Source organism: Thalia democratica, chromosome 4, assembly GCF_965202585.1.
Source record: "Thalia democratica chromosome 4, ktThaDemo2.hap1.1, whole genome shotgun sequence".
In the NCBI taxonomy this organism is placed as follows: Eukaryota; Metazoa; Chordata; class Thaliacea; order Salpida; family Salpidae; genus Thalia; species Thalia democratica.
This window is the reverse complement of record NC_139168.1, coordinates 68,483,181-68,555,269: the sequence shown is the minus strand read 5'-3', so window position 1 is coordinate 68,555,269 and position 72,089 is coordinate 68,483,181. Positions and strand designations below refer to the sequence as shown.

The following is a 72,089-nucleotide window of genomic DNA, read 5'->3' as shown; positions in this document are numbered from 1 at the left end:
CGTAGATGACATTTTTGGTCCAAGTCAGAAAAATAGTCAAAAAATTGTTCAAACTGAAACTTAAAGACTTTCTAGAGGCTTTTTGCGAATAAAGACTTGAACATGCGGTATTTCTCTGACAGTTTTATCTGAATAACTGTTTTCAAACATCAAGTACTCAAATTCAGTGCTGGGAAATTTTTCATTAACAATCTGTAGTGATTCAATGTTAGATAAATTTTTGTGGTAGCTCCATAACACATAATGCATAATTCCTTTTTCAAGGTTGTAGGGGTAAGGATTTTCAATAAAAAGAATATTTTGGTCTGTTAAAGAAAGTAAATTTGAAAATTGTTAAAAACTACAATTATTAGTTTTTGTTGGTTTATTAGTTTAAGTATTGTCGAAATAAAAAAAAAAACATGTTTTTATTAAAACTTATTGTAGAATGATAATTTTTTTTTTAACAATGATCATAAAAAAATTTTGTTCATAAAAGTATTTTACATGAAATAACTTTGTATTTGCAAAAAAAAAGCAGCAAAAAATAAAATAAGTTGTCAAACTAAAACATTTTTTGGTTCAATAATTTAAGGTAAAAGTGTATTATTTATTACTTTTAAATATTTCATAGCTAAAGTGTACAAGATTATTACAATATCAAAAATAAGTCGAAAACAAAAATTTGTTCATACCTGGTTTTTTGTAAACGTCAGTTGTAGTTTTTACTCCATTTTCATTGATATAGTAGGGTACATCAAATATTGTGTGTTTTATGAAACAATCAAGAGATTTCCATTCTGAATTAACTTGATCAATATGAATATCGTATTTTTCAGTTGTTTCTAAGTCTCTGTTAGCATACTACTTGTTTAAAAAAAAAATCAGCAAACAAAGTTTTGCTCAAGAGCTTTCTAGTGCTTAAAATAAACAAAAGCATCCTTACTAAAATAAAACTTCTCTAGTTTTATTAAGAAAAGTCTAAAAGTATGATTTAAAAAAAATCGATAGTTAAACTTTTACAACAACTGTTTTTATTGCAAATACTTTGTTTGAATAATTTTCGATTAATTTTATTTGCGTAATAAAAAAGTATTTTAGACTTTTCTGAAAGGTCTGAAGAATATAATTTAAGATTTCGTTATATATAGTAGTTTGACTTCAAGTTATTTTTTAAACTTATTCCTTTTAATTCAACTCAAGTTGTTTAAAATGTCATTTTAACTTTTAACTAAAAAACAAAAAAATTGTAAACCAATAAAGCTTTAAGTTTGATATTTGTAAACCTTTTAAAACAGTTTGTTTATTTAAACTTTTTATTATTCTAGATTTACCATAGTATCATAAAGGTAATTTTTTTAAAGTATTTTTTTTTGTCAAATAAACAATAGCAAAAAGTTATAGTCATTGTAAGCTTAACTCTTCTATAATAAAAAAAAGCTATATTTGATTAAACTTTCAAGTTCAGAGTCAAGCGAAAGTCAATAATGTTTAGTTATTACGTTTTATATAAGTAATATGTAAACTAGTAATAAAACATAGCAAGATATTTTTATTTTAAACATAAAACAAGATTACCCTTAAACAAACTTTTCTTATGTACTGTAGTTTTCTTAAAGACTTTAATCCAAAATATTTAACAAAGTTTAAAAAATTCACGTCAATCCCTTTATAATATATCTGATTATTTAGCATATAGTAACTTAAAAGTAGAAATAAAATTTTCTATGTTTTTTAATATGTTGTTACAACATTACCTTCCAATTCCTGTGCCTAGTTTAAGCCTTTCTTCTAGTTCTTGCCAATCAATTGGGTATGTCGAAACTAAATATCCTTTTTCATTTCTGTAGGAATTCGGATACTCATTTTCTTCAGTTTTCATTTTTGCATTTTTTTACTGAAAAATTAAACAGTGTCGAATATTAAATAAAACATATAGTAGACACCTAAAAACAACAACACAAACATTTTGAAACTTTAAGTTTAAAAGTAAAAAAAAAATAGACAGTATTGTCACTCTACTTTATTGTTACTATGGTAACGAAAAATATAATTTCATCGCTTTCAGTTTTGAAAAAACTTATTGAATTATAGAAATTAGATGCTTCAAATTAATAAGTTACAGAGGGTAATATATTATTGGTAGTTAAATTTACTTAAAGTAGTTACTATTTTTTAAAACTGTTTGATAATTTGTTTCAGCCAATTAACGTTTATACTTTAAAATATCTTAAACTCAAAGTTTTTTTGGAATTTTTTGCTAAACGTTATTAAAAAAATCTCATAATCTAAAAGAACAGTTTTTTGACAAAGTAACTTCATAAAAGTAATATAAAAAGTAAAAAAAAGTAGAACTAAATATAACCTTAAAATACTGACAAAAATGTTAGCATTCTTATTGTAAGGTTATAATCTTTTTCTACTTTTTCTTATAGTTGGTACTCTACTTCTAGCTTTAATAACTTTTGTTTTTACTAAATTATAAAAACACTTTTTTTAACTCGCAACTATGATTTTAATAATTAGAAAAAATACTTATAACATTGCTTCCGCTTACAAAAACATACAAATGAATTAAAAAATAAAGTAGCTAACATCTTCAACTTAAGATTCAATTCAAAAGAAGTATTTAATAAGTATCTTTCAACGTATCTTTATAGTAATGAAACATTTAAGTTAAATCTACAAAAAATAAACTACAATGAATATGAATTATATCAAAATTATTTTCAACTGTTACTCATATAATGTATTTACCATATAAAGTTCATTTGCTTTAATGAAATTGAATGAGTTAAAGCTAAAAATATTAAAGCCTTTAAATCTAAGCTGGCTATTAGTTATTGAATAAATTAAGATTTTTCTTTCATACTTAGAAAAAAATATTTTTTTTACAATTATTTTACTTTCAAAGGAAAAAACAAATAAAGCTAAAGTTATATTAAACACAACTTTATTTTAGACTCTTTATAAATTTCATGATTAACAAGCATTTTATGTACGAAAAGAAAAGTTTGTGTTACAAAACGATAAAAACTTAGACCTTATTGTGATAATACTTTGAATAAATCCAAAACAAAAACAAAATATTTTCTATACACTCTATTACTTTGACTAATTATAGTAAAAACTATAATAACCGAAATTTCAAACAATTGTACGCATCTAAATGTTTTTATTCATAGTACAACTTAAGTTAGTATTCATTCAAATATTTTCTTATTTAAATATTTTAGCTTGTAAAAGGTTTTAAATGTTTATTCTGATTAATAATACAAAAACCTAAGTAGTAAGTAATTGATTACGTCAATCATTAACAGTATGAATTACAGAAGTTACATACATTAAAAGCTGTTAATCTTTTAAGTATAAATTTATTACTTACAGTGTGTTCAAAAATAGCAAAAAATAAAGAAAGATTACTTAAACTTGTCTAATGTTTACAAATTAACTAACAAAGAGCTCGTTTTATTTAGTAAATAGACAGTATATTGTTGTTACAAAAAGTAATTGAAAAGTGTTTGCCGTTTTCTTCATTGTTTAAAATAAACTAACAATATTTTGAAAAATAGAGTGGTAATACTGTCTTTTTAAGTTTAGTTTTATGAATTAAACGTTTCTACCTACGCTTTATTCAAGATGTTTTTACAGAAAAATTTATGATGAAGTTATGACAAAACTGTTTCCGCCTACAAAACTACTGTTAAATCAGAGTTACGTCATGTAACGCGCATGCAAGACAAAAGTTAGTCATAAAAGTTAGATCATAAAAAAGCATGACTTTATAATCATTTTCGATTTTTTAAATTTAAAACATCAAACATTACAAAAAATAAATGGGCCGTTTTAATTTGTTTTATTTAAAGACGAAAAGTTAAAGAACTGTTTTAATTCATATGTCACGAATATTTAAAAAGAAAATTAATTTTTTTTTTTAAGTCATTAACATGCTTCACTCAAACTTTTATGTCAATTTTATTTTAATGCTTAGTTTTTGTGATGTTGCCGATTTTGTTTTACTTTAATTTTACTGTTTTTTTATTTTACGTTTACTTTATTACTAAAACAGTTAACCTTAACATATCTACATAGTTAAAAATATTTTCACACAAACTTACCTAACAAACTATGCATTTTAGTTTTAATATTAAAAACTGTTAGTACAAGTAAACAGGAACTAGTTTTACAGCTCATTTTAATATTTTCAATAACTTTTATTGCAATGACAGAATCAATGTTTTATAAAAAATACTACAATTATATATTATGCTGTTTAAGAGTTACTGTAATCCTTATACTAATTACAGAGTTCATTATAAACGACTCGTAATTTAAAAACCTAAAAAAAAATAACCTGAACGTAACATCATAATTTTTAACCAAATATTTAATAAGTTCTGAGTTAAAAAATCTTTGAACAATAATTTTGATATAAAGCATTCAAGAAGGTTGTTTGCTTTAAATAAACACTTCATACGAAACAACAAACTTGAAATCATTTGCGTTTTTTTATCACCAAAGCAACTAAAAAGCACACAAAGAAAACCCCGTTCGCCAGCACTGAGCACGCGAGCTTCCCGCCATACAACCCGCTTTTTTGCACGACGCTTTCAGCGCACTTGGGGGCTGCAGGCTTCAAGCAAATGTAGTCGTTCACGGCCTGGTCGCAGAGCCCGTGGTTCGAACCCGAAACGAACACGTGGCTGGGCTGGAGCGTGTTGAAAATGTGCATTGTGCACTTCTTCCCGACGTCGTGCATCTTGCTGTATATCTTGGTGTGCTTTTCCCAGTCCCACACCTCCCCGTTCGAAAACAGCCTCGTGTCGTTCGAGTGCGCCTCGTAGCCGAGCCAGTACGTCCTCGGCATCCGGTACCACCTGCACTTGTTGGCGAACTCGAACAGCGCGTCGAAATCCTCCCTCTCGGTGATTGGCGCCAGTATGGCTCCCATATCGTTGCACCGCTTTATCGCCTCCGGCTTGTGCACTTTCTCGTCGGTCACGAACACGAACGTTCCTCTCGGCGTCGTGACGCCTTTCTCGCACACTTCCTCGGGCGTCGGGTTTTCGAGGCGCGTCCATTCCAGCCACACGGTGCGCATACTAGCGGTTGTTTTTAAAAAACTTTTACTAAATCTGAAACTGTTGAATTCTGCTGATTGAACTTTAAACAGTTTGCGTTATGAAATATTTATTTAATTGTTAAGTGGTTTTGTATGCTTACAAACTGAATTTAAAATGTTTAGTTTATGCTGGTGTTTTTAAAACACTTTTGATGTAGTGAGACATCAAAAGTTTAAACATACAACAGTTTTTTGTGTAGTACTATAAACATATCATAATTCAATATTTAATCTTCATGTACTTCATCTATATTAACTCAAATTAATAAACTTTGATATAAAAGCTAAAAGTTGCTTAAGTTTATTCAAAAGCAACAAAAATAAAAACAGCAAGAATTGAAAAGTACTTTCGACAGAATAATTATAAAACTTGTTATAAAAACATAAACTTTTGTTTAGAAATAGTTTAATAAACAAGATATTTTTAATTTGCACTATAGGCCTTTTTTAACTTAATACTATGACCTCAGAAACTAGTTAAAACAGTTTTTTTGTAGTTTTTAATCACTTAAAAGTTCGATTTGAAAGCTTCTTTTCATGAGAAATGCTACAGTATCAAACAAAACTTGTGTTCCAAAATTATTCAAGTTTCAACTTAAGTAAGAAAAACAACAACAGTGGAATTAATATGAAAATAATATAACATACTTTCTTATAATCTTTTTTATGTGCAAAAATTTTCTATTCTGTGTTTAGGTTATACTGTAAAGTTAATTAATTTTAGCATTGTATTTTAGTTTGTCTTAAACAGTTTATGTCTAGTTTAAAAGTAAAAAACTTTTAGACACAAATTATTTTTATACCATCACTGTTTAAGGTTTTTAAAGATAATTAGTAACTGTTTTAGTATAGACTTCTTTCTTTTTGTTTCTTGTACTTTTTTAAACAATGCATCGTTTCAAAAAGCAATCACATTGAAACACTGTTTAGAGCTAAATAACTTTTCAAGGCCTTTATATCCTTCACATACTTGTGTGTGTTGTATTTTATACCTGGTTTTATAAAATGATATGACTTTTCCTGTGTTTGGCAAATTTAAGTATACTAAACAGCACTAATACTTTAAAATAAACAACTCAAAATTGTTTATTAAATATTCAATAACTTTTTAACGGATCAAACAAGCACAATTTTTTCAGCTTTTAGTTAGAAAGTGCTTGTCTAGCCGAACTGAAACAACTTTATAAAAACAGCACAAACTATATTCGCTAAGAGATTATCAGTGTGTTTTCAAAACAAATGTATTAGTGTTTATTTAAAAAAAAAAACTCTTTTTTTACTATACAGGTAGTTATTTTAGGTATAAATTTTTTTATTTCAAGATTTTTTTTTTGACTACTTTTTTGTAAATAGAAGGCAGTATATTACAAACGTGTGGTATTTTAAATCGAATCGTACAAAATTTAAATATCTTAATGAAAGAAAAACCGATTGATATTTTACCGCCAAATTTTTTTGTTTTAAGTATTACGTTGTTTTTGTATAAAACTAGGTTATCTTAAAGTTCTCAACTATTTTTAATTTAAATAAAAAAGACTAAAACTTTAAAATTCAATTAAAAAATATATTTAAATATATCAACACAAAGCATTGTTTTACAAAGTATTTTAAGTGGTTAATTACTTATTATTAACAAAAACTTCTTAAAGAGATTTTACATTATTTTTATAGTACTATTGGTGTGTTTAATTAAAATCTGTTTCTAAGTGACTTTACTTTACCTTATTAGCCGAAAATCTGAACAAGTGGAAAAGGTATACAATAATTTGTTAAAGGTTAGATACAAAGTTTTATAAATTAGCATTTAAATTTCTCTTGGCTGCCTTTTATGTGGGGTTACCAGACAAAAATTTAAGCTTAGCTGTTCAAAATACTGCTTTAAATTCGTCTTGAAGTATAATAGCTTTTATAACTACTTATTTAAGAAATTTAAATAAAAAGCGATAAATTAAAAAAGAAACTAATCTTTTCTATTACAAAATACTAAAGTAAGAAAGATAAGGATACTATTGTTCATGGAACGACCAAAAAAGCGCACAAAATGTTTGGTCCTAGGACCTGGTGAACAAAAGAACATTTCACTTATCTAGTCGCACATCACATAAGTGCCTTTTAGCGTTTGTCTGGGATTAAATGTCAGATTGAATTGAAGTTTTTATTTTGATAAGTGTGATCAGCATCTAAATGCGAATATGTTAGTACTTAAATAGTTTTGTAACTTAAATAGCGTTTAGTAACTTAAAAATATTTTGTAAATAAACAATCGAGAATTTAGTCTGTAATTGGGGTATACCGTTTGGTCTTCAAACTACAAACCATTTATTTACTTTATTTATTATGTGATATAAAACAAAGAGAAAATTAGTAACATTTAAAACATGTACTTTTAAAAACTATATAGTTAGAAAAAAAAATGTTAAAATAGAAACAATACAAAAAATAAGATTTAACTCAAAATAAATTACAAAAATTATTAATGGTGTTTAAGTGATTGATGAAACTTTTGCTTAAAAAAATAAATTATTGTCTTTTTTTAATAGTAAGAAGATTTAAGATTTTTATTCTATTTTTTTGTTTCCTGAAACATTTAGTAATGTATTTTGAAACTAAGTGAGAAAAATTGCTCATTGACCTTTATAGAAGAAAGTATTTTACGGGCCGCAGTTTTTTTTAAATTTTTCTAGTAATCACAACAGAAATACTATTTTGAATAAACAGTGTTGTCAAACAGGTATTAATAGAGTAATGGTAAAAAGTATTGAACAGTTAAGAACTTTATTGTAAGTACTAACATAAAAAAAATTGTTATTGTTCAAAAAAAAAAAATTTTTCTATGCGGGCCGCATTTAGCCCGCAGTTCCCTATTATAAGGAAACTAGAAAAGTTTTGTAAGTTTTTGTAAGGGTGAAATATACATCAACTAAAATTTTTCAAAGTATTGAATATCGTTCGTTTTTTAATGCTTTGTAACTTACTTGTATTTTTTATAGCGAGCTTTTTGTTAAAGTATTTTTTTTTAGACATTTAGTTTCTAAAAAAATTACTTTTGATAATTTTATAAATCGAATCTGGCCATGTATTATTTAGATTCTGAATATTAGCATTAAATTTTAGACCAGGCCGGGTTCGTTAGACCACTTTTCACAATCATTAAACTCAATAATTTACCGATAAAAATTTACATACATTTTTGTATTATATCATTATATTTACATTTATTTTAAGATATCAGGGTTTCAAAACTAATTCTACAAAAAACCCCTTTAAAGAAATAAAAAAAACCATAGCGCCTTCAGAAAAAATTTCTGTAAAAAATACCTAATATTTTTTTCTGCCTTAATCAAGAATATCTAAAGTAAGTTTCAAATGAGGACATGTGGCTTTTTCTTTTACGGCTTGTAGCCCCTGATTTCCTATTTTCTCACAGTATCCAGTATATGTTTAAAAACTACCATTAAAAACGCCTAAGACCCTTTAAATCAACAACACCAAAATATCTAGTGTAGGTTTAGATTTATGAACTCATAGCCCCTCTATGGCTATGAGTTCATAAATTTACTTCTTATGACCCTCTAAATTTCTGTAATGGCCCCCAAAGGGGCCACTTGGTCCGTTTAAGGAATTCTGTTGTATGAAGTCTACAATCCACAACTTTGATAAGATACTACAAGTATTTTTTCTATACGTAGTTAAACTCTAGTTTATAAAGATTTTTCGCCCCTGGTTTTACTTTAAAAAAGTGTTGATTAAAGTTTTTAGGTAAGAACAAAACAGTAGTTAATCGTTAAATACGTTAGGTTAATGACAATGAAAAAATAAGTTAGGTTAACGAATATTAAAAAATAAAGGGTATGAAATAAATCATTTGTAATTTAACTTGTTCTGTAACTTTTTTTTTTGGGATAGTCCTGCTTGTTAAAAATTTATTACTTAATTTTCAAAAGTTTTAGTACGATTTAAAAAAAATCCTTAAATTATACGATCAGAAGATTCCAATCGTTTAAAAACTGGACAATGCATAGTTGAACAAATAGTTCTGACCATACTACATAACAAAACTTTATAAATACAAAAGCATTTATGCAACAGTTTAGTTGTGCCTATAAATATAAGACTTTTCAAAACTTGTTAAAATTTATTACTACTGTACTAAAAATTTGGGCTAGAAACTTTTTAAATTTATTTAACATAATTTTTATTGTAATGATTTGTTTGTACAATACAATTAGAGTAAGACTGATTTATATATTTTGCGGGTGAAATATATAAACATTTGTAATTAATACAGTGTACTGGACCAAATATTTTTTACATACAGGCTAAAACTGTCTAAAAACCACTCAGTTAGAATCAATTAACAAGGAGCTATTTTGGCAAAAACTATCAGTTTAATAGATACGTACTTACATTATACAACGTAAAAAGAGTTGAATCATAATGTAGCTTAGATAAATTTTACTTTTATTTCTAGTAAATCAACAACTTAGTTAACATAACTAGATAAACTCTATACTGTGACTTGTTTTTTAGAAAGCTGCTACTACCACTTATAAGGAGTTTATAAAACAAATTGACTAAAAATATATTTACACAAGAACCTTAAAAATATTAATTGTTTCAAAGGGGACCTTCTGAAAAAATTTTTGGAACTCGACAAAAAAACTACATTTGTAAAAGTGTTTTAGTATATTTCATTTTTTATTTTTAATATGTTATATTCTACATTTACCAGTTTCTCAGATATGCTTATTTTAAAACTGAAAAATATAAAAACATTCGACACTATGTTAAGTGGTTGGAGACAATATAAATGTTGATTTTTACAAAATATAAAATATGTTAAAATTCGTTTATTTGAACTTAATTTTTTCACTTACTTTAATATCAATAGTTTGTTTTTTAAAAACTTAAAACGCAACGTATAAGTAATAAATAAAGTTAAAACCTAAAATAACTTTTGGAAATAATTTTTGGAAAAATTTCAAAGTCTTGTTAAATAGAAGAAAAAAAAAAACAAACATTTTTGATAAAACTCTAAAGAAGTACATTTTTTCATTTACTTAGTAATTAATATTTTTAAAATACTTTGTTAAATTTTGGTACTGAAACTTGATTGACGAGCTAAGGTGACAAAAATTATATATCGAACACAACTAAATTCATAAAAAACCGAAATATTCAACCATCATGCTATACGTATATACATACAGTTTAGAATTAATAGACATTAAAAGACAATAAAAATAAACAAGTAACATCAGTTTAAAGTATAATGATTTGAAGTGTAAATTACTTCAAACTAATATTTTAAAAATGATTTGTATTTCAAAAGAACTGTTTCTTATCTAATCAAAACTGTTTAACAAGCAAAATTAACTTATAATAAACGTATAAAATAAAACCTTAGAAATTAAAAAACATATCATATGCAATCATTTATTTTTACAACAAGATCTACACTCTTTTAAAGTTTTCAACTTGTTGAAACTAATTTCTTGTGCTAATTCAACAACACAGTTCTTCGGAATTTTAAATAGATCATCATGTACAATCGCTTTGAGTTAACATCTTATCTGTAAAAATAATACTTTAGTTATAACTGTTCAAAATATAGTTTTAATTTTTTAAAAGATCCTAGTAAAGTAACTTCACTGGAATATAAATAAAAACAAATTATACAGTAATCTTCCTTTATTCTACCAACATATGTTTCTGTGTGTCAACGAATCAACACACTTCAACTAGGTTGTTAATAGGCCAGTTGAAGTGTGTTGATTCGTTGACACACAGAAACATATGTTGGTAGAATAAAGGAAGATTACTGTATAATTTGTTTTTACTTTAGTTATATCTTGTAATAAATTCAATTATACTTTTCACTCTATACAGATAATTGTAGTGTGAGTTTTACATGACAGAAAAGAGATAAGTTAAGTTTTTAAGACCGAAAGACTCAATATTTTTAAGCCTTGAAGCACAATAAATCGAAAGAAGTAGTAACATTTTTAAATATTGTGAATAAGGTACAAATAAATTCTAATACATTTTGAATTATTATAATACTGTAAAAACAGCTTGTTATAACAAAGTATCATTATTAAAAAAAAATAACTAAAGCACAAGCTTTACTAAAAATTAACGTTTAAAAATTTAAAGCTTTTTTTAAGTTTAAAGCTTATAAATTTGAAAAAAAAAGAAACCAGCAATAAAAAATTTAGTAATAAAAACAAACATTCACAGTTTTTTTTTTGTTTAACTAACATGTGTTTTTGTGTCAAGCGAGTTAAAACACTGCAACGGAGTTATGCAAGTCCAAAATATACTTAAATGACTATATTATTAAAAACAACCAGGCTTCTTCTTGTGCTAATTCAACAACACAGTTCTACGGAGTTTTAAGTTGATCATCATTGCAATCACTGTGAGTTAACATCCCATCTGTAGAAAAGATATTTTGATTATTTCTTGTAATAAATTTTGAACAACAATTTATGCTTCATACACGAAAATATAATTTAAGATACATGACAAAAAAGAGATAAGTTAGGTTTTCAAGTCGTAAAGCATTATTTGTAATTCAAGTAAAAGAAATGGCAAAACAAGTTATAATAAGTAAACATGGAGCTTAAATTATGATTAATTTTGTAGTGATTATTAAGTAATAAAACAAAATTTAAAATTAAATAGGGCTTATTGTTTTTATTTAAAAACCATTTTTTTTAAATTTTGAAAATAAACTACTAAAGCAGGGTTTCCCAAACTTTTTTGCAAATGGCCCCCTTTAAAGAAATTAAAAAAGTCATGGCCCTCTTCAACAACATTACTCATAAACTACCTTTCTTTTTGTTTGCTCTTCATCTGCAACTCGAGAATACCTAGTGTAAGTTTTTAAACTGCCATAAAAACTCCTAAGACTTTTTTTTATTTTTTAGCTCTTCATTGACAACCAGAGAATGTGTGAGTTTCAAATTAAGCCTCATAGCCCCCCCCCCCTGTGGCTCCTTTACTGCTCATGGCCCCTAAGCATCTGTCACTTGGCCCACTTTGGGAAACCCTGTACTAACGACTAAGTGCATAACTCAATTCAAACAAAGAAATGTTTAAAAAACTTTAAGCTAAAAATGCTGAAATTTAAACAGGTAATAATTGATAATTTACTCATTGTGAATCATGCAGAAACTTTTAATTGAATATTTTTATAACGCATAAAAATAACTGAGGCTTTATTTACAATTTACTTCGCAAACAACTGAATTTTAATATTTAAAAACAATTTAAAGAGATACATTAATAAAAATTTATTAAAAACGAATAAAGCATACAATTAAAATATTGTTAAAAATAAAGTTTGAAAATGATTTTTATATGATTCTTTATATTTTAAGCTTGAAACTTTAAAGGCAATTTGAAACACTGGCTAGTTTTTCATCCATTTTATTTATTACACATTTAGCTTTTGTTAACTCTAAAAATAACTTATTAAAGATTATATGACTAAAGTAACAACAACTTAAAATTGTTTGATTTAAAAACATAAATTTATAACTCTTCAATGTATTTGTTATGTTTTCTTTAACAGAAACCATACATACATTATAACAAAGGTTATAAGAGATAAATATATCTTACTTTGTTAAAAATTTTTGTAAAACAATTATTTGCATATAGTTAAAACTATCTTAAAACTTCTAAATCTATTATAAATATACTACTATTTTAATTATCTAATATAATTTTTACAATGTTATTTTAAGTTTGTACTTTATTTTCATAAAAAAAGGTTAAATTAAAAAATATAAATTGTTATCAACTTCTTTTTTTACACTTATAAACCAACACTGTATAAGGGTCAAAAAACATTTTCAACATTATTTTTATTATAAGTTGAAGGACTTTAGAATTGAAACATATAAAAAAAATTTTAATTTAAAAAAAAATAATTTTAAAACTATTAAAAGTTGAAAGTATAAAACGTAAAGCTTTAAATATTATGATCACATTCGTACTTTTACATATATAAATTAAGCAAAAACATTTATCGATTTAAAAAACAAAGTTTAAACTGGTTCAATTTAAAATTAAACTGGAATTTCCAAAACAATTTGACAGAAACTGAATTTAGTTTTTTGAATAAAAAAAAACAAAATCCAGAATTTTTAAGTTCTTATGAAACAAAAAAATTCCGAAATTTTCAATGCTTTTACTTCGGTATTAAAATTGAAATAAACATTATTTATTCAGCCTAACAATAATCATTTATTCAGAAAATTTCCTTGTGCATTGTAGTTAAATGTCAAATTAAATATAAAATACAAACTCTGACAATATTTATCTATAAACATAATTGACATTTTGGATTTGTTTTTTTTTTAAGAAAATATTTTAACTTTTTAAGCTAAAAGGTCTATCTAATTTAAAAACTTTGATTTATAAGATATATCTGTATTTTGTTGGAAATATACAGGTACTTTATACACTAACTTTTTAAATAAGTAACTTTTTAAAAACATTGATCAAAACCTGTAAGAAACTAATTAGTTTAAAAAACATCAGTTAATGAGCAAAGATTTTCAACTTATAGAGAAATAAGTAACAAATACTGAATATAAAGTATACATTTAGATTTTATCTTTCTGTTCAAAACTACCTTACTGAACTATTCATTCTATATTTATATATTACATTTAAGCTTTGTGTAAAACATACTGGAATTTTTAATTGTTGTAAATAGTTTTTATTTTGTATTACTGTTCTACCATATCTTTTAAAATTAAAGCATTTGAAAAAAAAACGTTCTAAAAGTAAACAGCAAGTTTTCTGATCTATAATTATAAAGAGAGCATATTATTAGCAATATAATTAGACGTATGTTCAATATGCATAATTTATTACATTCGTCTTCGTTCAAATATACATAGATAAGAAGCATAAGTATCATAAGTGCGTTTAAACAGTTTACAGCGTCTAATAACAGCATGAAACATCTGTTTCAAGTAATGCTCTAAAAGCCTTATTAGCTTAATTGATGTTGGAAAAACTGTATGCAAAAATTTATATTTATATCACTTTACAGATTAATATACTTTATATGATAATTAATTATATATTTAGTTTTACTGATAAATACCATACTTTTTAGGCATGATGAAATTATCAACAACTAATGTTGATACACAGTAAAAAACGTATACGATACTATTAACTTGTTAATTACTTTGTAAACATTTAAAAACTTTTTTTTTACTATATCTTATTTGAAAAACTAGTTTATTTTAGTTTTGGATTAAAGTTTAACTCTAAAAAATTATAACTATTTTCAAACTAAAATATAACTCAAGTACAAAGTAGATTAGTTTTGGTTTAATATATTGTACGGCAATGATAAGTATTAATGACAATACAAAATAACAATTAGTTTTGCGAGTTAGATACAATTTTAAACATTGTTAGCTTAAATTGGTTAGAATACACACCTTAAAACAAACGTACATGAAATAAACTTTAGTTTTGAAAATAAAACTCAGTATTTTTCAGTACGAAAGAGCCTTCAATTTTAATACATTTTGTACTTCTTAATTTAAAAAACATTTTTGAAATTAAGACTACTTTCAAAATTTATCATCAGTCAACACAAACCTTACTTTTTAAAAGCTATAATTGAAAAAACTTATTTAAAACGCATACAGATAATATATCAAATAGATTACAAGGTTTTATTATACTTTGTACTAACAGATGATACTTGTTAAGTGCTGTAATGAACGGCTAATTAAATTTGGCTGAGATTTCATCAAATGAAACTTGTAACTACACACTATACCTAAGTATTTGCCAAGTTTTACTTCAAATAGTTTCACCAAATTTAAACGAATAAAGTTTAAATTATAATAATTTAAATGAAGGTAAAAGTAAATGTTTGCAGTGAATATAATTAATACTAAGAATAGCAGAATTTAAACAGTTTGTGTTTTTTTAATCAAAGTAATTAGCAAAAAATAAATATATACAAAATAAAAATAAAAACAAAACTTCATTTTAAAGTCATATTTTGACATTATATGAAATATTTGTTGTAACAGTTCCTGAAAACAGATTTTAAAAAATAGTTTGAACTTTTAAATTTAAAACTTGACATCAACAAGCCACAAAATAGAATTTCATAATAATGCATAAAGCTGTCGATACATTAAATAATCTTTAATTTTCTATATGCAAACGATGATAGATGGAAAAAATTGTTTCAAAACATATTTTAATAAAAATGGTTTATAACAATAGATATTGGATTAATTTTTGAGATGATAATACAATTTTTATAAACAATATAAAAAAAATCAATAATGTTTTTATACACAATTATAATGTCAAAGTAAATTAATTTACTTTTATTGAAAATCTAATGCCTGATCTTAATTAGATCTTTTATTTATCTATAAAATAACAGTTTAATAAGTTTTATAATTCTTGTAAAAAAACATAAAAGAAATTTATTTTAATAGTTTTACAAACGGATAAATATTACAGTAGATTTAACTCTATCGAAAATCTACGAGTGTCATTCAAAACCAAAAACATTTTGTTGAATGAAATTGCTTTTTTTTATCACTGAATTATTTAAACTAGCTATTTATTTCATAAAAAAAATTTAAAGTAATATAAATTTGTGTATAAAAAACTTTTATTTAAGTTAAAATCTTAGACAAAAAAACTATGTGTAAATAATGGTATTTCCATTATAAAAACTTAATTTTTTAATTTGTATTAAGATATTAGTTTATAATTTAAGAGTAATACACATAATAAAAAAGCCTAATTTATACGGGGTTGTCAAAAGTTTCGGAGCAATTTCTTCCAGGTTTTTAAAAATACAAGTTTTTTGGTTCTATTTTTAGTAGAATTGAGTCAAAGGTAAAAAAATGTCTGAATTAGCATAACAACATTGAAATGATATTGTAAAGACACTATGAAATTGTTCTTAATCAAAAATTATTTATAAAAACAATTTTTTATCTTTTGAAAGATTTTTTAGGTCATACTAAAACTTAATTAATTAACATGAATTTTATTTTAATTCTAGGTTTTTTGGCAAGTCTGTTTATACCACACTGTAAACATTAAAAATTGCTCCGATCCTCAAAACATTCAACAAAATACACAATGTATAACATTCTTACATGCAAACAAGGCTTTAAGCTATTAAACTTAAATTAGAACCAAATCCCATTTAAATTGATTTTTAACTTTACAAAAACAAACTAAAATTGTGCTGGCAAACAGCGGTGAAAAGCAAACGTTTCGTCTGAGAAGCGAAAATTAGGCAATGAACAACAACGGTGCTTGGAAATTTATCGATTCAAAACTGAACTGTGGCGAATATAAAAGCTGAAAACTTTTGTGCACGAAAATTTGCCGAATTTTTCCGTGATGAATAAATATTTTGTTGTTGTTTATACATTCTACAAGTGAAAATGTCAAATGTTTTTACAATTTTTCCCGGTCGACTAGCGTAAATTTTAAAAGATAAGATTAAAAGTGAACAGTCGCGAATATAAAAGTTGAAAACTTTTGTGCACGAAAATTTGATATTTAAAAGCCGAATTTTTCCGAGATGAATAAACATTTTGTTGTTGTTTGTACATTCAATGTGAAATGATGTCAAATGTTTTCGCTATTTTTCTCCGTCAACTAGTTTATTTGATGAAATGTTAAAAAGACAAAGTTCTTAAACTTCTTATATGCAAACAAAGTTTAAGAAAAGTATTTTTTTTAAATAAATTACCAGCACATCAAACAAAAAATAAGTATAATATTTATTTATTTGACACAATAAAGTAGTTTGGCCTAAAAGGATCATGAAACACTAAACTCTCTATCACAAGCAACATCGTATTTTTTCAATATTGATAATTTACTAATGATAATTAAATAAATAATTAGTTAAACATTTTGCGTTGGTATAACAACATTTATTTTGCTTTTCTGACTTATTTTTAATCTATTTGAAGTTTAACAATTATTGTAAATGTTATATATTCTTTTATGTTCTTTTATGTTTAATGTTATATTCTTCAATTTTCCATTTGGTTACTAATTACAAAAGCATTAATATACAAAAAATATGATTTTGATTTTAAAGACTATTAATAGAAGTAATATAATGTTACTTTTAATTACAATAACTGACACACAAACTGGTTAATAAAAAAAAATACTTGTAAATAAAAGCTTTAAATTTGTTCATTTTCAAAAGAAAATTTGACCGTGCAAACTAACCAAAGTAAACTTTAACTTCTTCTTATTTAGTATCATCAAACTTTAATAATTGTCATTCAGACCAACAGTGATTTTTGAAGGCGCTTCCTCGTCAAAAATTGAAATCTGTGACTTCGCGATTGTCAGTATCTTCAACAGAGGGTTTTTCCCTGTCTCAACACTGTCAACGTTTCCCCGTACAACGAGGGTCTGTAAAATATTATGAAGTTGAAATATAAACTCGTTTATAAAAATTTATACATTTTAATAAAAGTAAAAAAAAAACATATTTGAACCAGGAATTGTCGAGTGTTGGTGGGGTTGAATATTTTGTTGTTTGGTTGAAATTATTTTTTTTACAACTTAAAGCAAAAATCATAAGAAGAGTTTAAAACTTGAATGATAAATTTAATCTGTGTTGTAGATTTCTGAGGTAAAACACCCAAAAGAAACATTAAGGGTTTTTACAAATTTTAAATATACTAATTTAGTCCAAAAAACAAGTAAATTCATGTAAAATCCATTAAGTTTCATATAAAAGTTAACAACACGTTTAGTATGCACTGTCAGTATTTAAGTTTGTGACAATCAAATGTTTCTTAACAAAATCATTAAAAAAACTTAAAAGCAGGTAAATTAGAAATGCATATAAAAACTTTTTGATATGTCATCTTGAAGGAAAAAAATAAGTAACATTTATCAAAGTTTATAAAATAGAAATGTTTAATAAATTTTTTTGTTGCACTAACTGAGCTATAGTATTCTGAAAAATACTGAAAAACAAAATACTTCAACTTAGAAAACATGGCTAATAATTTTTGAAAGTATAATTAAAAACTTCTAATTTAGCATAACAAATAAAACAACAGAAAATAAAGAAATTGGTAACTAAAATGCTAAAAAAGTTTGCGGTATTGTTATTAAAGAAGGATTGCCTTGTCCAAATGCTACAAGCTTAGTAAAGTGTTTGTATACAAGTTAAATAAACTCATATGACCTAGTTTGTGCAAACACACTGTCAAAGTTTTCATGCTATTCTAAAAAGCTTCGTAATACAATAGTGTATTTCATTCAGAATTTAAATTGGTATATGACAAAAAAATAATTTGTTTACATAAACACTAACTGTTAACCTCCATTGAAAAAAAAAACTGTTATTAAGCTTTTTAGTAAAGAATGCGATGAGATATTAAAAACAATTTTTTGTACAATTTTGAGGTTAAGATATTTTTGTTGGTAAATTGTTTTCCTAAAGCATACATAGAATATATTTAGTTATAAATAAATTTAAAAGTTATGACATGAAAAATACTAAACTCTTTTCACAAATGTATTTGTAGTAGTTTAGTTGATTGTTAATACACTTTTGAATTTATTTCAAAATAAAATGCTTAACTGAAGTTAAGAAACAATACTCTTTAGCCTTTGCTTAAAATAATGATTTCAAAAACAAACTTATTCGAAAGTTACTTACTGACAGACAAATAAACATTACATAGTTGTTAAATGCGCTATTTTAAACCTGGCTTATAGGAGATTATATCACTTCAAACAATTAATTTACATACAGTTAGTTTTGTGCAGGAAAATAAACCACCAATGTAAAAATTTATATAAATTAAAATGGTATGCTTTTCTTGGAATTTAAGTATATTTCAATTTAATGCATTGCTTATTATTATTGAAAAAAAAACTTGGATTTTTTATTTACATTAAACTTGTTATAGGATTAAACTTTCATGAACTTAATACAAAAAGTACGCTTCTGGGAATAAAAAATATATTTAATTTAAACTTTTACGTAAAAACATCAAGGTACAACATTAAAAACACTATACATTAGTACAACTTTAATTTACAACTGCAAGTTTTAGATTAAGTGAAAAAATTGTTTCATATAAATTGTTCTTACTACACCGTACTAAAATAATATTTTTCGATTTTTGAGGTGAATTACCATAAATGGCTGAATTTTTTATTTCAATTCTGAAAAAAATTGGTGAAGAAAAATATGTTTGCACAGATTTTTTTTACAAAACTGACTGGTGACTTTGTCTCAAAAATTAGCTGATTTTAATCTTTCTATAAAAATTATCTGATAAATAGTATATGTTAAATGCTTTGATTATGGGTCAGTATTAATTTTTAGAAAAAAAAAACGTTGGCCTATTGTTACCTCTTAAAAGTTTTATATTAAATAAAAATAATTGAAAAAATTTAAATGTAATACTTAAAATTAACTCTTAAAACAAAAACATAAAACTTTGCACTTTGAGCTTCCATACTCTTTACCCTTATGATGTTTACAACTTATTTGTTACTTTAAGACTTCAACACATTTGTGTTAATGTTTTAGAATTATATAATATAATAAAAATAAACATTAAGAGCGTGATCAAACTACGCGTTATACTTATTATACTAAAAAAATGTGTTTCAATGTACAAAGCTTGGATCAAATACTTTTTTTTTATCGAACTTACAAATGCGAAAAATTATTTTTTGGATTAATTTGCATAGCTAATATTTTATTAGTCTTAATTAGTTTATAAGATTTACAGTCTGTTTAGACCCCACATACTTTTGTTAACAAATTGAAAGCTTAAAAAATTACAAAACTTTAAAACATAAAAAGAATAAATGCTTTATACCTTATTAAAAAGTACTTAAATATTTATTAAAATCAACATGGTTTCTAAAATAAGTGTCACTATGAAATACATGATTAGTTTCAAGAATAATATATAAGCTTACAATGACATGTATAATATTAGATGCTGAATGTAAACTTAAACAAAACCAGTAGGACCAAATAATAAGTATATACTGTTTAAGCTTCAAAATAAAATATTTTTAAAGTCTGGTAACCTCTTTATGAAGTACAGTTAAAATAGACATACTTTTTTACCTAAAATCTCAACTATAAATCCAACAATATTTTAGATAACAAATTACCTAAACATAGTCAGTTTTTAATTTACAATCTTCATCACAAAAAAAAAACAAATTCGGTTTCCATGTCAATATGCGGCTAGCCTAGGTTTATAAAAATATATACACCCAAAAAGTAAAAAAAAATCAGTAAAACAATCTTTAGTATTTAGAGAAGTACAAAATCAATTGCAAAAGGACTTAAGTACAACATAACTTTTAACAACAAATAAATTTTTAGACAAAAAAACTAGCATGATATTTACAAAAAAATGTAAAACAGCCTAAGTTGCCTTGAGTGTGTTACAAACCTGTAGGATACATGTACAGTTTTCTAAATTATACAAAAAACCTACTTTACTACTTTTTTATTGATATCAGGTAAGTCTGTTGTTATACCACTGCATGAGTGGTTAAAAATATTATTCTAGCACCCTTAAGTTAAAACTAAAGAATTTCTTACAATTTTATATTTTAAAACGCATTACAACATTTGTGGTATTTTTGTTGTGTGCTAACAAGATGCTTCAGACTCATGTATAAATAAATACGGAGTGTGAACTTTACTTAAACATCGTTAGTTTATAATTCAACTTCAGAGAAAAACGTTATGTGACGTCATAAAGCTTGGTTAGTTTAACTAGCCTAGATTTAAGATATATATACATATATATCTGAAACGTAACAAAACTGTAATAAAGGCTTTAATACTTAAAAGTACAAAAATAATTAGAAAAAAAGAAGGTAATGAGTTAAAATTCCAGCATGAGAAATAGAAAAATTAACTAGCTTAAGTTTTGCAAGAAAAAAAAAATCAAGCTTAACTGAGTTGAGTCTGTGGCAAGCCTTTTGTCTACATCAGAGCTTTCCAATTTTTTTTAAGTTTCGAATGTAAAAGCATTTTTTTTAATTTTTAGTAAACAATTAAGTTTAGGTAAAAACTGTCAGTATTTTTACACTATTTAAACAGTTTTTACCTAAACTTAATTGTTTACTAAAAATCTTTCATATGCATCAATATTTTTCTTTATCATTTAAAGTAGCTTTACAGTATTCTTTCAGTAATTTTACACTATTTAAAAAGAATACTGTAAAGCTACTTTAAATGATAAAGAAAAATATTAATGCATATGAAAGATTTTTGTCATCTAATCAAAATTTCATTATTTTACATGTAAAAGATGATTAAAATTCAAAATGTCTTGGTGATTTTTGTTCAGGCTGCAAGATTTTTCGGCAAAACTTTTACATGCATAGTTTTACTGAAACGCAGCAACTTACCTAACCGTACTTATTTTACAAGATAAGTTTATTAAAAAGTTGAAACGGCGTTCAGTTTTTCAAGAAAATTTCAATAAACAGTTTACATTGAATTTCATTTTGTACATTTAAGGTAACATGTTACACCACAGCAAGAGTGGTTGAAATATAGTGTTACTAACGTTTGTATATTATTATAATTTATCATCAAAATTCATACTTTCAAATGCAACACAACATTTGTGGTATTTTTGTTGATGGCTAACCAGATGCTTCGAATGCATGTATAAAAATTTGAATATGAATTTAAATATCAAAAACACGGTTTAAACAGAAATAAAAAAATATTTTATTTAATTAAAAAACTAAATCTTCAAGTCTAGTAACCCATTTATCAAGTTGGTTAGCACACACATACTCATTTACCTGAAACTTTCAAAACTTTTCAAGAAAACTAAAAACTTACCTCAACATTGGCACTTCATAAGTAATGAAAAATGTTTTTGTGACGTCATCAAACTTGGAAGTTTCCAACAGTTACCTTGACATCTTGCGACTAGCCTGGGTTCTGGATCAAATTTAAAAAAAATAGTCAAAATGTAAAAAAAAAATCATTAATACCTTAAAGTACAAAAGTAATTACTGAAGGACTTAGAACAAAATAATTTCTAAGAGCAAAAAGTTTTTTGTCATAAACTTGCATGTTTCAGTCATATAAAATAGCATAAGATTTATTAGAATCATCTAAAGTATCCTAAGTTTTGCAAAAAGCAGACTAGCCTGACTTGTTCCATGCAAACATGTTTTCTGGGCAAACTGCACTTATACTTAAACATTCCTTATGTTATACTATAACAAGGGTAGCTACGGATATATTGTTAAAAATAACTATGTATATATGGTATACTATCAAAATCCACCCGCGTTCAAAATCCACCCGATCAAAATCCACCCGCGTTCAAAATCCACCCGATCAAAATCCACCCGGTTCAAAATCCACCCGATCAAAATCCACCCGGGTCAAAATCCACCCGATCAAAATCCACCCGAGTCAAAATCTACCCGATCAAAATCAACCCGAGTAAAAATCCACCCGATCAAAATCAACCCGAGTCAAAATCCATCCGATCAAAATCCACCCGATCAAAATCCACCCGAGTTAAAATCCACCCGATTAAAATCCACCCGGTTCAAAATCCACCCGATCAAAATCAACCCGACTCTAAATCCACCCGTTTCAAAATCCACCCGATCAAAATCCACCCGATCAAAATCCACCCGGTTCAAAATCCACCCGATCAAAATCCACCCGATTCAAAATCCACCCGATCAAAATCAACCCGACTCTAAATCCACCCGTTTCAAAATCCACCCGATCAAAATCCACCCAGTTTAAAATCCACCCGATCAAAATCAACCCGAGTCAAAATCCACCCGATCAAAATCCACCCGAGTCAAAATCCACCCGATCAAAATTCATCCGATTTAAAATCAACCCGAGTCAAAATCCTACCGACACAAAATCAACCAAAGTCAAAATCCAACCGAATCAAAACAAGCACCTTGTTTATTTATTTCTTTTTAAATCAAGTATCATTTAAACAAATCTCACCACTCTAAAGTACCAATCTTAAACAAGTTTTATTTAAAAAACATTTATAAAATCTTGTATTTCTGTCCCTTATAAATTGACCTAAGAATATAAAAACTGTACTACAGATTGAACTTATTTTGTGAGGTTTTTTGAGTTGTTATTTGGTATTTTTGCTTATTATAAGGAATTTTCGACAAAAATATTTTTATTTTTTTGATTACTGAATATAATTTTGAATAGCTACAGCCGGCAAGCAGCTTTTAAAGGAACTGTTGTTTTTGATATAAGTATAAATATAAGAGCTAATAAAAGTTAACAAGGTTAGGATAAATAAATTAAAGTTTTACTATACAAATATGACTATGTTAAAACTTTTAGAAAACTAAAGGATGTGCCAGAAAAAATAATCTTGTATTATCTCAATCACAATTACACGACAATCAATTATAATTTACTTTTTCTAGGTATAAAATTTAATAGTTTAGAATTTTTAAGTAATTTTTAAACAAATATGTCACACGATATAATTTTTATAAAAACTGAGTATTACAAGTGAAAGCTACCATTTATACTACAAATTAATCCATTTAATTTAGGGGTCAGCAAACTGCGGCCCTCGAAGTGTAATTATGTGGCCCTCGAGCATGTAAATTTGGTCCGCTAAACAAAACAAAGTTTAAATTGAAATTTTCAAAAAAAGAAAAAGAAATTATAATAGTTTGTTTTTAAGTTCCTGAATATCATTTAAAAACCATTTATTATGCTTAAGCCTTAGATGTGAAAAAAGACAGATAGTATATCTAGAAGTTTTTCTTTTAAGTTTAGACTTTACTTTTCCTTTTAAACAACAAAAGTTTACATACTTGGATAAATTACTTATATAATATTGCAAAGTTTTTTTAATTGGCAATTTTACATGTTTTTAACTTTTAAAAACACGGTGACTGGGTTGAAGTAACTGTTGTACTTTTTTTGTTTCAAAAAGTTGCAACCCGAAAAACTTTAGATAGATTATTAAGGTATTTAAGGGGTTTTAAAAGAAAAACTTACACTGTTTAAAATGAAAGTATTAATATTTGTTTATATTTGAATTAGTTTAACAAAATCACTAAAATTTTAAATACGTGATATGCTGTGCATTAAATAAAAAAAGATTTTTTTTAACTACTAAAAAAAAAATACAATTAAAATAATAGAAATTGATTATAAAAAGTGTACATAATGATCTACACCTGTTTTTAATGATATACACCTTGTAAATAATGATAGAAATAATAATATGACACAAGTTTTTTTAAAAAATAGTTTTCGACTTTAGAAAAAATATACATTTTAAATATGCCAGGCCTGATCCCTTTAAGTAGATAAACGTGACTAAAACAGATTAAAAACAAAAATTGAATAAAACAACGGCTCGCGGAAAAAATTGAAACATGAAATTTGGCCCGAAATAAACAATTGTCTGCCGACTCTGATTAAATCCAACTGCATCTTCGTTACTTTTAATTACAAAAAAGTAAAAGGCAAACGTTTAAAATTCATTTAGTTTGTGTTTTTTTTAATATAATTTTTTTATGTGAAAGGTCTTAACAAGATATTTATCTATAAAAGTTGTCTTTGTTAAAAAAAGGTCACTAATTTACTTTAGATAGTTACCTTTACTGTATTGCCATTTAAAGATTTTTCAATATTAACTTTAAATTAAATATTTATTAATTTTCGGTTTTATTTGTTAGAAAAAATTTTCACGCTTTTAAAGTTAATTTGTCTACTAAACAATTTGTTATAACAATAGTTGTCTTTAACGTTTAAATTCGTTATAACCAATATAAAATTTTGTTTAATTTTAATATTTTTTCATTTTTAATTAAATTACTTAAAATTTCTTAAGTTTTAACAAATTGACTTTTTTTATATGAAAATTATATTTAAAAAAATAGTGGTAAATAATAACATTTCCATTTCTATGAATTAAAAAATATCAATTAACAATATAATATTGAACGGTAAATAATAATTTATCTTACTTAATTACAATTTCTATGCAACTTTATATTTATAAAAAAACATAAAACGTTTACAACTAATTAATTAAAAACATGCAGTTATAGCTTTTAACTTAAATTGTCGGAAATTAATTCAAGAAAATTTATCGCATGTAAATTAAAAGTTTTAGATTAGAAAATTTTAAATTTAAAATTTAAACGTTAACCAAAAGAGATTAAATTTTATAAAACCACTCAATTAATCACTTTCAAAACTTGCCTTAACCTATTAATAAAATTAATAATACGGTTGTTTAAGTTGGTACAGTCTGGTACAAAAATTCATAAAAATAACTTATACTTGAATTTAAACTCTCTTGTCTGAAATACATACTTTTTTTAATGAACATATGTAAAAATAGAACATTTTAATAATAAATAAAAAAAGTTATAAGTTTTTTTTCGTAATATTTGTTATAAATATAGTGTCATTTCTAAAAAACTCAACTTATTTGTTTACTACTACAATTCTAAAGTATATAATTTCCCTAGCTCAAGTCTAACTACTAACTTTTTTAGTTGCAATTTACAAGCTATTTGAGCAAACTCAATGAATTGTAGAGTCGATATTTGTTTTATGTAAAGGACTTTAGAATTTAAAGAAAAATGTTTAGCTTTATAATTTGTACTATTAGTTAAAAACTAGCAAATTAAGTTGTTATCTAATTAAAAATAACTTATAACTTTAGTTACTTTAGACGAAACAATTTTTAGTTTTTTCAAAAATAGATGGTTTATATAAAAAACATTTAATAAAAGAAAATTCAAATAACTTAAACACTTTGAAAAAAAGATAATAGCAGCTAAAATTATTGTATAAATTAAAAAAAATAACTAAAAAATATTTGTAACAAAAATTAGATAGAAAACAATAAAATTGTTTTAAAACAGTTATTGATTTCTTACATATTCCTCATTTATATTTTTAGTAAATTAGTTTTCGTATTTTTATATTAAAATTTATGTTCTGTTTTTAAAAATTACTATAAAAGAAACGTCAATAAATTGTTTACTGAACGACAAATAAAAGCGCTCAAAATATTTGGTCCTAAGTCCTCTTGCACGAACATACCTTAAAGTTATCGAGTCGCACACCAAAAATATCTTTTAACGTCTTTTCCACGTCGAAAACAATAATGTTTAAAATATAATTAATAGGTGATAGTTTTTCCAAATTTAACAAAGGATTTTTATTTTATTATCACGTAGCAATTTTATATAATTATTTATCTATATTTTTTTTTTTATAAACACTGTTAGTTGAAATTTTTTATATAATAAAATATTGTATGTAATACTATTTCGAAATTTAAGTAAAGCACAAAACACAAAACTTTTTACATCAAAAATTTTAGATTAATATTTTAATTTTCTTTTTGTAACATTTTATTAACATTTTCATAAATTTACATTATTTGGTATTTGATTTTTGTAATTTTCTTTAGTTTAATAAATGTTATTAAAGATTCTTCTAATTTATATACTTTTATAGTTTTGATATTTTAATTTACTATGAGTTATCCTTAGTAAATATTTTCATTTAATTATGATTGACTTTGGGAAATTAAATTAGAAGGAATTTTAAAGGATTAAAACTGAGCGTAATTCTTTTTTTATTTTTTTTTAACTTCTTTTTTTAAAAGTAACACCAACACTACTAACATTAATAAATTATAAACATTTTTAATACTTGTAAAGCTACTATGATTTTTTTTGTAATGCTGTTTAATTATATTGTTTAACTTATTTTTTTAATTATTTTATTAAATAAATTAAAATTTCTTTCTTTATAAATACTTACTCTTTTTTATACCAATAGTTGTTTAAACATATAACTTTATTCAATATTACAAAATTCTATTAGAAATTAATTCTTATTTCGAAAAAAAATGAACTCGGGTTGATTTTGATCGGGTGGATTTTGAACCGGGTGGATTTTGAGCCGGGTGGATTTTGATCGGGTGGATTTTAAACCGGGTTAATTTTGATCGGGTGGATTTTGAACCGGGTGGATTTTGAGCCGGGTGGATTTTGATCGGGTGGATTTTAAACCGGGTTAATTTTGATCGGGTGGATTTTGACTAGGGTGGATTTTGACTTGGGTTGATTTTGATCGGGTTGATTTTAATCGGGTGGATTTTGAACCGGGTTGATTTTGATCGGGTGGATTTTGAACCGGGTTGATTTTGAACGGGTGGATTTTGACTCGGGTGGATTTTGACTCGGATGGATTTTGATCGGGTGGATTTTGACCCGGGTGGATTTTGATCGGGTGGATTTTGAACCGGGTAGATTTTGATCGGATGGATTTTGACCCGGGTGGATTTTGATCGGGTGGATTTTGACTCGGGTGGATTTTGATCGGGTGGATTTTGATCGGGTGGATTTTGATCGGGTGGATTTTGATCGCGGGTGGATTTTGATTGCGGGTGGATTTTGAACGTGTCCCGTATATATATATATATATACTTAATAAATTTCTATAATTCTATTCTTTCAAATGCAACACAGCATTTGTGGTATTTTTGTTGTTTGCTATCTAGATGCTTTAGATGCAGGAATAAAGTAATGCAGACTTTACTTAAACATTGTCAGTTTTTAATTTAACATCAAAAGGAAAACATTACGCAACGTCATAAAACTTGGTTCCCGCAGTTTCCATGACGGCTTGCGACTAGCCTAGGTTAATAATAAATATATTTAAAACCCAAAACGTAACAAAACTGTGAAACATGATTTAAAACTTAGAAGTACAAAAATAATTACAAGAGGACTTATGAACAAAATAACTTTTAAAAACAATACAATTTTTAATTTTAAACCAGCATGAGATTTCTAAAAATAAAACTAGCTCAAGTTATGCAAGAAAAATATTCAAGCTAAACTGAGTTGAGTGTGTGGCAAGCCTTTTGGTTACATCAGGATTTTTCAATTTTTTTCGAAAAAGCATTTTCGTCTATTTTTAGTAAAAAAATAGTTTAGGTAAAAAATGTCTAAAATAGTGTAAAAATACTGAAAATATACTGCAAAGCTACTTTAAATGATAAAGGAAAATATAATTGTATATAAAAGATTTTTCTCATCTTATCAAAATTTCATTATTTTACATGTAAAAAGTTATTAAAATTTCTCAGTGGTTTTACTTCAAAATGTCAGGTTTTTTGGTAAATCTTGTTAAACTCATAGTTTCACTGAAACGCAGCGATCTTTATTTTGCATTACTTAGCTAGTCTGTTACACCATGGAAGAGTGGTTACAAATGTTTTACTGTAAATTTTGTGTGAAATTATTATTTAATTTCATCAAAGTTTATACTTTTAAATGAAACACAAGATTTGTGGTATTTTTGTTGTTCGCTTACCAGATGGTTTAGATGCGTGTAGAAAATAAACCTTGAATGTTAGCTTAAATGTCAAAAGTAAGGGTTAGCTGAGAAGAAAGTAATGTTTATGTTTCCTTAAGAATGTTTTTTTTTGAGTCTGGTGACCTCTTTGTTAAGTTAGTTCGAACAAACATACTTACCTAAAATTAAACCAATAACTATGACTTTGTTATGAAAAAAATACCTAAACATTGTCAGTTTTAAAATATTCGTTTTCTGTTCACCACTGTTCAAAAATGTTTTGTGACGTCGTAAAACTGGGTTATTTTTGTGCTTACCATGACAACGCAATAAATGGAAATATCATTCATGTTTTGAGACCATATTTAATTGGTTGATGAACACTTTCCTGTTTTGTGATTGGTTAAATTTTTATTTGTGTACTTGCGTAAATAAATGCTTTCAATTATATTCTAAGCTTAATTTAACTCACTAAGCTACTTAGCCTCTTTTAATTTATGTTTGATTTGCACCACTGCTTGGTGGTATTAAATATTTTTTTGTCTACTTTATTTATTTAATAACACAATGTATTTTTCTACAAATTTATACAATTAAATGTAACACAACATTTGTGGCATTTTTGTTGTTTGCAAACTATATGTTTCAGATGCATGTATAAACTAAATGCTGAGTTACCACAGTCAAGCTGAAAAAAATTTCTGACTTGTATAAGTGAAAACTTTAATCAAAACCTATTCGATAATTCATAAACAATATGCTTCAAATGCATATATAAAATAAATATTTATCAAGATTTACTTGAACATTATCATTCAATTCAACAGTCATTAAAAGTTAAAACAAATATACATTTTTATCTAAAATCTAAACTATAAATCCTAACATTTTTATATAACAAATTACTTAAATTACTATAAGTTGAAAACTTTAATCAAAACCTATTCGATAATTCATAAACAATATGCTTCAAATGCATATATAAAATAAATATTTATCAAGATTTACTTGAACATTATCATTCAATTCAACAGTCATTCAAAGTTAAAACAAATATACATTTTTATCTAAAATCTAAACTATAAAACCTAAATCACAGTCAGTTCTAAAATTTACAATCTTCATCACAAAAAACAACAAATTCGGTTTCCATGACAACATGTGGCTAGCCTGAGTTTATAAAAATATATACACCCAAACAGTAAGAAAATCCGTAAAACAATCTTTAGCTTTTAGAAGTACAAAAGCAAATGTAAAAGGACTTAAGAACATCATAGTTTTTAACAACAAATAAATTTTTAGTCAAAAAAACTAGCATGATAACTAGAAAAAAATCTAAAACAACTTAAGTTGCCCTGAATTTGTGGCAATCCTGTAGGACACATGTACAGTTTTCAACATTCTCAAAAGACTACTCTACTACAAGTTTATTAACTATTGTCATACTACTGCTTGAGTAGTTCCAAATATTTATACTATTATTTTAAGTTAATATTAAGAACTTCGTGTAAATTAATACTTTCAAATGTAACACAACGTTTGTGTTACTTTTATTGTTTATTAACTAGGTGCTCCAGACGCATGTATAAAAGTTTATTTTTAATGTAAGTTTTAGTTAAACATTGTCAGTTTTTTATTTAACATCAGAGAAAACATTATACGACGTCATAAAACTTGGTTAGTTCCCGCAGTTTCCATAACGACTTGCAACAAGCCTAGGTTAATAAAAAAATACATGTATAACCCAAAATGTTTAAAAACTGTAAAACAAGCTTTAATACTTAAAAGTACAAAAATATTTACAAAAGGACTTATAAACAAAATAACTTTAAAAACAAGACAATTTTGAGTTTTCAACCAGCATGAGCTTTCTAAAAATAAAACTAGCTTAAGTTTTGCAAGTAAAAAAAATTCAAGCTAAACTTAGATGAGTGTGTGGGATGCCTTTTGGCTGCATCAGAATTTTACAATTTTTTTTAAGTTTTCGAATGTAAAAGCATTTTCGTCCATTTTTAGTTAAAAATAATTTAGGTAAAAACTGTCTAAAATAGAGTAAAAATACTGAAAATATACTGTAAAGCTAATTTAAATGATAAAGGAAAATATAAATGTATATGACAGATTTTTCTCATCTAATCAAAGTTTCATTATTTTGCATGTTAAAAGTTTTTAAATTTCTCGTTGACTTTTGTTCAAAATGCTAGGTTTTTTGGCAAAACTGTTACATGCACAATTTTCAAAAACGCAGCAACTTACTTAGCTGTATTTACTTTACTTTATAGGTTATATGTTACACCACAGCAAGGGTGGTATTAAATATATTGTTAATAATACTTGGTAAAAATTTATAATTTCTCATCAAAATTGATACTTTAAAATGTAACATAGCGTTTGTAGTATTTTTGTTGTTTGCTAACTCAGATGCTTCAGATGTATGTACAAAATTTTGACTGTGAGCTTAATTGCAAAAGTACAGATTAAACAGAAATAATAAAATACTTTATTGAAATCAAAAATCCAAATTTTCAAGTGCAGTAACCTATTTATCAAGTTGGTTAGTACAAATATACTTATTTACCTAAAAATTTTTAATTTTTATGAATACTGAAAAACCTACCTCAACATTGGCACTTTACAGCTTCAAATTTTGATATATTCTTCATCAGTAATGAAAAATGTTTTGTTTCGTCATTAAACTTGGAAATTTCCGACAGTTTTTTCTCGACATATTGCAACTAGCCTGAGTTTTTGATCAAATATAAAAACAAAAGTCAAAATGTAAAAAATTGAAAATAAAGCTTTAATACCTTAAAGTATAAAAGTAATTAGTAAATATGAACAACAAAATTTCTAAGAAAAAAAAAGTTTTTGTCATAAACTAGCATGTTTTCAGTCATATAAAATAGCATGAAATTTACTAGAAACATCTAAATTAGTCTAAGTTTAGCAAAAAACAGACTAGCCCGAGTAACCTGTTGTATATAAGCATGTTTTCGCGGCAACTTGCGCGGCAATTTTATACTTTAACATAACTTTTGTTACACTACTACCACAGTAGTTAAAAATATTTGTTTTTATGTAATTGTTAGGGACTCTTTGAATTTTCTACAAATTTATACTTTCAAATATAACACAAAATTTGTGGTACTTTTGTTGTTTGCAAACCAGGTGCTTCAGATGCATGTAAAAAATAGACTTTGAATGTAAGCTTAAATGTTAAAAGTGGGGGTTTAAGAGAAATAAATGACACTTAAATTTTAATAAAACAGTCAATTTTCGAGACTGCTAACCTCAGTCAGTTAGAAGTGATGTACCGGACCCGGATCCGGACTTTTTTTTCAAATTAGAATCCGGCCGGAACCGGACCCGGACTTTTTTTTCAAATTAGAATCCGGCCGGAACCGGATCCGGACTTTTTTTTCAAATTAAAATCCGGCCGGATCCGGATATCAGACAAAAATGGCAATATCCGGCCGGACCCGGATAGTGAGTCCGGTACATCACTAGTATAAACTAGCCTGAGTCAGAATGAGGTTTTTGAAAACTGAAAAAAATTAATTTAAACTAATAATAAGTAGAACAGCTAGCCACAAGGTTTACAAATTTAGGTGTTATTTACAATTAAAAATCTGAAATCAAGTTCTTGAACAAAATACACTAGAAAATTACAAAACATTTAAAACTGGATCAGCTCAAACTCATTCAAAATCTTAAGGAAAACTAGCCTGAGTTTTTATAAAAAACTAAACTAGCCTGAGGCAGTCCAAGATTTTCTAAAATTCCAAAAAAATTTCAAACTAGCAGGGTTGCCACTGTTTAAGTCAATAAAACTAGCTAGAGTGAGTATAAACAAGCCTGAGTCAGAATGAGGTTTTTAAAAACTGAAAAAATTACTTTAATCTAATAATCAGTAGAACAGCTAGCAAAGGTTGACAATTTGGTAGTAAAGTTGTGGACTGATTGTGGTACACTCAACTTATTAGTACTACCCATCATAATTAAATCCTACCTTATTTAATTAATATCTAACAAATACTAAATTCTAACTGAGACTACTTTCTATAACCAGACACGACAGTTTTGAGTGATGAATCTTTTATACAAAACACAACAAGAAATACTAGCATATAGAAAATTATTAATTACTTTGGTAACACTTTAAAAACTGGAAGCTATTTAAAACTATATCAAAAGACTTAAAACAAAAAACTAAAAATTAAATTAAACTTTTAGTAAACAAGTAACTGTAAAATTTTTAATAAAATATTAAGCTATAAACCTGGCTTAAACATTTAAACAAATAAAAACCAGTTGAAATATTCGCTTTTAAAACAAAACACTACTTACAATAATCATTTACAAAAAAGTTCAAGATATTTTGCTGCTTCAAGCTGCACACCAAACTAACTAACTGCTTACATACAAACTGCCTGTCATGTTCTGATGTTTTGTTGCATCAGTATTTAGTTTGAAACATTTCGTCATATGATTCTCATTGGCTCTTACATTTAACCGTATTAACTCCAAATATTCTCTGAGCTCAAATTAAACAATAAATAAAGCAAGTATTCATTCCAAAGTTTTCAATTTTACAACATATCTAAATAGTTGCATTGAAATGTTTATTTTATAGTTTAAATGTAAACAAATGTAAATTAGTCACGTGCACAAAATGAGTCAATCACGGTAGGTGTTTAATTTTAACTGACGAAAATGACTCTTATTAATTTACAAATGGTTTGTTTTTGAAAAAATACTTTTCAGTATGCTCTTTTTTACTAACTAGATCCGGGTCCGGCCGGAACCGGATCCGGACTTTTTTTTCAAATTAGAATCCGGCCGGAACCGGATCCAGACTTTTTTTTCAAATTATAATCCGGCCTGATCCGGATATCAGACAAAAAAAGTACTCGGATAGTGAGTCCGGTACATCACTAGTTAGAACAAATATACTTATTTACCTAAAATTCAATCAACAACTTAAATTTTTTCTAGATAACAACTTACTTGTATGTTGGCAGTTTTTAGCTGAAAACTTTCATAGACTCTTCATAGAGTTGATGTTTTGTAATGTCATAAATTTTAGAGTTCCCGACAGTTTTCATGGCAACGTAATGAATGGACTTTCCTGTTGTGTGGCAACCGACTATGCAGCATTTTTATTGGTTGGTAACCACTTTCCTGTTTTGAGATTGGTCAAATTAATCTTTTATTTGGTTATCTTTGACATTATATTTCTTAAATTATCTAATTATTAATGTTAATTAGTAAAACGCACATCTCCTAGTCTTTAAGAGTGTGTAAAATTTAATAAAACTTTGTTTTGTGATTAGTTTAAATTCGTTAACACTAAACAACACACTTCTTAAATTACTTATTTAAATGTTTACCAATAGTAAAAGCAGATATCCTAATTCAAATAGTTTGTAAATTCTATCAATCACTTGAGTATTGAAAAATTATTATTTTTTGTTTTTTATTTTTCAAGAACTTTTAAATTCTCCAACTTTTCATTACTTTTAAACAATGCAAAAACTTCTTCCTAAAAACTTGAGGTATCTGGATTAAAAAAGTAAAAGAAATAATTTTGTTTAATATTTAAGTTATCGAGATACTATAAAAAAACAGTACTTATATTTGTGTCGCAAAGTTTTTTAAAAACTGAATATATCTCAAAAGTCAAATATTTTTTTTATTCTACAAAATATTACATAGAGTCAATACTCTTAACTTTTATAGAAATGCCTTTGACAAGTTTTGTTAAAAAATATTCAAGCTTTCTAAGGCCTAATGAAACTTACTAAAAGTGCAAAAAAATTTTTCTATTTTGGTAGGCTTGGTTCACACCACTGCTGAAGTGGTAAAAAATTATTATTAAGTTTTTACACTTAATTGAAGTAAGTTTTAAGAATATTTATATATTAATTGTAACACAACATTTGTGGTATTTTTGTTGTTTGCAAACTATTCAAATGCGTTATTTTTATTATTTATTTTTTTTAATATATTTAAATTTATATCTTTGATAACAATGTAAGTTCAAATAAATATGTTGTAGTTAAAAAAAATACTAAATTATATTGGTAGACATTACAAAAGACATGCTAAGATACCATTAAAAATAAAACATCATTAAGAGTTATTTATCAATATATTTATTTACTTTTGTAAAACAATCTACTTATAAATTATACAATGTAAATGATTATGATCATATTATTAAGATTTTAAACTATAAAATGTTGAATTGAATAACTCAAGTTAAAAACAAATCAAGTTAAAAAGTAAGTTTATTTAGAATTCGATTAATAACATATATTAATTAAGATAATAATAAATTTTGAATAAAAAAAAACTTATTAATTACCCAGGTAGCATACTATATAAAAAAAGCATACTTAAAATATTTCAACTTAAAATTTAAGAATATTAATCCAGCTTGGTATAAGTACGATTTGTACTAAGCCAAAAACAAAAAAAATCAAATAAAAATACAAATAAAATACTTAAAGATGAGTTTTGTCCTTTTTGAAAATTTTTATAAAATCTATCCAAAGGATGTACAAAAAAACAAAACAGTGTTTTTGACGATTTTTAAAAGTGACTATTTGTCACACATAAATACAAACTTTAAAATAATTAGTATATTGTAAATTTCCTTCATCATTATGATTAATAAACTATTTAGTTTGTTTAGACTGCAACACATTTGTGTTAATACTTCAAAAGATTTCTAGTAAAAATATATAACAAAACTTCATTTAAAGCTAGCAAACTAACCATGCTGACTAACTTGTTTATGGGTCGCTTTTTTGTTATAGGTGAAGATCATTCAGACCAAGGACAATTTGGTTGCACTTTTTGGTTTGTGTTCAAGGACACTTTTCGGGTTTGCAGGACAGGTTTATGGTCAGGTTGAAAGAATTAACAGTCGTTGTTGTTCAAATTGTATTTATACAAAAGTAGTTTTTTATAAAATTGAAAATATATTTGTCATGTTTTATGTAACCTGAAAAAATTGAAAGTAGAATAAAGTGTGTGAGTAAAGTTAACATACTTGCAGCCGTTTGCAAACCAAATAACTTTTTCGTAACATAATCATAGAATTTTAACTTAAAAATGTTATTCGAAATAAATGTAGTTGTAAAAACTATATAGTTACCGAAAATAGTGTAAAAAATTGTGATAAATTTTTCGAATTTCAGACTTTGAATTAAAATGCTAATTTTATTAAAAACTTAAATGTGTTTTGAGTACAGAAATCATATTTGAAAACATAAACATAATTTAATTCCTCTATAACTTTTTTTTTGTATCAAATAATTTTCAAAATAAATTATCAAGCTAGCAATACACAGCACTTCAAATTTCTATTTTTTATTTAAATAATTGGTTGAATTTTAAAATAAAAAAGATCTCCACAGTCTACAAGCATAAAAAGTAGCGTATAGAGAAAAAAATTAACAAATTTATTAAAGTTATAAGTCGAAATTAAGTACAATGGAACACTAAATATTTACTTTAACTATTAAAACTGACATCTCACATTGTTACTAGGATAAAAATAAATGATTATTAAAAAAAAAACCTGAGAGAAAGGTATTAGTTGACAAAATTATTTTCAAAATATTTTACAGACTGAGACTTGCTTGATAGGTTGTTAGTACTACTAATGACAAATTTTATGAAAAACCAAAATAAATATTTAAATATGTATTTATGACTTATAATCACCAAAAAGTCTAGAAACAATAAGAATAGACACACAAACTGTATCATTTTTATAAATAGTGTACTTTACACTTTTAATACCGCTACGTGATGTGATTAACACTTAAAATCATTTAACTTTTCTGTTTCAAACTTATTTTATACTTTTAAAAAAAAATTCAATTTTTTGATTAAATTTTTCAACTATTTTTTTTTAATATTTTTTGTATAAAATTGAGCAGATTTTTAGTTTTTATGAATAAAAGTCAAACAACTAAGGCAAACAATTTTATTTGTAAAAATTAAGTTTTTTTTTTGGTATACTTTTCAAATAAAATAAGTTTTATTATTTTTTACAAACGTCAAACTTACATTTTTAGCAAATACTTTGAAAAGTTTTTTAAATATTTTACTTACAAAAAACTAAAAACATAAAAAAAATTTTTGAATAATTTTTCATCACCATTATGAACCCACATATAGAATTAACTGTTTCAAGTTTTTTAAAAAGTAAGTTAATGAGAATGCATTAGTAAACTAGTTGTGAAAATTAACTTTAAATTTAAGGTTATAGCATAAAATAACAACAAGCAAAGCTATAATAGAAATGTTAGACAGTTATTAGTAACATAAATAATAATGTAAAACAAAACTTACTTTAACATGCCAAAAAAATTATATAAAACAAATGATTAACTTTATTTCACTTGTTTTAAAGATGTTATCTGTTGAAGTAGATTAAAAAAATTTCTTAATTAAAACAAAAATTAAGAGAAATTATTTAGTCAAGCAAAGTTTAGAAATAAAAACTAAATAAAATAACAGCCATTAAAGGTTTTAATTTATTTAATTGTGAGTAAAATGCGTTAACAAAAGTTAAATGAAACAGAACATTATCAAGTAAGTGCGAAAAAAAAGTTAAAATAAATGATTTCCTACATATACAACAGCTTAAAACAACAGTTTAAAAGTTTTCCTTTTATAGCCATACGTATGTAATCCTCCAAAATGTTGTCAATTTTTCTTAAAAGCAACAATAATCTGTTCCTGAGTGCATATATATTTGTGAATAAATGTCCGTAGATGCTGCCAAATGCAGTCTCTTGACAATATAGACTTTTTCAGGTTTTTAACAAATGTACAACAGTTTTTCAAGTTTATATTTTCTGGAAAATTACTCCGCTATCCAAAAAATAAAAAATAATTGCCTCCAATAGGAAATTGAACTTACTTCATTGATATTATTCGTTTTTACATCTTAAAAGTTTATAACAACATTACCATTTCTAGTGATAATCTTGTTTTATCAAACATAAAACCCAAAGAACAACCAGGTTTAACTAAAGAAGTCAACTTTATCTTGGCAATTTACAGAACATTGTGTGGTGAATTTCAGTAGAAAAACTATCAGAAATTATATATTCAAAGCATGGGAGCATTCAATAGCAAACTTTGTTAACTTTGAAGTTAGTTTTTTTTTGAGAGATCCCATCTTAACAGAATATTATTGTACCAATCTGTTATCATCTTGAACTCAAGAAAAAAGTAAACTCAGGTGGATTCAAACGGCATCAAATAAGTCTAAGAGGTTGATAATCAACAAAATATTGATTCTCATCAGATACTTGTGTTAATGGTTGTTTTTAAACTTCATTGACTACCAAGATTTATTCAACTGACAGAAACATTGGATTTGAACTAGGCTGTAGCAACAAAAAGAAGAAAAATCTAAGAAAATTTTGCGTGTGTAAGTTAGGGTATGATGAAACAGAATAATAATAAACCAAAATTTTCCGTGAAAAATAGTTTGAACTTGTAGTCTACAAACCTTGTAATTGAATAATTTGATTTCAGTCTTTTTTTTCAAGCTGAAAAACTAAGAAAAACAGATGGATTCAGCTAACAAAGTAATCTATAAACAGAAATTTCCAAGAAGATATTTTTTGTGTGGTTATATTGAAACTTTCAACCGTTCTGTGTTTCAAAACCAAGAAAGAAAAGGCAGAAACACGAGGGGCTTATAAACAACAATCAAGTATCAAGAGTAAGGGCAAAGAAGTACTTATAAAAAATTCTTTTTATTGTGCAATTATGTGATCTGGGGTCTGAGAACGATAAAGGACAGAATGTCCGAGAGGGAAACCACCCCGACGAGAACTTCGTCGCGGTTGACCACCACCAGGCGGTGCACTTCCGCCCTCACCACCCGGTCTATTATGACGTTGAGGGTTTCGGAGGGGAAGCACCGCAGCACCGATCCGTCCGGTGATCTGTTGAGGGGAATTTTTATTCAATAAATTTAAATTTGATAATTTTAATTTAATTTTATTTATTTAGTTAGTAAACTATTATGTCATATTTATGAGGGGAATTGTGTAAAAAAGCTTTTTTACTCATAACTTATTTCTAAAAATACTCAAGTTTTTATAACTGCGTTTTGAATCAATTTTATTTAATGAATTTTTTACTATCATATGTGTTTTCAACTTGTATCACCTTAAAGCTCTTTTACTGCTATTAACTACATTTTTATTTAATGTCAAAAAACTCACTTGAACAAAAAAAGAAGCTTATGTATAGGTTTTTACTATCATTTTTATTATTACACTGATTTTGAAACTCAACTAAAATTTAAACTTAACCATAAATTCAACCTTAAGATTAAAATTTAAGGGCATGGGGGAGTAAACACTCTTTTTTGGTTTTTGATCTTATTTTATGTAGTTTTTACTAAGCTAAAAGATGCTTTTTACAGATTTAAAAAAATCAAAATAATTTTTGAGATATAGCCGGTCAAAGTTGGAGCCGACAATAGGTTCCTTATGGGAGGCGCAAACTAAAACGGCAAAAATAGACTATTTCACTAAAAATCTATCTTCTCCTACGTTTTTTGAGATAACTACCTCAAACTTTCAGGAAGTGTTCCTTGATATATTTAGAAAATTCTTTTGGAAGGAATTTGAAAAAAAATAAAAATATAAAAATTATATAAAAAATAAACAAAAAAAACAGTTTTTTTTTTGTTTTTTTTTTTATAAATTTTTTTTTTAATAATTTTTTTTAAATTCCTTCCGACAGAATTTTCTAAATACTGCAAGGAACATTTCCTGAAAATTTGAGGTAGTTATCTCAATAAACGTAGGAGGAGATAGATTTTTAGTGATTTCTAGTTATTTGCCGTTTTAGTTCGCGCCTCCCATAAGGATCCTATTGTTGCCTCCGACTTTGACCGGCTATATCTCAAAAGTTATTTTGAATTTTTCAAATCTATAAAAAGCATCTTGTAGCTTAGTAAAAACTATATAAAATAAGATCAAAAACTAAAAAAGGGTGTTTCCCCCCCATGCCCTTAATTTGTTTTGTTTTTAAGAAAAAAAAGTTTTTATTTAATTGTTTAAATACTAATTTCCATGACTGTTACATATCTTTTAAGATTTTTTATTTAAGCACTGACGAGGTCTAGTTCAATTATAAACTTAGCTTGCATAATAAAGTTTTAAACGAATAAATATGTCAATGCTATATTTTACTGTACATTGTCAAGTCATTCAACTCAATTGTCTAAACTTTATTTATTTTTTTATTACTCATACATATATTTTTTAAACATCATCAATTAAATTATTAGAAATTTGTACGTTAGACAAGGGATATCATTAAAATTTGCCTACTGGTACTCAACTAGTTGAATTTGAGAATAAACTTTACAATGCTTAACAAAGCTAATAGTAATTTGTTGAAAAAAATTTCAAGCTTAGAGACGTATTTCAAGCTTTGTTTCAAAACTAGCTACTAATTAGCAGTCATAAGGCGAAACTCAAGCATAGTTGTTTTTTATTGCATCTTAGAATTTTTTAAAAGATAGCTCAATTACCAAATAAATATACACACACAATGTTATCAAGTCACCTTTGTCTAATTTTGCTACGAATAAGTCTTTACTTATGTTTTGAATAATGAAGTATTCTAAAATGTTAACCTGAGGGGCCGATGGCTGAGAGCCTGTTTGACAGTGACGTCCAGGTTGTTGTAAGATCTTTGCACTGCCAAGTTGATCACGTCAAATTTCGCGTATATGTCCACCACTCTGCCTGTGTTTGGAGTATCAATACATCTAAATTAATACACTAAACATAAAAATACAATGATGAGTATTTAGGATGCTAAAAATAAAAATTATCTGAGTTTCAAACGACTTGTTTTAAAATTTAGGCATGATAGCTGGTTTTCTCAATAACTTAAATCAGCTGATCATTCAACACTGTTCAACTGTTCAGCTTTTATTATAACAAAGTTTAGTACACTTTTAAAGATTAATTTTAATGAACTTAATTTTCAACTTACGTACTGTAATCTATCCAAAATCTAATTAGTTTTTAGATAATAGACAATAAAATAAAAACTTAAATATTTTTTCATATAACAATTTTAAGCTAACTTTTTCAACTACTACAGTTTTTTTTTCGTTCAAGTTTTGAGTTTATAAAAGGATATACTTTCAAGTGAACCAGGAAAATGAATTTTATTTGAAAACTTTTGTTTAGTAATATCATTAATGTTGTTTTTTAAGCTTTATAAAACTTTCTCCAACTTAAAAATTAGTTTATATAAGTTGTGAACTACAACATAATAAAAAGTATATACACACAGTTATCTAAAAACTAATACACATTTGCACTTACAAAGAAAACTCTTAAGACAATTAACTACTGTACAAACAAACCTTTAGTAAAAAAGTCAACATTTTGAGTTATTAAAAGAACATGACAACATATCAATTTAACATAGCGGCATAAAAAAATAATCTCATAATAAATTTACCTAGTTTTTACTTATGTTTCGTAAACAATGTTTTGTTTGAATAAAACAAACAATCCTATATATATAAACTATATGAGAATTGAGTATAATGATATAATTAATACAAACCAGTAGTTGGTCAAAAAATATTTATCTAAAACTTTATATTTTTAGTTATAAATTAATCAGGTATACTTATTTTATTTAGTCATACAAACCAGTGGAAGGGTCTACCACAGGAAGTGCAGAAACTCTCTTTTCAACAAACATTCTCAGCGCTTCTATGATGGGAGTTTGCTCAGTGACGCTGCATAAGTTTGTGTATGTTCCTATACCTAATTCCTCCAATGTCTGTATAAAATAAACATTATATTAAGTTATTTACACTAGAAAGTTGCATAAATTAGTGTATGTTCCTATGCCCAACTCTTCTAATGTCTGTATAACATAAACAGTATGTTGAATTTAATTTAATTCTTCTAATGTCTGTTCAAATTATGTTTATTTAAATAAACACTTTAATAAATAAGTATATTATGAGTGTGTTTAAGTTCCCATGCCCAGTTCTTCTAATGTCTGTATAAAATAAACATGATAAATTATTTACTTTATAAAATATTGCATAAATTTGTGTATGTTCCTATTCCAAACTCTTCTAATGTCTGTATTACATAAATAGTATGTTAATTTTAATAAATAATTAATGTTAGTACGGTACATTATAAGTTAGTGCATGTGTATATGTCAATTTACTTCAGTACATATGTAAAATAATATAATTTAACTTTATAAGAAACATAATCGATTTTTTATATTTCAAACTGAGTAGTTGTTGTTATGAATAACTTATAACTTGAGGGAAAATTCGAGCTACACGTATAAGTTTTGAAATGAAATAAGGCTTTGCTTTATTTTGATAACACTTATTTAAAAAGAATAATTTAGTAAGGCTGCATACATGATTGTTAAATATAATGTGAAAAAAAAATTAAAAAGCAAATAAGAACACTTGCAGTTTTATTTTCAAAACTAGGAATTTAATTGTCACTTCATGATGTAATTTTAACATTTAAAAAAATACGCTAACCAAAATTTAACTGAAAACTAGAATTTATACTTCACGTAAGTACTTCTAAAGTAACATAATTCCATAAGTTAAACAAATAAATCTTTGAGATGTATCAATTAACAAACCTTATACATGAAGATTACATTATACTCTAATCGCGCAGGTTTAACAAACCTTATCCATAAATGAAGGCTTGTTGAGATCTGATATGAAGAGATTGAGAAATTTTAATATTCTCTTGTGCGTGAGAATGTACAGAGGTTCGCCTTCCGCCTTTGCTACTATAGGCAACCTGTTTGTAGGAGTTGAAAATTTTATTAGAATTAATTATATTATAAGTAAGGGCGTTACTGTTAATGACTTAAAGATTGAAATATATTATAATTATGAAAAAAAATCACTTTTAAGATAATAAGATATTCTGTTTGTTGTTTCAAAGTTTGTTTGTCTTGAGAGTAGACTTTTACCGCTTTAATGTTTGTTTTTGTAACCAAAGTTTAAACATTTATAAAACTTCTAAAGTAACATTTGATATTTTAATACTAGAAGGAAGCCAAAAAAGATGCTTCGTTATTTTGAGAGCTTATTGGATTTTTTTTTTTGATTTTACGTTATAATATTTATAAACTTAAAAAAAGTTAATAAACCATACTAAACAAACTTGGGTTTTAATGGCAAAACTATGCTTGTTTTATATTTATATTTTATATATCACTAATATAGTCAACTGTGTATGTATAAAATAATACATATAGCAAATATAACCTGTGAATTTTGTTTTCAATGAGTTTTTTCAGTCCATCATACAAACTTTCATGGGGACTGATGGCAATTAGCCTGCTGTGTGAGTTGATGTTCTTCCAAGTTGCTATTATGTGTTCTTCTACCTATAAATTGTTTATAAAATTCATAACTTAATCATAACTTTTGTACCAAGATTTAGATAAAAGTGAGTCGAGAGTAAAAAAAGACTAAGCATTAACACTAAAATATTTAAATATTTGCTCTTGAAAATTTTTAGCTAAACTTTTATAAAATTAAATTAACTATCCTGAGTACAACAATTTCTAAAAATGTAATGACATTACAGTCCAGTCTAATACTTATCTTTATTAAAATTGACAGTCTTTAATCATTAGCCAAAAATTATTTCTTAAAAGCTAACAGCCAATAGTAAATCATTCTTTTTTTTTTATCATCATTTTCTTTATTTACTTTATATATTACATGAAAAACTTCAGATAATTTTTTACAAACTAAAAAAAATAATTTTTATTTCAAGGAGGCATTGAAAAAAGTACTATTAAATTGAATCAACTTAATAGTATTATATTTAACATTAGTATTAAAAACTTATAATTTATAAAACCGTCGATTTTTGAATCAGTAATATACTGTTTTCAAATACCTAATATCTACTGGATAAAAATTAAATGTTTTATCTTATTCGTTTCAAAGCAACTAAAGATCAACAAACCTAATATCTAATATGTTCTAAACAATTTTTTCCAAGCAATTTAACAAACCTGATGCATTTTCTCTGTGGGTGACTTGTAGTACGTGTGCAAGATGTTGATGAAATCGGTGATGGTCAGCATCCCCACAAACTTCTGCATGTCTGTGTCCCACAGCGGTGCGGCCCTCAGCCCGTTTGCGACTAGCGCGTAGAACGCCTTCTTCACCGACAACTTCGTGTCGAACACCACCAGCTTGGACGATTTGGGGATGAGGTCGTAGCACTCGTGCTCCTTCATGAACTTGGCGTACACCTGAAAAAAAAATAAATAAAGTTGTTATACTACTAATACTAACTGTTATATTACTAACTTAATAGTAAATACTGTTGGTGGTCAATGTTATGTATAACTGTGAAAAAATGTTTTAGTAATTAGTAAAAAAATATTAAATATTGTCAATAGTAAACATTAAATCGAATAAACAAAGATTATTATTTTTATTGTAAAAAAATGTTATGTTTATTCATAAATTATTTTAAATATGTTTATGAAAATAGCTGGTATGTTCCTTATACACTTATTTACCTTATAAATAGAAAAAGTTAGTTTAAAACTGTGTTTGTTGAAATGCGAAAGTAACATTTGTTTTTTAAAATTTTGTTTTACAAATTTTACATTGAAATGTTTATTGTATTGAAAAATGTTTTAGTGAATTGTCAAAAATTGTTGGTAGCCAAGTCAAAAACTAATTGTTCTCTCAAAAAGCTGATTTGTTCCTATTGCACCTATTACTTTATGAGTGGAAAAAAATAAATTTTTGTTTAGATGGAAAAAAACATATGTTTTGTAAGCTTTGTTTTACAAATTATACACTCACATGCTTATTTTTTTGTTAAACTTTTTTTTTGCATTGTGTTTTTGTTAAAGTGGATCAGGTTTAACTTTGCTCAATGAACAGTAAAAATTATAATAAAAACTGTCAAAAATAAAAGTTTTATTAAAACATATACTTGTTAGCCTTGTTGTAAGTTGAAAATGCGTTTATTCAAATTATACTTGTAAATAAGTTTATACTTTTAATTTGTTTAATTAGTTACTTAAGTAGCTAGTCATTTAAAGGTACTACAAGTTAGTTAGTTCTTGTTACTTCAATTTACTATTGCTTAAATATATTTTAATAAAACTAAAGTGTATACAGTGTCCTCTTATCCGGACAACCTATTATTTTACTCCTTTTTAAAAAATATTTATATTTTAAAACTTAAGTATACTGGATCATTGCTATTTAGTCAAAGAAAAAGCATTTAAAAGTTTACTTAATTATTCTTTAAATAAGTAGAAAATTTGCATCAAAATTGTAAGTTAATTTGTGTTGCTTTTTAATTAATTGGCACTTAATTTATAATTGTGTGATAGTGTGTTTTATCAATTTATTCAAAGTTTCACAAGTATGCCATGATCAACCAGTAATAAAAAAAAATTGTTACACACATACATACTTGTTAAATTAGTTTTATGCTTTTTATTCATATTTCTCTTAACATGTAATTTATTTGCTTCATTAACAAACACTTATTACATATATGAAATACTTCACCTACATAGTTACTTATGGTAATAAAAAAAATAAAAAACTGCAAAAGTGTACAAGACTAGAATTTTTACTAAACTATCAATCATCAATCACACATACCTTATCAGTGTTTTCATCAACTGAAGATGATGATCCCACGCCCAAACTCAATGAGTCCATCATCTCTGTTGAGTAGGACATCACTCTGTTTATCCTGCTGCTTGAATCTTCTGTCAGGTCCTGTTTACATTTTTTAAAGCTTCTTTACAAGGTTTATTACTAGTTTTCGTTTTGAAAATAAAGAGATACAAATCAAATTAGCATTTGATTACAGTTTTAGAAAACATGGGTATATGTGGCCTAATTAAACTTTTTTATACAGTTAACTATTATAATTAAACTATTGATAGATTTTACAATAAAAACATGGATATAAGTGGTTTGCTTGTATTTTTATTTTTGAAACTTTTATTTTCTTAAAAGGGCACAAAACTAAAAACTTTATTTGACCTCACATTAATCTTTGCTTCTTGCAATTGTATCCAAAGAAATTTTAAAGTTTTTTATTCTCAAATAGGTTACTAACATCAAAACAATTCTTTTTTTTTTATTTCAAATCATAGCCAATTTATATTTCCTATTGAAGGAAACTTATTTTATTTTATTATACAGATAACAAATTCAAATACCTCCATCTCATTAGATCTTGTCAATGGATGAAAACCCGGGTGCTTCAAACTGTTTGAGCTCCTTTTGTTCACGTTTCCATACGAATGGTGCGATTCCATTTTACTTTTTCATTTTACAAGCGTTCACACAAAATAAAAAAGTTCCTGCTAAAAGCATGATACTTGAGTTGATTATTTTTTTAACTTGCTTGTTATATGGTCAAAATGTTTCTATCAAATCTGTACTCTAGTATGTTGTTTTGTCCATATAATTTTTTTAATATTTAAGTTTTGTCAGTAAGTTTAGGTTAGAAAAAAAAACAAAATCAGTTTTTATGTTATTCTTTCAGGACGTCAACAACAGTGATTTTCTACTTTTACAAAACCTAACACAAAACTAACAAAAATAAGTATTGTGCCCACTAGACAATAAAAATAATATACTATTATTTTACAATACTACTTAGAGTTTAATTATTCTGTTTTGTAGTTTTTGTTATAACGAGTATTATAATAGAAAAAAAAAACAAAACAAGTGTTATTCAAAAACATTTTTATACCTTAATTAAAACTCTGTACACACTACTGTGTGAGTAGATGTCAAATATGCACAAAGGAAAACTTTTGGGCGAAGACACTTTTGCAGGGTTTAATTTATTGTGTCTATTTTGTTTTGTTTTTTATTATTGTTACTATCACTGTTACCCTAACTTTTACCCTCGGTCAGTAACTTTTTTTCTTTTTAATCTTTTATTTTACATACTTTTTTACTCTTGTGCAAAAAAGACTATTTAGGCAAAAATGTCTTTGGGCACCTACTGTGTACAGGTGCAGACCATAGTCCACTGGTCTTGAAAACTTATATGTCAAAAAATATTTTTTGCTGCCTACAAACAATATCTTCATTGTGAGCCTTAAATTAGTTACATTATTACTGGCAGTTAACTTTTACAGTAATTGATTTTGAAATACAGATTAAAATTACTCAAAGCTTAAAAATCAAAAATATGAACTAATTAATTAACTTTAAAAATGTAAAAATATAGGCATTGCAGCATTTACAGTAAGATATAAAAATTTATAATACAGTACTATAAAAAGTTTCAGGCTATTTTTTGAAAAATTGCTTCAAGTTATTTGTTAAACAGGTTTGACATTTCTTGAGTAATAAAAAAATTTCTTGTAACTTGTATACTAGTGTTTTTAGCATGTATACTAGGGTGCTTATAACAATGAAACCTTTGAGTTTTCAGCTGAAAATTGTTTTAAATGTGACAATATTTATAAAAAAAACCTATGCAAAGTTAAGCTGATTTTGAAAAACCAACATCTAACATAGAGGCTGTTGTGGATTTTCTTAAAACAACCCAAATGTAAACGGTATGAAAACAAAAAATTAAAACCTTCTGGTTTTTGGTTGAAAATAGCTTTAAATGTGAAAACTATCACAAAAAAATGTGCAGAACTTAAGAAGAATTGAAGAAAGGTTTAAATTGGAACTTATTATTTTTTACCTAAAAAAAGGGAAAAAAAAAACTACACAAAACAATTCAGTCTTAAATTCTGTATTCTTGGTTTTAGCTGACATTATGTTAATCAAAAATGTACAAAAAATGTTTACTCTTAGCAAGTAAGTTTTAATGGCATAGTGCCGTAAATCACCTTTTTCACAATCTAGTCTTATTTTATTGAGTTTTAACTAAGCTACAAGTTGCTTTTTACTGACTTTTAAAATTAAAAATACTTTTTTATATAAAGTCGGTCAAAGTCAGAGACTACAATAGGTTTCTTATGGGGGCACAAATTAAAATAACAAATAACTGGAAATCACTAAAAATCTGGCTCCTCCTACATTTTTTGAAATAACTACCTCAAACTTTCAGAAAATGTTGATCGCAATATTTTAAAAATTCTTTTGGAACAAAATTTAAAGAAACCAAAAATTAAAAATTTCTAACAAAATAGCAATAAAAACTGATTTTTTGTTTATTTTATTTATGAAAATTTTTTTTGCTATTTTTTTTTTTAACTTTGATTTGAAGCTTAATTAACAACATACTTTTTTCTATATTAAATTATGAAATTCTTTTTTAGTTTTATAAACAAAAACAAATTTTTGTTCTTAAAAATTTAAAAAAAAATTAGAAAGCTCAGGAGGCCATGAGATAAGAACATCTTTTTTGAAAAATAGTAAGTAAGTGCAAAAACATTTACAAAAAACTTAAATTATTTTGCTTTTTTGGGTGTATCTCTAGGTAGCAAAAATATAAAAAATCATAAGTAGCAATAACTATAACTAAGTAAAAACAAAATGTTAAGTACTTTGAAAAAGTAAAACTTATAGAACTAGTTTTATGTTATGAATAGTTTGTCTTTTTTTAACTAAAAGTATGAAATAGTTATATAAAATATTTTAAAAGAAAATTTAACTTCATTAGTTTTACACAAAAAAAAGTAATTATTTTGAATAAACTTAACAATACAGAAAACAAGCACAAACTTTTTTTTATTCTATTTATAAAAAAATCCTTACAAGATTGGAAAACAGAGCCATTAAAACAATTAACTATAAGTAAAACTGACAGAAGATTAGTAGAAAAAAACAAATCATAAATGCAATTTAAAAATCAAGTAGTCAAGTAAAAAAAAACAATGTAATATGTTAGAAAATTTTCTATAATAGTTTTTAATAAGTTTTTTTACAAGTTCAAGTTAAAAATTTTATAAACTAATTTGTGGCTTTAAATAAATTTATATGGCCATAGGGTGGTCCTACATATGATTTTTGACAAAATTAAACATTGTTTTACAACTTAAAGTATATACTACAAGATGTTTATTTAATCATAAAACTTCTACAAATTTTAGAGACAATGTTTAATTTGTAAATAGAGTTTCTGATGCTTTATTAATGGAATTTTTTGTTGAACTGAATTTCCAAGATTGATAAAAAACTACTAAAAAGCTATCCTTCCTAAGTTTTTTAACAAAATTACATAAGTTTTTAAAACTTTTCCTTGCAATATTTAAAAAAATTCTTTTAAACAAATAATGAAAAAAAAAATCATAAATAAAATCAGAAATAAGGATAGTTTTATTTGTTTTTATTTTTTGCAAAATTAATTTTTTTTTCTAATTGTTAAAACTTATAAAAAATAGAATGAAAAAGTGTGAGTAGTATGTTGTACTTTTTTCTTCCAATCTTTACAAAGCTTTAATCCTTTTAACTATATTTCTGACTGGGAGCAAATAGACTTTAAGTAAGTACATTTGTTTAGCAATTTTAGTTTGTGCCTTCCATGATAAGCCTATTAAATTTTCATACTCAAAAGCTTTTTATTTCAGAAACTACTTTGAATTTTAAAAAAGGTAAAAAACAACTTATAGCTTATTTTACATTTGTAAAGATAACAAAATTATTAAAAAGTGATTTAGTCTTTATGGTTTTAATAATTTCCAAATTGTTGAATCAGTGGTATTTATTTTTTGCTGTGAGCATCAAAATGATTTTTCATAAGCCTCCATAGTGCAACTTTTTAAATAAACATAAAACTATAAGTAGGTATTGGCTGGCCTAGATAACTATGAGATTTGTGTAAAACTTTAAAAACTAATACTTAACTAATAACAGTTGTTTAAATATATTATTATTAGTTGAAAATAAAAGTGATCTAAAAGGTTAGAAACTTTAGTAAAAATATCTTTAATAAATTTTGATGATGCTGCTAATTAAGTAAGCCTACCAATAATTATAATTTAATCCTGTGCTAAATTTAAGTGTAAGTCTATCTACAGAGATTTATTTTGAAAACAGCTTTGTCACTTTTAGAAAAAAAAGTATGTTAAAAGTTTTTGTTTTACAAAAGTAATGATCATGCTTAAAAATGATTACAAATGCTTGAAAATGTTTTTGATTTTACACTAGCAAAACGCTTATTTTTGATAAATAAACATGTTTTTTATACAAGAACCTTTTTAATTATGATTTATTTTTATTTTGTACCACTGACAACGTACATTATCAATCCAGTGGGTGCATAACAACCTAAACTGCCTTTTTTTTATTGGTTTTTAACTTTTTTTTGCACGTTTATTTCAGTATTCTTTTTTTTTTTACACAATTAAGTAATTAATGTGCACATTTTGAGAATAAATGGTAAAACTTGCAAATTGATAGAATAAAATACTTTATTTATACAGATATAAGCACCTAACAACAGGTATTTTAAAAATTTTGTACAGCTTGATGACCAAAAGGTCTTTCTCTACACCAAGTTTATAATTGTTGTCTTAGTTGTAATTTTTGTAATGACCAAACTTTTGTGATCAATATACAAATTTGGGTAGTTATTAAATAATGTTCAAGTTTGATTTTTATAAAAAACCCAATTTTTTTTTTGAAAACAGGGTAATTTTGATGCATATGTTTCAATCATTAAGTTTTGATCTTGCAAAGTTCAACTTTAAGTTTACAATACCATCATTAGGATCCATGTGCCATCAGACCACAATATTACAGAACTGTAGATTAATTTTCTTAAATATTTATGAGTTTTTTTTATGTTTGTATAACTTAAAGGTTTGAACTTCACTTAAAAACAATTTCTTGTGGTTTTGAAAATAAAATGTTAGAAAAAAAGAGAGAAAAAAGTTAAAGCTCACAACTAAGGTCAATGGATTGGTGTGGAGAAAGACCTTTCAGTCATCGAGCCTCACACCATATATGTGTAAATAACTTTGATAAGTTTTTGATAAAATTTAATTTTAAGTTAAAAGTATGATTTTTTTTTAACTTAAACTAATTAGAGAATTTAGTTTTTAAAGACTAAAAAAGTATGCCCTTTTTTTAAACCCATTACTGCCAATATTGACCATGAAAATCATAGTCTACCATGGGCACCACACCATCTCCTCCCAAAGATTTTGTTTTTTATGATCATGTACGATCACATTTTTCTTGTTGCCCTCACTACAAGAGCAACAAGAAAAATGCAATAAAAGGGTCAATAATATAACAAAAAGGGAGAAGTGGTGAAAATGCTATAACTATCATATTATCTTTTTCTAAAACTAAGTGTTTTTTTTTTTAATACAACAAAAAATAAGAAAAAAACTACTGCTTAAGTAAATAAAAAATTAGTTAATAAATCTCACTTAAGAATAAAAATAAACAAAATAAGTTTCAACTATACCTGTTGAAAACCCTGTTACTCTAAAACAAACTCAACAATTATTTTTTAATTTTTTTTAAAAATAACAAATAAATAAATAAATAATAGTAATAATAATTAATTACAAACTCACATGAAAAAAAAAGTTAAGTTAGTTAATAAAAACTGCTTGTTCAAAAACTATATCTAAGACCAAAAACTAGTTTTTTTTAGTTGTGAGATTATAGACTTTAAAATACTGATAAAGTGATATGAAACAAATTTTTTTTATTTAAAAAACTTAGATTTAATCATTGTTTTATAATGTTCCCTGAAAATGTTTATCTGTAAAGGTAGAGCTTGAGACTGATATATTTTACTGCTTAAAAATGTTTCTTTTTTTATAAAAACATTAGACTTACTCCAACATCTACAACAATAAACATGATAAATACAGTTAATGTTCTTTATGGTAGATATTACTGAACAAAAGTGTAAATCTATTAAAATTTAATAATTTAGTTACTTCTGCATAAGCAATAGTGATCTTAATATGTTTTTCTATTAAAAGTCAGTATTTTTTAACTAAGTTTGTACAAATGGAAAAAATTAAAACTAAAGATTTGTAGTTTGTACTAATTTATTATTTTCCTATACAGTCTTGTAAATGTGGCTTTATTAGGTAAGGATTTTTATGATGGCTCTAAAATATTTCCGAATTAAACACTTCAAGACCAAAACCTAGTGGTCACACATTTACAAAAAAAGTATAAAAAAACAGATAATCAAAAAAGATAAACTATGCATCCATGATTAAGATATTAACATGTTTCAAAAAATATTTCCAACATTGGACTTAAACATACAACATTTAGTATACTTAAATAAAGTTGAGTTGTGGTTGATTTTTAAGTTTTGGTCTACCAGTACTCTGAATTATTGAAATAAGATTATTGTTTGTTTATGGTCATGGTCTCCTGTATCATTGTCAGTTTCTTTAATTAAAATGGTGTTTAAAGCTTTAAAGTAAATTTTCTCAAAACTAAGGCAACTCTCAAACTTGAATTTAACTTCTACAATTTTAGTTTGAACTTTTAATAATATTTCAATAAATTTATCTTTTGTAAATAATTTTGCTACAAAATCTAGTTCACGGAAAATAAAAAGTTGGCTATTTTGTTTATTATTTCTCAAGCTATGTTATTATAACAAATTTGCACTAACTTTACGTAAAACTAAGTAACCAATACAAGAAATTAGTCCAAAGTTTTAGTACAAACTTTTAGAAAAAGTTCAAACATTAAATTTTAAACTTTAAACTATCTTAGTTTAAACTAGTTTTTAATCATAATTAATTAAACAATAATTATTATGTTTAACTATTATATTTTTTATACTAATATATTGTTTATTTATTTATTGAACAAAAAAACTCAAATAATTTGGTCATGGGACTTAATGAAGGAATAATCGTCGCAAACAATTTGGATACATTCTCTAGGACAAAACAAAACTATAATGCGCTTAATTGAATATCAGTATTTTGGCTCGGGCTTTAATTAAGCTTATATGGGATTACTGTACGCTATTTAAGAAACTGTAAGTTTTGTTTTTTGTTACAATAAAAATATAAAATTGCTTTTTTTTTCCTTCAAATACTAATTTCATCAAACATCTTATCCAAATCCTATTATTTATTTTCGGTTACAGGACATCTTAAAAAAAAAAATAACAACGAAGAGTTTATTTAATTTTTATTTGATGAAACAACTGTTCGACATTTTTTTTTGACGATATATTTAAAGTAGTATTGTCAAAAACCAATTAAGAAATTAAAATTATACATATTTGCTTTCTCACGAAAACATGGGTTGTGCAATAGTTTCGAATCCTCAATACATTTTTATAAAATTATGTTCGCGGCCGCATACTCAAGCTTCATAAGCCATGTGGAAAACATTTAAAACCTCGAAAACTTAAATTTTATAAGGTGAAAAATATAAGCGCTTATTTTTCCATATTTTTTAGAAAATAAAAATAGATGAGATGTTTTTATAGCTCATGTAAATTCGTTGTTTCATTATAGTTGAATCAAAAACTATGGTTTAAAAAATAATAATTTTTATTAATTGATAACCGAAAAGTGCCTTTGTACACCAAGTCTTTGAACAAAATTGTGAGCGCCTTTTTTTGACTATTTTACTTTAGCTTTTGTCAAGTAAGTTTGACAATGGAAAATAATAATCAAATCGGAGGTAATCTGACTGGTAAAAGTTTTATTTGTGATTTTTGCAAGAAATGTTTAGCATCTAAATATATATTTATTATTTACGAAAAAATCATACAACAGAAAAACGACACAAATATAAATAATAATAAAGTAAGACAATTATTAGTTAAACTTTTGTGTTTTGACTAAAAATATCTCGAACAAATTCGTTATTCATACCATTTTATCTAACAAATATTTTGTTAGTTTAATTATTTCGTCCGAACGATATTGATTATTATGAGTTGAAAATACCAAGTAGTAACTGTTTTAAACCAAATGGTTCAAAAATGCTCCTTCGCATAAAGAATTAGATTTTTAACTTTTGGCAGATCACCTAAAATATTGTCCATCCTTACAACAAACTAACGAAGTAATATACAAAGAATATATTACAAAACTTTTATGCATACAACACTTTTATGCAAAAGTACTATATTTAAACTAATGCAAACAATTATGTTAAAACTATTTTAAAAAAGTAAATAATTTTAATCTAAAATAAGTTAAAACATAATATCAATTTAAAATTTTTTTATTAAACACTCCATTACATATACACAAACATAATTTTTAAATTATAAGATTAAACAGAAGACAGCACTATTCAACAAAATATGTGTTAAAACCAAGGTATCTTTGTAACAGAAAAATCTTCTATGTCTTTTGTTAATTCACACGATTCTTCAGACCATTCAAGTTTATCAACATCATAAAATATTATTGTTGATTTAAATTCTAGAAAAACTGCAATTTTGTTACCGATTACCACAGAATCATTGTAAGCGGTCATAGTAGGATGCTTAAGAGATACAAACTTCTTTCCAACGTTGTCAAATATTTCATTAAACCAACGACCAATAACAAATAGCTTGTCTTTTACAGTTACAAGATTGTAAGAACTTTGACAATGTATCATATTAGGTATTGATGTCCATTTATCAGCAAATACTTCATATGATTCCGTTGAATCCAATGCGTTGTATTCATATTTTCCACCACTAACAACTATATTTCCTTGAAAAACGACACAAGATGCAATTCTTCTTGCTCCTGCTATTTCAGAAACTTTTTTAAAGTCTTTATGCTTTGCATTGAACTCTAAACAGGAGCTAAATTCACATTCTAAGTCACAATCATTTTCATAACCATCTCCGAATAAGTATATTTTATCAATAAATGCACAAGCAGAAAAGTATGAACGTTCATCAAACATGCCAGTTACAAAAGTTCACTTATTTGAAGAAGGTGAATATTTCTCTACAATATTTACCAAATTGTTAGCATTATCAAAACCACTAAAGAAATAAACTTCTCCTTTTAAACAAACAGCTTCAAAACGAGTTCGTTCTTTTTCCATTGAGGGAGATTTTACATTGTTTAATTTTTTACCATTAATTTGATACATAGTTGCAACTGCAGTACCATTAGCTTTACGGCCTCCACGCAACATTGTATCAAATTTAATTTGACTACAATGTCTACTTGTATGAATACTCTTTGAGAGATTTTGAAAGAAACTAATTGGAATTTCATTTAACATTTCAGCAGACTTAACATCTAACTGTTTGTCACATTTCATACTGAATTGACTCTCCAATTTCATTCAAATATCTTTTAATTGAACAAACTTAAAAGTAACCTGTTTTATAAAGTAATATAAGTGTATATATCCATATGTATTTTTATTTATTTATAACAGACTAGTAAACAAAGGAAAAACAAAATTTAAAAAAGTCTTACTGTATATTTATTTAGTTTAGAGTGTCTCAATACATTTAAAGAGGATAAATCTAATTTACAATTGTTGTTATACAAGTTTGTTATACTTGTTTTAATTAAATAAAACTAATTTTATTAAACTTTCTAATCGCATTAAAAAAATAAAACAATGACACCACTAAACTTAAACTTAAAAACAGTTATGAATGATAGTAAAACATTTAAGTTTACTAGTTGAAAACACGAAAGTTTTTTTGTTCTAAGTGTTTCTATTTTTTTTTACTTTTTGTTTCTTTATTAACAAATTACAATTTAATACCTTCCACAAAAGTTTCAATTCAGCAGTATCAAAAATCATAAAATGTTACATATCTGCTTGACATTATTTTACGACAATAATATAAAGTTATTTGGCTAACAATATTAACTGTTAAATGTATTATTACGTTTTAACAACTAAACTGCTCTCTTACAGAACCTGAGTTAAACAATTAACATAAATATAAGTTTTATTGTTATGTTAATAAAAGAACTATTGAATTTTGACAATGTTTTGCCTTTTTACTTGAATGATTAATATTTATTTTAAAAATTGTAAAATTTTAAACAATAAATGATTAAAAAAGACTGTTTGTTTAGTTTATGTTTAACTATAATATTTTATATATATAAAATTTAATATAAACTGTTTTGGTGTCATAAGTTATATGGACTCTACTGTCCCTAGGAAAATATTGTACTAAACATTTTTTTAAAATTTGCGTTCCAAGCGTAAAATTTTGTTACTAACAAAGTAAAAGTAAATTTTTTTATAAATTTTTTTTATAGGGTATGACGCATTTATTACTTTTAATGATATATTTAACTTATATATAACTATAATTTTTTTTATTTTGAATCTTTAATATTTTTTTAGTTTGATAGAGTGTAGACTGCAGATACTATACTACATTTTTGTTTTATTGTTTAAACCTTGAAGTATTTTACAGCAATAAATTAAACAGTTTCTTTGTTTCAAAAATGAAGCAATACTTTTTAATGTAAGCAAGATTTAGCGCTAAAATGGCTGAATAAATAAAAGATAAGACATATTTAAAGTTATAAGTAATAATTAAGCAAAAATCTATAAAAATAATTGATCTTGAAGTATAAGGAATTATAATATAGGTGTAACGATAATTTTGGTAAGTAATTAAGTTTATTATTAATACAACTTATGTTGATAAAATTTAAGTATAAAAATTAAAATTTTATTCCTTACCACAATAACTTTATTATGTAAAATACTTCAAGTTTAAACAATAAAGTAAAAAGGTAATATATTATCTGCAGTCTATCAAACTAAAAAAAATATTAATGATATAAAAAAAAAACTTCATTAATAAGTTAAAAATTTCTTCAAGTTAAAAAGTAGTTTTTTTTGAATGAGTATTACTCAGTGAGTGGTAAGTTTTATTTTACTATTAAATATTTTCTTAAGCGTAAAAATTTATTAATGAAATAACAAAAATATTAAGAAAACGATATGGTTGCAAAGAAAACGTTTAAAATAATAATTTAAATATTAAAAAAATATATTTTGACTAATAATGCATCCTTTAGTATAGATATTTACTGAACTTCAAGTCAAGGGGTATGTAAAAAGAAGATGGTAAGTTTAGTAACAAAAAATTTAATAAAATATGTGTGTATACTTTACACCTAATTTACATCTAATTTAAATCTTGTATTCATGCAAATGAGTTACTAGAAACTAATAGAACTATTAGAACTATTAGAAAATATAGTGGTTGATAATCTGATAAGACTAAATAAAGTAGTATAACGTATAAAAAATTTTTTCAAAGGACAAATATATATTTATATATACATAAACTGTCTAGTTTGTAGAGTTATTTTTTAAATTGTAAAGAGTTTTATTGTATGTGTAGTTTTTAATAAACTGAAGATTAAAATCTATATCTTTAGAAGCTGTAGTTAAAATTTGTTGAAAAAGTTTATATAGCTTTAACTATTCAATTAAAACTAAAAACTCGAATAGATTACTAGGATATGAAATTATACAAAAATATAGTTTTTGTTACCTCTTTTAACAAGAAACATTACTAAAAAAAAAAAAAAACAAATATAAAATAGTTTTATACTTAGTACTGTTATAGTTATGACAGTTTTATTAAAATATTTATTTAAAAAAAATTTCGAAAGATTAAGTAAAGGATCAGTTTGTATATATATATATATTTATGACTTAAAAAACCAAAATGTTTTATTCAAACTTTAAAGCAGTACTTTAGTAAGTGTCGCAATACCTTAACAAAATACAAAATTGACATGTTCAAACTGTTATAAAATTTACTAAAATAACTAATTTAATTTTATATACACACTAATGTACAGAAATGCTAATTTTTGAACCACATTTTTATTTAATACTTAAATTAGATTAGGTGTAGTTTAAGCATATTTTTTTTATTATAATTGTTTCCACTTATTATATGCAATTGTGAACAGACACATTTAAAACAATTTAAATAATATAAATTAAAATTGTTTTTGTTCAGTATATATTTTTATTTTTCAAACTATTTTTTTTTTGCAAAATAAGTTAATTTGTATGCGTTGCATACGAAATACCTAGAGGCTATTTTTTTAAACTACCTAACATTACAAACTAGATTAAGGGATGATAAATTAGTTAAGTATGTTTACTTCTAATCAGAATACTTCAAATTTAAGTGAATAAACAATTTAACATTGTTTCACAGCTGCAAAAAACACTTATGACGTATGTTTTGTTTAAATTATAGTTTTTGTTTTAATCAATTTGATGTTAAAATTTAAGTGTTTCAGTTGCTATAATTTGAAATATTATTTAAAATATTGTATACATATAAATGTGTACAGTCAATGTTGTCACAAAACCTTGAATTCTAGAAATGTCTAGAGTTTGATAATCTAGTCTAAAAAAATATTTTAACTTTATTATAAAGTTATTACAAATAAAGTTTTCTCTAATAAAAACATAAGTTAAAAAATTAATTATATTATTCTAAAGTGGGTCGATTTGTTCCTTTGGGGGCCATCAGCAGTTAAGGGTCACAGATGGTAATGAGATTATAGTTTGAAATTTACATTAAATATTCTGGAGTTGATGACAAAGAGCAAAAAAACTAAGGTCTCAGCAGTTTTAAATGGTAGTTTTTTGAGTGATTCTGATGGATGGATCCATAGCTTTTTTGATTTTTTTTAAAACAGGCCTTATGAAAAAAGTTTAAAAAGCTATGATTTTAAATAAATGTATTCTCTACTTGTTTAATAATACACTATTTAAACATTTTAGTGCAGTTATACTCTAAAGAAGCTAATTTATTTTTACACTGTATTAGTTGTGCTTAAACTTGATCTAAACATTGAAATGGTATGATTAAAACTTTATGTTAATGTAAACTTGTTTATTAGCTCACGAAAGTCTAGACTTCAGGATTGTCAGGTAATTTTTGCTGATATTTTCTATGATTTACATTTTTAACATTAAAAAAGTTTAACAAGTGAGTTTTTAAAAGACGCTTTGCTGTAAATATTGTTTTTATTAATATAAATATTTATATATTATAAATATATTGTTATTATATTTTACAATTTAATGATTCAGTGCGTACTTCTGTGAGTGGGTGCCTTATCAATATATTTACTGTATCTGTTTAGAAAATTGTTGAATTTTAGGTTATACACACGAACAACGTTTTAAAGTTTTGTATAATATTTAAAAAGGTTAAGTTTGGTTTATACCATCTTAGTTGTGTTGTAGCAGGATATCAAGTTGCACTGGATTACTGCTTAAAGTTGATGGAAAATTTTGAGCTAATATTATTTAAGCGGTTAAGAGAAAGCTTGGAAGGTCAAGTTAAATCATTATGCAAGTTTAACACAGTTAACATAAGGAGAAAAAAATGAAGACAAGAAACTACTGATGTAATGTTGCAAAAAATAAGAACGCTGCTATAAAAAAAACTAACATAAACAACATTTCAAAATAACAAAAAATACAAACCAAAAAATATTTTTCTTAAAAAAACCTGAAAATAGAATCAATCATTAAATATTAGTAAAACAAGTTTATTTAAAACAAAAAAAAAACAAATCAGAAATCTTAGTAATTCCAATCAAACAAGTTATTCAATTAAGCAGTCATAGGCAACAAACAACTCATATAAAAAACAGATCAGTTTTTAACATTTAATGTTTAAACATCTTTACGCAACTACAATCATTAGAACATTCTTTTTTGCGGTTGTCTCAAGAACTCCATGAGTTTTAATTTGATTCATAATAAAATATTAAAACTCTACTTTTTTCCTTAGAGTCTAAATAGTTTTGCTTTACTTCTTGAAAAACATGTATTTTATAACCAACAGTATTCACAACAACTTTTGGCGAACAATAGTTATTGTTTTCTATGTGTGGATTTATAATCATTAATGTAAAACTCATTTTTAATAATATCAGATACTTCATAATTTTTGTCAAAGTATCTAGCTACCACAAAAATTTTATTTCCTACGCTTACAGTGCCATGACAACATCTTTCTTGTAACATGTCAGGAAGTTGTGTCCAACTATTTTTACGGAAGCTACATGCTTCAACAGATTTTAAAAGGGCAGTGAAAAATTCACGAATACCTAAACATTTTACTCTCCAACCGCCAGTAAGATTAATTTTGCCACGAACAACTGCACAAGAAGTATCTTCTTACTTTTTGTCCATTGAAGATATGTAAATCCACTTGTTAATTTTGCAATCGGAAGTCAAGTGATGACAGATTCTTGTTTTTTTTCACAAATTACATTTATTTTCTAAATAAAACTACAAACAGAAAATCTTGACCGTTCATCAATCAACGAAGGCAATACATTTGAACTCCTAATGGCTTGAGAAATCTTATTAAATGAAGACCTTTGCTCACTATCTCAAAGTACATACAAGTTTGAGTCACAAAAGACTAATTTTGAATCACCAAGAGTTTTCAGTAAAGAACAAACAGGTTTTTTACGTGTGAAATTTCTAAAACTGAAAGAAGGTTCTAACTTTTTAATTCCATCTTTACGTACAACTATACTGATGTCTTCTTGAGCACAATACCTTGCTTGATACAAAACAAAAAACTTACTATTTAATTGTTTATCATGTTTCATACTGAACTAACTGTCTGAATTTATTCAAATATTCAAGTTTAACCTACATTATAAAACTTTCTTTGTATTCATTGACTAGGTAATCGTTAAACTTTTTAAATTGTAAACAATCTTATTCTTTAATATTTATCAAGTTTTAAGGTTTTTTTTTTTAATTTCAAGAATCTTAATCTGAAGTGAAAGTTTAAAAAATTATAATACTTTAGAAAAAGTGTTAAGTTTGTTATATGAGAAGAACTTTACGAAGAGTTCAAAGCCGATGTTGTCAGTTACGTGACAATCTACTTGCTACCATTGCTGCGAAACTCCGACCCGAGTGAAATCGTTGTCAATATATAAAAAGTATAAGATATTGTCAGCTTATTTAAAATTAAATACTACGGTCATTTATTCAGTTTTAATAAGAGCATTTTCAGAGAAAATGCCTAAAATGTAAAACAAATTGATCATTATTAATTAGCAAAACGAGTTTATTTTAAATAAAAAAACACAAAATAGAAAACTATGTAATTACAATCGAACAAATAATTTCAATCAAGTATTACAACTCAACTAAAAATGTTTTTTAAATTTCAACGTTTAAACATCATTACGCAACTAAAATCATCAAAACATTGGTTGCAGTTGTCTCCAAAAAACCATAATTTTTGTTTTACGTCATAATAAAATGTTGAAATTCTACATTTTTCCTTAAAAACTAAATGATTTTGCTTTACTTCTTGGAACACATAAATTTTATGACCAACAGTGATCGCATCGACTTTAGGCGAATAATAATCAATATTTTTGATAAGTGATTTATTTTCATTAATGTAAAGTTATTTGAAATACTATCAAATACTTCACAATTTTTGCAAAAATATCTAGATATCACAAACATTATGTTTCCTATGCTTGCAGTGCCATGACCACATCTTTCTTGTAACATGTCAGGAAGTTGTGCCCACTTATTCTCATGTAAGCTATATGCTTCAACTGATTTCAAAAAGCCAGTGGAAAATCCACGAATACCTGATCGTTTCATTATCCGTCCCCCAGTAACAACAATTTTGCCTCGAAAAACTGTACAGGAAGTATCTTCTCTCTTTTTAATCATTGAAGCTATGTGAATCCATTTGTTAATTTTGCTATCGTAAGCCATACAGGTGTTAACAGATTCTTGTTTTTTATTTCCACCAACAACAACTAACTTCTGCATGAAACTACAAATACAAAATCTTGACCGCTCATCTAACATTGAAGGCAAAACACTCAAGCTTCTAGTAGACTTAGAAAACTTTACAAATGAAGTCTTTTGCTCACATTTACTAATTACATACAAGTTAGAGCCACAAACGACTAATTTGGAACCACGATTAGTTTTCGGTAGAGAAGAAACAGGTTTGCTTCTTGTGAAATTTCTCAAACTAAAAGGAGGTTCTAGCGATTTAATCATTCCATCTTTGCAAACAACTATACTGATGTCTTTTTGAGCACAATACCTTGCTTGGTACAAAACAGAAAATTGACTACTTAACTGTTTGTCATACTTCATTTTGTGTTGACTGTTTGACTTCATTTAAGTGTATTCAAAACAAACTGACACAAAAATAACATGTTTCATAAAAAAGGCAAATAAATAAATGACTAGTATTTATTAGTACTTTGGAATTTTTGTAAACTTTACAGATTTGTTTTAAAAATATACACATTCAACAAAACCTATTTTATAAAAACTCTTTGTGTTTAATTCAGTAGTGCTGATTAAGTTTTAAAGCAAGATAAGTTTGGAACATTGTTTTTGTTTTTTTTTTTTAATTTAAAAAATTTATACATTTGATAATGAAATGTAAATAACTAAACTTAAGGTATTAACAAATAAGATTACTAATTGCAAATATAATAAGTTTATAGCAATTTAAATTATTTTTCTTTTACTTACACATATATTAATTTCTCTTTGAAATTAAACAAAAATAGTCTTACTAAAGATTTTTTTTTCTATCTTTAAAATATTAGCAAACAATATTTTGGCGATTAAATGTGTCTTTCAATTCAAATGATTAATATAAGGTTTACATTATTTTATAATCATGAAACTAATTAAAACATAAAATACTGTAAGCTACTTGATATTTGATTCTTAAACCGTTTTAAGTACGTAACAAAACTAAATAAATAAACTTTAAACAATAAACAACAAAGAAAAACTTATTAATCAAAATTTTAATCTAGTTAAAAATTCTTAAACTTAACCTCGACATGCTTTTCATTTGTAGTTAAGTGTACTCAATTAAAGTTAAAAGATGTTAGATAAAATAACTTTAGTTTGTATAAGTTAGACAACGGTTTCAATAGTTCTATGCAATATAAGCGTTTAACATTTAAATCTCGTATATCACTTTTACTCTTTAGCTTTGTCAACCATGAAGTTGGTGCTGATTATATGTGCTATATAATTCTTTTAAAATCTTATTTCGTTTTTATTTAGAGGTTTGCGGCAGACCTTCCAAGTATAATAAGATGATAAAATAAGGCGACTAGCATAATAGTATTTTCAATAAATATTTTTCCTACAAAGTTTCATAAGATTTAAAATATGATGATACAGAGATGTGTCTCTTGTAAATTGAAACATTTATTTTCTGTATTTCGGCAAAATATTAATGTTTATTAAGTTATAATTTTAAAACACTGTATTCTATTTAATTCAAAAAGTCAAAAAAATCAAAAACTTATTAAATTAAAACATTCGAAATCAACAAGTAAATGCATACTCATTATGACTAACATCTTAAAAAATATGTATCATAAGTAATAATGTTTTTATTTAAATTTCAATTTTGTGATTAAACTACTAGTTCTGATAAAAAATGTCTCTTTAAATACATGACTGATTTTTCATGATCAAAACTGTTTAAATTGTTTTTAAGTTAATAAGCTTTAATATACTTAATAATATAAAACTGAATACAGTTTACAACTGTATTTTACTAAAGATTTGTAAATTTTGTTTAAATTTAAATTAAGTAACATATTTCTTATTAAATTAAAAAAAAACTAAACTAGTATGAAAAGCAATTTTTATATGGTAAAACTGTACACTAGTTTTATAAAGCGGGAGTTTCATAAATCTATAGAAAACTTTTGTTAACGTAGACGACACTTAAGTTCGAACAAAAACTCAATTTCTGTTGAAAAATTGACTTGAAAATATAAAAATATCAAAGAACAAATTTGTAATTTTAAGACTAGTGTTTGCCGTAAAAAAGAAAATCATATATTTATCATTCAATTATATAAAACAAATTTTACTGAATTAAAAGGGCTTTTAAAGAATTTGTTTCATAATTAAAAATAAAAAATCAATACTATAATGTAGCTTATTGTTATAAACCTCAGCTGTTAAAGTTTGTAATAATTTAATTGAACATTGCAGAAGCAGACAAATTTGTTATAAAAATATAGTCTTTATGGAAACAACGTATGTTAGAATTCGTCTTACTTAAAATTTGTTTATATATACGTAATAACAAACAAACTACTCTGTTCATTAGTCGATTAAATCGATTTTAATTTTTTAAATTAATATGTTGTTATATATAACTTATTTATATTAAGAAAAGTTTATATTGTTTTTATAATAAAAAAAAAAGAATTATTTAGTGAATATTTAGTGTCAATTAAAATACTAATTGTATAAATTTCATATCAAGACACAACATGATTATATCGTAAGTTAGCCAAATTCCAAGTGCTAAGCTTTAATTTTTCATACTAGTTAATTTTTTAGGCATATAATTTCCTGCATTTTACTTCGTTAGTGTATTAAGTATTGGTACATTGATAAAGTTTTCTTAACAGAAAAACTGTTTTTGTTATTAGATTTTTGACATAACAAATGTGTTCAGTAAATTTAACAGAATATTTGAATTTTTATTTTATTTTCAAAAAAAAAAAAAATGTTTTAATAAGCAATGTTAATTTGAATTAAATAATTTTTTATATTGAAGTAAAAAGTATACATTTACGTCATACTGATATAAAAACTAAAATTTAATAAAACTAATATTAAAAAAACTAATATTCTAAATTACAAATTTCAGCAATGATGCAACTATCATATCACAGTAAAGAAGCATAATAGAAACATGTAGATTAACGTCATTGGAAAATTCTTTAAGACGGTTACTTCAAACTGGCCAAGACGTTTAGGATAAATTTTTATGTAAACTTAAGACAACTCTAAAAAGTACTGAATCTTTTAAAGAGTTGAGTCAAATGTTGATTTCTCAAATAATTAAACATTAGAGACGGTATAATTGCAGATCAATAGTATTACGGACAACAGTTATAAGTAGTTGTAGACTAGTAGTTGGTCTATGCGTATTTAAAAAAAAATTAAGTCTAGGTTATAATTATACCGATAGTTGTATTATGCACAATATTATATGAAGAAAAATTCGGTATTTTCAATTAGTTTTGAATTAAATTAATTATCAATTATTGACGTTATAGTTTTTATGTTTTATATTTGTGAAAAACTAATGTAACTGTTAGATTTTTATTTTTGTACGAATTAAAATTTAACTTAAATTTGATTTTTGATAAGGAAAAAACGTTTGTTAAATTCTATATCAGTTACAGAATGGCGTCAAAATTTACATTAAAATATAAACAACCTGTGATTTCATAGTTGTATTGTTGCAATCTACTGGGAACTTATACATTTATCATTGCAAATTACTGTGAAGTGATAGTTGTAGTGTTGCGGTCTACTGTGATGTGATAGTTGTATTGTTGAGGTCATAAATTGAAACTTTTGAAACTTAAACATCATATTCTTTAAATTATAGTAAAATAATGGTCTAGGCTTATTTAATAGCAGTTTTGAAACACGTATATAAACTTTTAAGAAATGTTTAGAATTTTAGGTGGCCATAAACTGCAAAAGAAAAAGCCATAAGGCAATTAATTGATACTTACACTAAATATTCTGGAATTAATAACGAAGAAAAAAAAAATCTTAGGCGTATTTATTGGTAGTTTTTTGAGAAATTTTATCAGACGGGCCTTATGTTTTTTTAATTCTTTTAAAGATGGCTTTTTGAAAAAAAGTTGCGATACCTTGCTTAAAAGTTTTAAGAAAAAAATGAAGAAAAAGTCTATTAAGTGAACTCTGTTAGACAAAAAAGTATACTAAAACCAATAAAAGGAGATCAACTACTAACTAATGAGGTAACATAAGCTAACTACGAGTTAAAACTTTAAGTATGCTTTACGTGCGAAGTTTTATCAAGCTGTAAAAATCTCTATGTGTGTGAAAATAAACAAGCTTGAATATTATATAAATCAAAAACCAATATGATTGAAAAACAAACGTATTAAGAATGATTAAAAAGGTTTCAAAGGCTATTATGACTAATGCATTACTAAGTAATTTATTTTCACAGAATTTTAGTAAGTTTTATATGAAAAAAATAAAATGGTAAGTTTACCAATAATTTAAAGAATCGTCATGTTTAAACTATATTCCTAAGTATATTTGTATACTAGCAAATTAATTACTTTAAATTAACTTTGTAAGTATTAATATATAGTTGTTGGTAAACTCAGATAAGACTAAATAAAGAATAAAAAGGTATTATAGATATTTCCAAAGGACAAAGTGATGAAGTGTCTCTGTAGGTCATCTTACCACTTAGTCATTTTATTTACAACAAAACAAAATATACTTTCTTAAGTAAAAGTTTTAACCATTTTGAATGAGTATACAAATGATTCCCTGAATTTTTGACACTTACCCATCAAATAAAAATAATACAAAGTAAAAAAAAAATAAAATGGTAAGTTAAACAAAAAAAATCTAACAAAAGTTACGTTTACACATTAGAAATATTTAACGCTATAAGATAACCAACTAATTAAACCTCTGACTAACAAAGTCAACTTCACTAGTTCATTCGAAAGAATAAAATTGTACATAACAATAAGTGTAAACGTAAGTTTTGTTAGATTTTTTTGTTAAACTTACTATTTTATTTTCATTTTTACTTTGTATTATTTTTATTTAATGGGTAAGTTTCAAAAATTCAGGTAGTCATTTGTATACTAATTTAAGTACAAAGTGTTTAAGTGTCTCTATAGGTCATCTAACCATTTAGTCATTTCATTTAGAACAAAAGAAAAAATATTTTCTTACGTAAAAGTTTTAACAATTTAGAATGAGTATACAAATGACTCCCATGGATTTTTGACAAAAAGATTAATGCAAAGCATTATGACGACGAATTTCTACTGCTGCAAAAAGTTAACAAGTTTCAAGGTTTGAAAATATTTAAAGAGTCTTCAAAATACTAATTTTATTTACCTGGATGTTTGACAAAGTGTTTCGTAGGACGACTCTTAATTAGATAGTAAGGCATATGGTTTTGTAACAAACCTTAAGTTTGCAATTTGTTTAAAATAAAAGTTGTATAATACTTCAATGATAAATAATAAACACTGCATCAAGTAGTTTTAGAAAAGTGATGTTTTATAATTAAATAGCTTTTAACATATTTTTTTTTATTAGTAAACTTGTAGTTTTATTTCCTTTAGTCTCAAAGTCGTGTTCATAGAAGCGTTACTGATAAATTCTAACTAGAATTTAATAATCAATTTTAGAATAAAGTTATATATTGTATGATACTATCTTTTTAAAAAAAGAAGCTAAACTCTTAAACAATATTAAAAAAATTTTAATAGAAGTGACCAAACGCACAATAAAATCTCAGTAATTCAAAACAAAAAAAAAAACTTCAAACAAACAGTCATATGCAACATTCAAATAATAAGAATTCTAAATTTTCAAATTTCAAAGTTTATCACTTTCATTTAAGTATGTAACATTTATTTCTCTTAACACATATAATTTAGGGTTAGGTGTTACATTTGCACAAGCGGAAAAAACTGCACAAGGGGACTAAATTGCACAAAAAAAAAAACAATTTTGCACGAAGACATTTTTGCACAGGTTGAATTATTTTAATTTATATTATTTCATTAGTTGTAATTTTAATTTCCATTTTTTTTATTTTCTTATATTTTTATCACTGATACCCCTAATCCTTACCATCGTTCGGTAACTTATACTTTTTTTCCTTTATTATTTGTCTTATTTATTTCCCTTTTTTTCTACACTGTTACCCCTTACTCTTGGTCGGTAGTTTTTTTTCTTGTTGATTTACAATAATTGTATAAGTGATTTTTTTTCACTATCATTGTTACCCTAATCTATACCCTCGGTTATTAACTTTTTATAACTTTTTTCTATAAATTTATATTTAGATGTTTTATGTTCTGTTTTTTTCCTTCTCGTGCAAAAGTGTAACTTGTGCGAAAACAACCCTTAATGCAACATTGTCTTCGTGCAATTTAGTGCCCTCGTGCAAATTTTTCTTTGTGTAAATTTTTCCTCCTGCAAAATTGACCTATTCCCAAAAACTAGAACCACTAACGACTTATATTTAATCACTTTTAGTTTCATTAAAGAACAAACAGGTTTGCTACTTGTGAAATTCTCAACCGGAAAGGAGATTCTAACATTTTAATTATTCCATCTTTACAAACAACTATACTGATGTCTTCTTGAGCACAATACTTTGCTTGGTACAAAACAGAAAATTTACTTCTTAGTTGTTTATCATGCTTCATACTGAATTGACTTTCCGACTTTACATAAATTGAATACCATTAAAACAAATGAACTCAGAAATAACCTGTTTTTTGTATGTAATACTTAGCTAATTATGAGATTTTAAGGAAAAATTTTTTTATTGTATTTTTAATTACTTATACTTTTCGGTCATGCAAGGAACTTTACAAAATAGTTTTAACAGTATATATAACAAAGAAAAAATATTTACAAAAACGTTTTATTTTAAACTAATTATGCTGCAACGGATTTATAGTAAAGCTCATGAAAGTTTAAAACTTCATTTTCTTTAAAATCGTAATAAAAATTAATTTTTAAAAATAAAATATAAAAACAAACTTACAAATAAACAAATAAGATTACTAAATACACGTATGCTGAATTAATCTTTATTAAGCTTTTTCACATTTTTTTTTATTCAATTTGTAATAGTTTTTTATATTTTATACTATTTAGTTTTTCAGAAGTATTTTTTATTCACTCTTAGTAATTAAAACGTAATAATTTAATGCCTTATTTGATCTACCTCCAAAATTATAGCAAACAATAGTTCTATAATTAAGTGTATAATTTAAATGAAACAATCTCTAATACAAGTAAACTTTAAAAAGTAAGATTTATATAGATGAATTAAAATTAGCAATAAGTGATGAATTTAATGTCAATAAGCATTAAAGTTAAAAATAATAAAACTAAACTTTGGAAATATATTATTTGAAATAAATTTGACTTAATATAAAGTAATGTTTTTTTCTATGGCTTTAATGTGTTTTTATAATACTTTCTAAGCATTTTATTTTAGATAATTCTAAGGAAATACAATTATAAGTATGGGGCTTATTTTTAAGTTACATCAAATGTTTTTGATATTTATATGTAGTGTTCAATATAAGTAAACCTTCTTTATTACAAGTAAACAAATGCATAATAGAAAACTCAATAACTCAAAACTAGAAAAAACTTCAAACAAGTATGTAGTCATGTAAAAAAATAACTGAACTTGTGTAAAATTGTAAAGTTTGCTAGCCTTCAATGTTTAAACATCTTCGCAAAACTAAAAAAATAAAAATTATTAGTATTGGATATATGGTCAGAAGTCCATGATTTTTCTTTTACGTCATAACAAAAAGTTGAGACTTTTCTATTTTCCCTATTTTGAAACACTTGTATCTTAAAACCGACATTGATCGCACCAATATTTGACGGATAATGGTCAATATTTCTCGTATAAGGGTTTCTGTTTATAAATGTAAACTTATTTGTGATACTATCAAATACTTCACAACCATAGTTAAGGTATTTAGGAATCACAAACATTTTGTTACCTATACTTACAGTGTCATGACCACATATTCTTTGTAACATATCAGGGAGTTGTGTCCACTTATTTTCATGAAAGCAATAAGCTTCAACAGATCTCAAAAAGCCGCTGGAAAAACGGCTGACAGTCCGGCCACCAGTTACAACAATTTTACCTTTAAAAATTGTACAAGAAGTAAATTCTCTACTCTCATTCATTAATGTTATGTGAGTCCACTTCATATATTTACTATCGTAAACCATACAAGATTCAACAGATTTGTTATTCATATACCCACCAATTACGTATATTTTCTGCATTAAACTACAAATGCAAAATCTTGACCGCTCATCCATCATTAAAGGCAAAATATTCCAACTTTTACTGGATTCAGAAAACTTTTTAAATGAAGTATTTTGCTCACACTTACCAAATAGGTACAATTCAGAACCATTACCGACTAATCTTGAATCACTATCAGTTTTCAGTAAAGAACAAACAGGTTTGTTACTTGTAAAACTTGTCAAACTGAAAGGAGGATCTAAGATTTTAATTATTCCATCTTTACAAACAACTACACTGATGTCTTCTTGAGCGCAATACCTTGCTTGATACAAAACAGAAAACTGACCACTTAATTGTTTGTCACACTTCATACTGATTTGACTGTCCGACTTTATATGAATAACTTTGAATTAAACAAACTAAAAGGTAACCTGCATTATAAAGTTATATATATACTTATGTACATATATATAATGACTATTTTGACAAGGATTTAAAAAAAAAACAGTTGTAATTTTATAGTATATTTATTTAGTCCCACACTTAAATTATAAATTTTTATAAAGTAATTATAAAGTACATGAAGTTAAAAAACTCTATTACAAGTTTTTCATATTAGTATTCATTAAACAAATATTTTTTGTTAAACTCATAATCTTATTAAAACATAAAATAACTTGTTACTAATATGACTTAGCTTAAAATTAATTACAAAAAAAGTAGTTAAGAAAAATACGACAAGTACAAATTAGCTTAACTGCTTCCTTAGTTTCAGTGGTTATTTTTCATTTATTAACAAACTAATTTTGGCATAAATAATTCAATAACTTCCATAATAACTTTACTTTAAAAATTATTAGAAAATTCTTTTGACCAACATTTTTTTATAACATTGTAAACAACGATATTAAAAAATTATCGAGCAAAAAATAAAATTATATCAAAACTTTGTAATAACGGTTTAAAAACTTTAGTGTTCTCTTACAAAAACTTATTTTAAACAATAAACAGAAATTATTTTAGTTTATATTGTTATTTCAAGAGGCCAACTATAAAACTTTAATAAATGTTTGCCTAGCACCGAATGCTTAAAGTTTATTATAAAGATTATTAAATGTGTCGAAAGTTATTGTAAGCAAAATAAAAATATTTTACCATACTAAGGCTAGATTGCTTTTTTGATAGGTTTTAGCATTATAAACATTTCACTGTAGTTTTAGATTATAAATACGTCAATTCTAATAAACGAGTTTATAGGCATTTTTACACTCACTAGATTAGTAGCAAAGTTCTAAGCTTAAATAAATATCAACTATCATCAACTAAATTGCTGATAACTAATACAAACGTTTAGTATGGTGTTTATCTAGAGAAAGTAGGGTGCATATAAGTTGTGATAAAATAACAGTTCGAATTGATTTAAACTATATATAATATATAGTAATAATCAAATATATAACAAACTATCTTTTTTAATCGTTTCTTTTTCAACATTTAAAAATATCAAAATAAGTATTAAGCATTCGAGTGCAGGACAAATATCGTCCGAATTTCATAGCTGGGCTCTTGACGTAATAACATAAACTAAAATAAATTATGTTCATTATATAGCTTAGGTTTCAATAAGATGCACTAAAGTTGTTAAAACGTAATGATTATGTTTAAATATAAAATTTGTTAGCTAGATAAAGTTTTATTACCATTGTATACTAATGTTAAACAGATATATTGTATGATTTTCTGTAATGTGATTTTTTGATATTTATAAGACAAAGATTTTGTGGAAGTTATTAAACTGTAATGGCCAAAAGATATTAGTTAATAAATAAACAACAAATAATAAAATGAATGAAACAATTAAACTAATAAAAACTTTTGTATTTTTTAAAAGTAAGCCTATCAGTTTTTAACATTGACTTTAATTTTTTTTTTAATTTTAATGAGACTAAAAATTCATTCAACTTGTTTTCCTTTAATGAAAACTTATATAGCAAACCTATTTTAAACATGTACTTTAGATTTATACTTTTTAAACTAAAAATTCTTAGATCTCTTAATTTACTAGCCAGTAAATAAATGTAAATATATAATAATGTTATTGTTCAAACTTAAACACCTTCTACAGAGCCTTCTTAAAGGGGTTTTAAAAAGTATATCGGAAAAGTACGATTGTAAAAATACTGGTACATATGTTTCATACAGCTCTAATAGCAATTATGATAAGATTTTGAAACATATAGATGCAAAAAGTTATAATAAAGGTACGCCGCAGACTCAGGTTCTAAGTACTCCTCATAGCACCCTTTTAGCTCGCACAAGCTCCCACTACTACTTATACCATCCCTAAAATGCCGCAAGGTTCCCATTATTTCTCATACCTAATTTCTGGTCATCCTTTCAGGTTGCCTCCTAATGCCATACTTTTAGGTTGCACAGATACCAAATATTTTTCATGTCATCCCTTTAGGTCGCACTTCTCTTTAATTTCATCCAGTCGTTCCTGCGTCCATCGTTTCACATTATAATCAATTTTATACCATAATTGACCTTAGTTTTCTTTTATTAGATTCCTTACGGTTGGAAGCTATTGCAAGCCGCAAATTTTCATGTTACATCATCAGAAGATTCACTTATTATAGAAAAAACTATGGGATCAAGTTCAATCGGCTTTTAATGTTTATAAGTATTTTTC

At 25.3% G+C, this 72,089-nt stretch overlaps 1 protein-coding gene and 1 long non-coding RNA gene across 3 annotated transcripts; both read right to left on the bottom strand.

The window, feature by feature from the left end:
- Positions 1-22,010: 22,010 nt before the first annotated feature.
- Positions 22,011-35,529, bottom strand: LOC145835043 (uncharacterized). The gene is made up of 4 exons (XR_014369811.1): positions 35,320-35,529; positions 33,534-33,707; positions 31,144-31,266; positions 22,011-22,112 (listed from the first exon to the last, which is right to left on the bottom strand). It is a non-coding gene; the product is annotated as an uncharacterized LOC145835043 (long non-coding RNA).
- A 1,171-nt stretch (positions 35,530-36,700) lies between these two features.
- LOC145834034 (5'-AMP-activated protein kinase subunit gamma-1-like) lies at positions 36,701-45,965 on the bottom strand. 2 transcript variants are annotated; one of them, XM_082941354.1, is made up of 8 exons: positions 45,825-45,965; positions 45,256-45,375; positions 43,632-43,874; positions 42,871-42,992; positions 42,280-42,397; positions 41,255-41,387; positions 40,216-40,327; positions 36,701-38,506 (listed from the first exon to the last, which is right to left on the bottom strand). In XM_082941354.1, exons 1-8 carry the CDS (start codon positions 45,921-45,923, stop codon positions 38,326-38,328), a joined length of 1,128 nt encoding a protein of 375 aa, XP_082797480.1. In that variant the 5' UTR covers positions 45,924-45,965; the 3' UTR covers positions 36,701-38,325. The 2 variants fall into 2 exon arrangements, with proteins under 2 accessions (XP_082797480.1, XP_082797481.1); XM_082941355.1 differs by having other exon boundaries at positions 40,225-40,327.
- Between the last annotated feature and the right edge of the window lie 26,124 nt (positions 45,966-72,089).

Coding starts and splice junctions, on each gene's coding strand:
- LOC145834034 (XM_082941354.1), bottom strand. CDS start 45,923: ATGGAATCGCACCATTCGTATGGAAACGTGAACAAAAGGAGCTCAAAC. Junction 45,376..45,824: donor CAAGATCTAATGAGATGGAG/GTATTTGAATTT, acceptor AAATGTAAACAG/GACCTGACAGAAGATTCAAG. Junction 42,993..43,631: donor CCACAGAGAAAATGCATCAG/GTTTGTTAAATT, acceptor AACAATTTATAG/GTAGAAGAACACATAATAGC.